Source organism: Haliotis rufescens, unplaced genomic scaffold, assembly GCF_023055435.1.
Source record: "Haliotis rufescens isolate VD_foot unplaced genomic scaffold, xgHalRufe1.0.p SCAF_41, whole genome shotgun sequence".
Taxonomy (NCBI): domain Eukaryota; kingdom Metazoa; phylum Mollusca; class Gastropoda; order Lepetellida; family Haliotidae; genus Haliotis; species Haliotis rufescens.
Window position 1 is genome coordinate 1,460,978 of NW_025964124.1, and position 72,089 is coordinate 1,533,066.

The following is a 72,089-nucleotide window of genomic DNA, read 5'->3' on the forward strand; positions in this document are numbered from 1 at the left end:
GAAATTACTTTGGTATCAATAATGAATAAAGGCGTTCATGGTTAATTATTCTCTGTACTGAGAAGTATATATTCAAATAGATAAGCAGCTGTAAGAGTATCCAACACTACTATTACTGATTATTTTGATAGTTTAATTTAGTGGAGTCAGACAAGGTTGTGTTATCAGACAACATTTTTTGCAATGTTTATTTCAGAATTTCAATCCATGATGGAAGATGCAGATGTAAGATGTATATTCACAGGTGTAGACTATTTGGAACTACTGTTATTATTGTATGCTGATGATTTATGTATTTTTTATGACAGTGTTATTGGTTTGCAAAGAAAGATTTATGTACATGTTGTACATCATGGGGCTTACAGATAAATATGGATAAGACAGAAATATTAGTTTTTCGAAATGGGGGCAATTTACTACATTATGAGAAGAGGTATTTTGATGGAGAGCTACTAAAGACATCAACTTATTATGATTTTTTTAGGTATTATGTTTTGCTACTAGGTTGTCATGGACAGTGTGTACAAATACTTTCGTTTCAAAAGCCAGTAAAGCTCTGTTTGATATAAAGCAATTACAGCATAAATACCCAAATAGTCCTGTCAATATGTTATCTAAGTTGTTTGATTGTAAAAAAAAACATTTGTTAATTTCACAAATTACTGCCTTATAATGATGATGGTTTGCACGGAGATACTGGAAGATCTGAATTCAGTAATGTTTGTTTTTTTAACATATTTTTTTATTTTTTCAATCATTTTACATTTTTTTGATAAAGTGTGACATTCCAGTACATAGTTGATTATTCATCTAAATAGATGATGGCACGTTGACCAAAATTTATAGAATAGGCTAATGTCACACTCAATATTCGCTGAACATTTAGTAAGGTTTTAGTAGTTTCTTTTTTCGTTCTGAAAGACTTGAAATGACGGAAGTCTCTTATTTAACTTACTTTTAAATATAAGATCTTTTGTTATTAAAAAGATGATATTTAGAGGGCCATTGCGCTTTTCTGGAAAACCAATCATCACATGTTTATTTGTAATTTCGATTTGGATGTTAGCCTTTTGAAGTAGCCAAACTTCAAGTTGACGCCAGATTTGATGAACCATATTACAGGACCAGAAAAGATGGATTGGGGTCTCGATATCAACTGAACAAAAACTGCAATTTCGACTTTCAACATTACCTAATTTACACAAGAGAACATTAGTTGGAAGTATATGATGAAGTATTTTGTATTGGAGCCATTGCAGTTCAGTGTCTCTCGAACATCGATAAGGCATTCTATTGTATTGGGACCAGTTATCAATTGAATCATCCTTTAGAATATTCTTTTCCCATTTCGTACAGTGTACATTTTTTGTAATGATATCTGGAATTAGTAAGTTGTAGAAGCATTTCGATCCATTTGCAAATTTAAGCACATTTTTGATACTTGGGGGTATAATTGGATTTTGCAACTTGTTCAATTCTTCTAGTTCAACATTACTTGCCTTGAAATAGTGTTTAATGGCCACGGTAAGGCCGTTATATAGTAAGAAGTTCGTTTTTATATCGAAAGATATTAAAAAGTTGTCAAACGACAGAAATTTTCCATCTTTGTCAAGGAGGTCATTTATGAAACATACCCCCTTTTGATTCCAGGTGCTATAAAAGACGGGCTTACGCCCAGTACATATATTACTGTTAAACCAAATATTATTGGCCAGTAAATGATTTGTGTCATGTTCCAGTTAAGCGTTTAAATCCCACCAGGCAGTCAAAATATCTTTGTAGTAATTGTCTGGGGTAAGTGGTAGTAGTTTATTTCTTAAATTGTTACTGTTTTTTTCTAATATAATGCCTGCACCTGCCGGTAACTTGGGAAGATTAAGATTAAAAAGATAACTCCACTTGGATTTCGAAGTAAGAAAGCGTCTTATCATTGATATTTTTTTAGCCTGGATTGTTGCTTTAATGTTAGGGACATTGAACCCTCCATCCTTTTTTTCACAAATGATTTGGTTTCTCTTAATTTTGCCAGGCTTATTCTTCCAGATAAACTTAAAACAATTTCTTCGAAACGCATGAACAACATCAGTGTTTGGATTTGGTAGTGAGCTGAATAAGTAATGTAGCCTAGGAATAATTAACAATTTTAAAATCGTGTTTCTGCCAAGGGGAGTAAGGTTGCGGGCTGACCAAGTATACATTAACCGTTCACATATTCTAATCTTTTCTTTATAATTTGTTACTGTCATATCATCAAGATCCTGGGTAAATGTAAGTCCTATAAGGTCAAAGTCACTTTGGTCCCAATTGAGATTAAGTTGGGGGCATAATTTCATTTTTGAGCGTTTTTTTTTATCCAATCCACATGAGACGCGTTTTTTCAATGTTAACTTTTAGACCTGAAAATCTCGCAAAGACATTTAATACATTAAACACAGCAAAGAGACATTGTTGGGAACCATCTAAAATACATGTTGTATCGTCTGCAAACTGATTGATTAGAAATTCTACAATGTCTATTGTTACCCATTTGATATATATATATAAATATATTTTTATCATTACGGCAAGAATCTCTGCACAGACAATAAATATGTATGGAGAGAGTGGATCACCCTGACGACATCCCCTTTGTATATCAAACATAGGCGAACCATAACCATTTACAAGTACACTGGGTTCTATCCCGTTTTATAATGTCATGAACCACGAACGTATTGATCGTCCAAAATTGAAAAAAGCTAGTGTCTTATCTATGAAGGACCAGTCAACGGTATCGAATGCCTTTTTAAAGTCGATAAGTAGAAGTAGTCCAAGGAATTTGGTGTGATTCTGTGTATTCCATAAGGTCATAAATAATCTCGTTATCTCGCCGATGTACCTACCAGACATAAAGTCTTTTTGGTTGTCGCTAATTAATATATGGAGCACAGATTTAATTCTTTTGGAGATAGCAAGGGAAGCTATTTTGTAAATTTGTAAAAAACTGATAAAGGTGAGACAGGTCTCCATTTTTTTAAAAACATTTTTGGTTTGTTACCTTTTGGAATGCTAGTAATAAGTCCCCTTTTTAGAGTTATGGACAATTCAACTTTATCATATGATTGATTTATAGATCGGATTAAAATTTTGTTGATATCTGACCAAAAGGATTTAAGAAATTCAGCAGTAAAGCCATCGGAACAGGGGCTATTATCATTTTTCAAACACTTCAGTGTTTCAAGTAGTTCTTCATAGTCAAGTTTGCCTTCTAGTGATGATGATAAGTTTTTATCCAGCTTAGGCACATTACAATTTTTCAATAAATTTTTCAAGATTAACATTACTAACATCATTTTTATTATGATAGAAGTTGGAACAGAATTTTCTAATTTCTTCTTGAATTTCCTGTTGATTTGTTAAAACACCTCCATACTCGTTTTGAAGACAAGAGAAAGATTTATTTAGGAAATTTCTAGACTCTAACGATAAGAAATATTTGGTTGCTTTTTCCCCCTTTTCGACTGTGTTTACTTTTGCCCTTATCATAAGCCCTTGCGTTTTGATCTTATAATTATATTTTAATTTTTCATTTATCGTATCAATTTCCTTTAGTGTCTTAGATTAGGCTTCAGTGTCGTTCGTTGCATCCATGTCCTCGGTTAACTGATTAATCTTAGATATGAGTTCAATTTCATCTCTTTCTCGTTTTTTTTTTTTTTGTAAGATGAATATTTAATAGTCTCGCCCCTTATCTGCAAGAAAATAATTTCGAAAAACATCTGGTCGTCTATGGTAAAGTCTCTGTCAGTAGAGTCATAGTTCTTGTATTGTTAATTTTTTTTCCGATATTGTTTTTTTGACAATAGCTACATAGTCTTTGTCCCTGAGAAGCGAGTTATAAAATTTCCAGAATCCTCTCGCTTTTGGATTATTTTTGTGTTTATAATTGAAGGTGTCAAAGTAATAATCTTGAACTACATTCCAATCTCCACAGATAATTATATGATCGCTATTTAGTGATTTTATCGCTGTTTCAAGATCGTTGTAAAAGGTAGGGTCGTCAACATTCGGACCATAAAGGTTGATAATAGCTAACTTATATTTATCGATTGTGATTTCGACGATTAAACTATTACCATCATTATCTTTTACAACATTATCAAGAGCAAAGTCTATATTTTTAGCAAATAGGATAGCAGCACCTGTTGAATTACTGCTATAGGAACTGTAGAAGCGGTGTTTACAGCCCCAGTCTTCCATTACTAACTTTTCCATATCTTCAGTAGAGTGAACATATTTTAAGCAGTATATAGATGAGCGCTTCTTTTTCAAGAATCTAAACATTTCCCTCCTTGTTTTCCTATTATTCAAACCTCTACAATTTAGAGATGTTATCTTTATCTTAGTCATGTTTTGAGATGATATGCTAGCAAGGTGCTCACAATGAATGAATGAGAATATCCCGTATAGGTACAGTATAGTTAGGGAACATGGATGGATATGAGCGAGAGCGGGAGTTGAGTGTAACATTGTCCAAAAGCATACATACAGCTATATCTATAGCACATGAAAAACTCAGTAAGTTTAACAAAGAGTTGATAAAGATGAAAAATGAATGGTAACTGAGCGTTTTGTATTCGTGAAGTAATGTTGGTTTGCACGAAGATACTGGAAGATCTGAATTCAGTAATGTTGGTTTGCATGGAGATACTGGAAGATCTGAATCCAGTCATGTCGGTTTGCACGAAGATACTGGAAGATCTGCATCCCATGAAGAAAGGTTTTCTATTTAATGTGAATCAAGGTGTAATGATCAGGATGAAATACATGTTTTATTTATCTGTAAGCTGTATGATAAGACATACGTGTATTCCCCCTTCTGTTCATATATCAGATACCAGCCACAACTTGATATATGTACTTGGTAGAAGAAACGAGACTTCTAAAACACATTTATACTACTTCTTAAGATGTGTAAACAAACTTAGGAAGTCTATCATTGTGTCACACAGAAATCATCTGCAGTTTGCTTTCCTTGATTTAGAGTGCATCTGAAACATTACTTGTGACGACGATGTATTCTGGGCCGGCCCTGTTCGACACATCAAGTATCTGCTGTCTCACTGCACGTGACCTTGTTATAGGGTTAACACGTCATACACGCTTCCGTGGTGGTATTGCTGTGTTGTGGTAATGTGGTAACATAGTATTGTGGTGTGTTGGAATGATAATAATGTTGTATTGTGGTTTGGTGGTGTTGTGGTGTGGTGGTATGACAATAATGTTGCTTTGTGATGTGTCGGTGTGTTGGTGTTGGTGTTGGTGTTGTTGAGTTGTGGTGTGTTGGAGACTGTGCCTCCAGACCTACTCCGGAATGGCCTTGACACCTCACCAGTGACGTCACAGATTGAGGAGGGCCGTCAGCTAATTGCTTGATCGAATATGGACAAGCTCCACCATGCTTATGTATTGTGGTGTGGTAGTAATGTTGTATTGTGGTGTGGTGTGGTGGTATTAGTATTCTGGTGTGGTGGTGTGGTGGTATGATCGAATAACGGACAACTTGCACCATCCTTATGCTTATGTTGGAATGATAATAATGTTATATTGCGGTGTGGTGGAATAAAAATGTTGTATTGTGGTGTGTTCGAATGATAATAATGTTGTATTGCGGTGTGGTTGAATGATAATAATGTTGTATTGTGGTGGGGTGGTATGATCGAATAACGGACAACCTGCACCATCCTTATGCTTATGTTGGAATGATAATAATGTTGTATGGCGGTGTGGTGGAATAATACTGTTGTATTGTGGTGTGTTGGAATGATAATAATGTTGTATTGTGGTGTGTTGGAATGATAATAATGTTGTATTGTGGTGTGGTTGAATGATAATAAGGTTGTATTGTGGTGTTGTGGTGTGGTGGTATGATCGAATAACGGACAACCTACGCCACCCTTATGCTTATGTTGGAATGATAATAATGTTGTATTGTGGTGTGGTGGTGTGGTGGTATGGTGGTGATAATAATCTTGTATTGTGGTGTGGTGGTGTGGTAGTAATGTTGTATTGTGTTGTGGTGGTGTGGTGGTATGATCGAATAACGGACAACCTACACCACCCTTATGCTTATGTAGGAATGATAATAATGTTGTATTGTGGTGTGGTGGAATAATAATGTTGTATTGTGGTTTGGTAGAATGATAATAATGTTGTATTGTGGTGTGGTGGAATAATAATGTGTATTGTGGTGTGGTGGAATGATAATAATGTTGTATTGTGGTGTGGTGGAATAATAATGTTGTATTGTGGTGTGGTGGAATGATAATAATATTGTATTGTGGTGTGGTGGAATAATAATGTTGTATTGTGGTGTGGTGGAATAATAATGTTGTATTGTGGTTTGGTAGAATGATAATAATGTTGTATTGTGGTGTGGTGGAATAATAATGTTGTATTGTGGTGTGGTGGAATGATAATAATGTTGTATTGTGGTGTGGTGGAATAATAATGTTGTATTGTGGTGTGTTTGAATGATAATAATGTTGTATTGTGGTGTGGTTGAATGATAATTATGTTGTATTGTGGTGTGGTTGAATGATAATAATGTTGTATTGTGGTGTGGTGGTGTGGTGGTGTGTTGGTATGATCGACTAACGGACATCCTACATCATCCGTATGCTTATGTTGGAATGATAATAATGTTGAATTGTGGTGTGGTGGTGTGGTGGTGTGGTGGTGTGGTGTCGTGGTGGTATGATGATAATGTTGTATTGTGGTGTGGTGGTGTGGTGGTATGGTGGTATGATAATAATGTTGTATCGTGGTGTGGTGGTGTGGTGGTATGATCAAATAACGGACAACCTACACCATCCTTATGCTTATGTTGGAAAGATAATAATGTTGTATTGTGGTGTGGTGGTGTGGTGGTATGGTGGTATGATAATAATGTTGTATCGTGGTGTGCTGGTGTGGTGGTATGATCGAAGAACGGACAACCTCCACCATGCTTATGCCAATGTTGGAATGATAATAATGTTGTATTGTGGTGTGGTGGTGTGGTGGTATGGTGGTATGATAATAATGTTGTATTGTGGTGTGGTGGTGTGATCGAATAACGGACAACCTACACCATCCTGGTGCTAATGCCATATTTTACTTCGAGTAGTTTCTTTTCCGCGAGAGTGTGCATCTCAGTCTTTTTGTAGTCCTTGCCGATACCGGTACTATATCAAAACCCATGCACATTAATATGCTTGTGTATACGTGCCTATTTGCTGCAAGTGAGATATGTTGAAACATAGATGTGATCCAGGAAGTGGGGCCCATTTATTGTTCTAAATTAGTTTCTAGTTTCAAGTTTATATGAGTTAAAACAGATTGAGGTAGCAAGGGGCAGTCGGGTAGCCCAGTGGTGGAAGCGTTCACTTGTCACTCGGGATTCGATTCCTCACATGGGTACAACGTGTGAAGCCCACTTCTGGTGTCCCCCGCCATGGTATTGCTGCATCATTACTAAAAGCGGCGTAAAACCTCACTCACTCACTCACTCACTCACTCACTCACTCACTCACTCACTCACTCACTCACCATTTGTCCATTCCGTTTATTTAACTTGTGAAACTGATACGGGAATGAAACTGTAGAAGCAATGACAGACAAGGGGAAATAACTCTATGGGACATACACAACAATGCACTGGTTGCCACTGTCATTTTATTTCGTTCAGTACGTGACACGTGCCGGTACAGTGCCGCCGCTAGCCATAGTTGCAGCGCTTGATGCTGACGTCAAACTTGAGTGACGGAGGACAGGACATCACCACCTCCGTACCGTGGTTGCAGAGGATGTACTTATTTGGGTCAGCGTGGGGGAGCAGTGCGCCGTTGTTGTTGCCGTTGCAGCCGGTGGAGACAGGGGTGACTTGGGAGATGGAGGGGGTGGAGGTTCCGAGGGCGGATGGTTTCACCCCAGATTGGCCAGTACACGATCTCCTGGCGTCATCCCACACTGTGCCACTGGGACAATCCCTCATCCACAGTTTCCCAAATGCATCACACCGGATGTACCTGGACGGGTTTGGCGGGTAGGGGAAGTCGAATCGATGCTTGGCAATATTTGCAGGAGTGCATGGATTGGTGACATTGCAGGAGATCCCTCCCTCGACTGGTTCCGACCCACAGCTGATTGTGTCAGGGTTGTAGTGGGCTTTGCCGGGACATTGGGTGACGTACATGTTGCCCTTGAGGTCGCACCGGATGAACTTGGTGGAGTCAGAGGTGTGGGCGTGGTCACAGGCGTTGCCAGGGGAACAAGGGTTGGTAACATTGTAGAATGTATCTGAAACACATAAACTCTTGTAAATATCCCTTCTACACAGACAAGAAGTACCATTAACGACGTCATGTGATGAACAAAGGTTGGTAACATTGTAGAATGTATCTGAAACACATAAACTCTTGTAAATATCCCTCCTACACAGACAAGAAGTATCATTAACGATGTCATCTCATTGAGTTACACACTGAGTTATATATTGAGTTATATATTGAGTTATATACTGAGTTATATACTGAGTTATATACTAAGTTATTTACTGAGTTATATACAGAGTTATATATTGAGTTATGTACTTGCGTTACGTACTGATATATATATACTGAGTTATATTTTGAGTTCAACACTGTGTTATATGTTGAGTTATATATTGAGTTATATGCTGAGTCATTTACTGAGTTATATACTGTGTTATATACTGAGCTAAATACTGAGTTATATACTGAGTTACATACTGAGTTATATACTAAGTTATATTCTGAGCTATATACTGAGTTATGTACTGAGTTATGTACTGAGTTATTTACTGAGTTATATACTGAGTTATATACTAAGTTATATTTTGAGCTATATACTGAGTTACATACTGAGTTACATACTGAGTTATATACTGAGTTATATACTGAGTTACATACTAAGTAATATACTGAGTTATATACTGAGATACATACTGAGTTTTATGCTGAGTTATATACTGAGTTTTATACTAAGTTACATACTGAGTTATATGCTAAGTTACATACTGAGTTACATACTGAGTTATATACTGAGTTATATACTGAGTTATATACTGAGTTACATACTGAGTTATATGCTAAGTTACATACTGAGTTGCATACTGAGTTATATACTGAGTTATTTACTGAGTTATGTACTGATATATATACTGATATATATATACTGAGTTATGTACTGAGTTAAATACTGAGTTACATACTGAGTTACATACCGAGTTATATACTGAGTTATATACTGAGTTATATTTTGAGCTATATACTGAGTTATGTACTGAGTTATGTTCTGAGTTATGTACTGAGTTATGTACTGAGTTATGTACTGAGTTACTGAGTTACATACTGAGTTACATACTGAGGTATATACTGAGTTATATACTGAGATATATCCTGAATTATATGCTAAGTTAAACGATGAGTTACATTTTGAGTTAGATACTGAGTTATATACTGAGTTACATACTGAGTTATATGCTAGTTACATACTGAGTTACATACTGAGTTATTTACTGAGTTACATATTGAGTTATATACTGAGTTATATACTGAGTTATATACTGAGTTATTTACTGAGTTACATATTGAGTTATATACTGAGTTATATACTGAGACATGTACTAATTTACATACTGAGTTACATACTGAGTTATATACTGAGTTACATACTGAGTTATATACTGAGTTATATACTGAGTTATATACTGAGACATGTACTAATTTACATACTGAGTTACATACTGAGTTATATACTAATTTACATACTGAGTTACATACTGAGTTATATACTGAGTTACATACTGAGTTATATACTGAGTTATATACTGAGTTATATATTGAGTTATGTACTGAGTTATGTATTTATTTTATACTGAGTTGTATACTGAGTTATATTTTAAGTTACATACTGAGTTATATACTAAGTTATGTGAAGATATATCACTCAAATGGGAGCTGAAACAAAGTCATAAGAATCAACATAATAATTATGAGTAAATGCGGCATGAGCTGATTGCTTTATCTATGAAGAGAAATATGAGTCATATGTACCACCTGCTAAACGTTAGATGATTTGTGTAAACATCCAAAATTTAATAAAAACGCACCATCACAGCTGTATCCGTTGTCCTCCATGTCCTTCTTGGAGCACGGCCTTTCCTTCCCGCCTTCCTTACAGATTATCTGGGCCTCTGTAGGGACAAAAAAATGTAGAGAAATATTGCTATAAAGGTAACTCTATATTTCAGGGCATTGTCATTTGCAGAAGACCATTAACTACCCGACGAAGTCTATAAAGACATTTAGACACTAATCCCTCTGGCAAACAATGCAGAATGCCTACAACGCAGGTAGAGGCGATTGTGTCTTTAAAAATATATCTTATTCCATGTGTCAAATCAGGTTACTTCCGCTACTCAGGAGCTGATAACGTTTGTAAAACCCAAATATCCCGTTGTTCATTTCGGACTGATGGTTTATGTAAAATATCTAGATTTTGGTGGAGAAGATCTTGTCCCTTTGGTCCCAGACTAACAGACTAGTGTCCTTGTCTAACCCTGAAGGTGACCCACTTGTTGGTTGCTGGGAAATCCGCACGCTGAAACTGGCGTTGACACAGGAAGCAAACTGGGCAACTGATACAGACAGCCGAGTTCCAATGACAGTAATGTACAGTTGTCTCCCCTTCATCGTCTTGTTAAAGAAGATGACGCCAGGTTTGTTATCACTTGCAGTCTCTTTGACGTCATAGAAGGCGGGGCCAGGACGAGGAATGTTGTAGGAAGCGTACATTTTGAGAGTGCCACACACCACCTCGCCCACCTGTGTAGTAACAATAAGGGCGAGTTACTAGGGGCATGTGAAAACATAGATTATGAAGTTGTCATTAAGCCAGGTGAACGAAACGGTACTGACAGTTTGCAGAATATGATGTGGGTGAACAAGACAGTTGCTGAAGAACAGAGCTATCAAACTTAACTATGAAATCATCGTCAACATTACATGTGTTTGTAGACAATAATTTCCATCACCCGTCAATACATTTGACCACTTTGGTGTAGTCCCTTAACCAACGACTCAAGCAATGAGGGGGCTTATCACCGCTGAGGTCATTGCTGCCACCACAGCCTTGGGTTTAGAGTCCCCTGATAAACGACCACATTTGATTATCTGTCTGAAAGTTTACACTCTCGGGAATTTCACAGCAGGGTAGTTTAGTATGATAAGATGTACGCACTGACGATGGCATCAGGTTAGGCTATGAAGAACCGACTTCCGGCTGACTTCTAATTGTCGAACTGTATGGGACGGTCCACAGTCGCTGCTACTTACCACTGCTTTTTCTTTGCCTGGGTCGGGAGTTGTAGTGTTATCGTCCGTAAATTCAAATGCGTCCTCCACAGTCTCGTTAACAGGTAGTTGTGTGTTGATGGTCTTGTTCTTCTTCACTGCAGTCAGGGCTGAGGAAACCAATATTACTATTAAACATTGAGTGGTTGCAATGTATTACGTCTGTCGTTTCAAAATATGAAAAAAGGGAATCATGCTGGCAGACACACTTTCCCCTCATACGTTTTGGAGTATTGATTTATTGCTGGCCTAGTTAAAGCTTTTGTTAGATTTTGTTAGTACACTGTTCCTAATTCTGTCATATTGTTTTTAAAGAACTACCTACCTCCACAGGAACTTTCCTTCAGTTGGTAGAGGAGACTGTCAATCTCCCTGAAGCTGTTGAGCATTATCACGTGGGTACAGTAAGGATCTGTGGCCACGCCCCTCAATTCAGCCACATCAGCGTTTCCTATACCGACAGATATCATGGTAATACCTGCACCTCTAGCCTTCTTAGCAGCGTTGATTGTATTTATTTTACTGTTTGACCTGCCGTCAGTCATAAGGATCGCTACACGCTTGGCATCTGGCCGCGCACCTGCTGCCGGTCTGAACAGGACGTTGACAGTGTGGAGGATGGCTGCAGCTGTGTTGGTGCCACCGCCACTCTTTCTGATTTTACCTATGGCAGACACCAAGCTGCTTTTGGATGCAAAGTCTTTGAATTGAATATCATCTCCCACTGAGGAAGCATATTCAACAGTAGACCCTTTTACTTCATCTTCCGATATGTTTAGTTTTTTCGTCACATTTTCCACAAACTTGATCATGTGATTAAAGTCACTTCTTGATACGCTCCCAGAACCGTCCAGGATGAATGCAAGGTCAAGCTGAGTCTTGCAATCTGGTGAAACACAAATGTATCAATGAAATGTTCTGCATGTTTAGTCTGTAAACATCTGGGGCCTGTTCCAAAAAGTAATCTTAGCTACGAATGTTGAAAGTCTATGTTAAAGTATGAGAGTTGTGATCACCTTAGTGCTACGGAAGCTTTGCAGAACGGAGTCCTTCATGTCGAATTTAATAAAACCATATAATAAGTTAACAGCATACCAATTCCTTTCATTGCTCTGGCTTTAGTAACGAATCCAGAATGGCTGCCACTCGGTCTCAGCTTTGAGGCCCAGAACGAGGCTTGACTGGTGACGTCACCGGGAGGGCTGCTGCTGTGATACTTCTTTATGTAAAGAGCTGCTGCCAGCCCGGAGTACAGAGGCTTCCTCAGGTCTGACCAGGATGTGGTGCGCCAGTCGATGTTGAAGGCTAATTTAGCTTTGTTACACTCAGCCACTATGGACGAGGGGCAGGTCTTCGTCTCCAGGAACTTGCTTTCATCAATCTGTATCACGGAAAGCATGTGTAATACATCTAGAACAGTAACAAAGTTACACTGTAAAATGATACATATATTAATAGTATTGGTTTAAACAAGATATTGTATCGATGACTTCTATATTCTAATATGATGCGATGATTCGGTACAGATCCTTATACGATTGTCAAGCATACCAAATCGTCACATCTTAAAAGAGCAAAGAACTTGTCATCCATAAAGTATGTTGATTTTGCTAACCAACTTCTAAAAATGCGAATTAAAAATTCAGGACATTTCAACCAAACTGGATCCCGGTGCAAACATAAACATCTTGAGTACAATGGCAAAGAGCTGCAGTATTCCGGCATCAAAGTGACATCTTACAGAAGCGAACAAGGTCCAGGAACAAGGCCATGCTGAAGTAGAACTAGGACCAGACATACTCCTCCACTTTCGTCATAACTGTGAAGAATAACAAGCAGTTTGTTGGTTACAAGACCTCGAGAGACTAGCTCTTGTCAAGAGGCAATATGAAGTGACGAGATTTTCGACCTACATTTGGAAGTGTTTTGTGGGCTGGGATGCCTCTACATCACACTGAAGGAAAGTGTTACGCCAGTTGTAGAACCATGAAGCAAATCCCCTACTCAGTAAGATATCCACTTGAGAAATAATTCAATCACATGAAGGCTTTGAAGTCAAAGATCTAACGAAGTCGGTCATGCCACTGGTGGTCGTTCACATGAGAGGGAAAAACCATTCACCTGGACCCCAAGAATCTAAATAAGACTATTCTCTTCAATCTACCAACAGGTGAAGAAACATCAACGTTTGCAAGAGCACAAGTCTGCAGTAAAGTGGATGATCCATCAAAGATATTGGCGGCTGAAGCTGGACCACCAACATCCTGAGTTAACCAAACTCTCAAACCCATTCGCTGTCACCCTTCAGCAGGCCCATCCTTCAGCATCGATCCAGAGGTTACCACAGGATATTTCATTAGATGAAACACAACTAGGCATGGATACAAGGATTAATGAGATGATAATCGTGGATAACCTGATCAATGTCCTTGAAAACTGTGGTGTTGTAGGACTCTAACTGAACAAATAAAACTGTGAAAATTTGTGGCAATAAAATCCCCAAAGAAGGTCGTCCACCAGATTGCGTAACAATCACGTTTAGATGGCATACAAATCCAAGCAGGAAAGATTTCAGAATGGTCATATGAATAGAGGGTGTCAAAAGCCCACAAGGACACATTATGAGAAATAGAGAATCTCACCCGGGTGTTGTTTTTTATATCCAATATTTCACCACGGGTTTCCCCTTTTATCAAGGGGTGTTGATATATTTGATATTAAAAGATACGGGGGTGAGATTTTACTTATCATCCAACATCATTCTTCAAACTTTTTCAACTTAGTAGCATTGAGAAACCCCTACCACCCCCCAGACGACACGCCCACAACTGATTGGCCTTGAGAATGTCCTAATTGAATAACGTCCCTAGCGGACATGCCCACAACTGAGTAGCCATGAAAAATCCACATTGTCCCTAGTGGACACGCCCATTACAGAGTAACCACGGAAAACCCCTACCGTCCCCTGTAGACACGCTCACAACTGAGCAGCCATGATAAACCCCAACCATCCATTGCGAACACACCGACCACTGAGTAGGCATGAAATGTAGAGTAGCTGAATGCCCACCACTGAGAAGCACAGGCTGGATTTCATACAGGTTCTGAATCAAGGATACAGTTTTAATCATTACTGTGAGAAACCCCTACCGTCCCTAGTAGACACACCCACCCGTGGGTAGACATGAGAAAATCCTATCGTCCATAGCGGACACACCCACCACTGAGCAGCCATGAGAAATCTCATACACCCCAGGTAAAACACCAACCACTGAGTGGCCATCAATAATCCCTAAAGTGCCTTGCGGAAAAGCCCGCCACTTATTACCCATTTGAAACCCTTGCGGAAAAGCCCGCCACTTATTAGCCATGAGAAACCCCTACATAGAGCGGACACGCCTACCACTGAGTAGCCATGACAAACCCTTACAGCCATAGCGGACACACGAAGACTGAGAAGCCATCGGAAACCCCAACCGTCCCCAGTGGACACGCCTACCACTGAGAAACCATCTGAAACCCCTACCACCCCTAGCGGACACGCCTACCACTTAGAAGGCATTGGAAACCCCTACCGTCCCTAGCGTTCACGCCCACTACTGAGTAGCCATGAGAAACCCTTACTGCCGCAGCGGAAACACGTACCACTGAGAAGCCATTGTAAACCCGAGAAGCCATCCGAAACACCTACCGTCCCTATCGGACACGCTTACAACTGAGGAGCCATCGGAAATACTGAAATGCCTACCAGTGAGAAGCCATCTGAAACCCCTACCGTCCCTAATGGACACGCCTACAACTGAGAAGCCATCGGAAACCTTTACCGTCCCCAGTGTACACGCCTACCACTTAGAAACCATCTGAAACCCCTACCGCCCCTAGCGGACACGCCTACCACTTAGAAGGCATCGGAAACCCTTACTGCCATAGCGGACACACCAAGACTGAGAAGCCATCGGTAACCCCTACAGTCCCTAGCGGACACGCCTACCACTGAGAAGCCATCGGAAACCCCTACTGTCCCTATCGGAGGTGCCTACCACGGAGAAGCCATCGGAAACCCTATTGTCCCTATCAGATGTGCCTACCACGAAGAAGCCATCGGGAACCCTCTACCTTACCTAGCGGATACGCACACAACTGAGGAGCCATGAGAAACCCTAACCGCCTTAGCGGACACACACTAACACTGAGAAGCCACCGGAAACCCTTACCGCCGTAACGGACACGCCTACCGCTGAGAAGACATCGGAAATCCTAACCGTCCCTAGTGGACATGCCTACAACTGAGAAGCCATCGGAAACCCCTACTGTCCCTATCGGAGGTGCCTACCACGGAGAAGCCATCGGAAACCCTATTGTCCCTATCAGATGTGCCTACCACGAAGAAGCCATCGGGAACCCTCTACCTTACCTAGCGGATACGCACACAACTGAGGAGCCATGAGAAACCCTAACCGCCTTAGCGGACACACACTAACACTGAGAAGCCACCGGAAACCCTTACCGCCGTAACGGACACGCCTACCGCTGAGAAGACATCGGAAATCCTAACCGTCCCTAGTGGACATGCCTACAACTGAGAAGCCATCGGAAACACCTACTGTCCCCAGTGGACACGCCTACCACTGAGAAGCCATGAGAAACCCATACCGTGCCTAGCGGACACGCTTACCACTTAGGAGCCATGACAAAGCCTTACAGCCATAGCGGACACACGAAGACTGAGAAGCCACCGGAAACCCCAACCGTCTCCAGTGGACACGCCTACCACTGAGAAACCATCTGAAACCCCTACCGCCCCTAGCGGACACGCCTACCACTTAGAAGGCATCGGAAACCCCTACCGTCCCTAGCGTTCACACACACTACTGAGTAGCCATGAGAAACCCTTACTGCCGTAGCGGAAACACGTACCACTGAGAAGCCATTGTAAACCCGTACCGTCCGAGGCGCATTCACCTTCCATTGAGACGCCATCCGAAACTCCTACCGTCCCTAGCGGACACGCCCACCACTAAGAACCCATGAGACACCCATACCGCTGAAGCAGAGAGGCCTACCACTGAGAAGCCATCGGAAACCCCTACCGTCCCTATCGGACACGCCTACAACTGAAGAGCCATCGGAAATCCTGAAATGCATACCAGTGACAAGCTATCGGAAACCCCTACCGTCCCTAATGGACACGCCTACCGCTGAGAAGCCATCGCAAACCCCTACCACCCCTAGCGGACACGCCTACAACTGAGAAGACATCGGAAACCCCTACTGTCCCAAGTGGGCACGCCTACCACTGATAAGCCATGAGAAACCCTTACCGTGCCTAGCGGACACGCTTACCACTTAGGTGCCATGACAAACCCTTACAGCCATAGCGGACACACGAAGACTGAGAAGCCATTGGAAACCCCAACCGTCCCCAGTGGACACGCCTACCCCTGAGAAACCATCTGAAACCCCTACCGCCCCTAGCGGACACGCCTACCACTAAGAAGGCATCCCATGAAGACTGATAAGCCATTGTAAACCCATACCGTCCGAGGCGCATTCGCCTTCCATTGAGACGCCATCTGAAACTCCTACCGTCCCTAGCGGACACGCCCACCACTAAGAACCCATGAGACACCCATACCGCTGAAGCAGAGAGGCCTACCACTGAGAAGCCATCGGAAACCCCTACCGTCCCTATCGGACACGCCTACAACTGAAGAGCCATCGGAAATCCTGAAATGCATACCAGTGACAAGCTATCGGAAACCCCTACCGTCGCTAATGGACATACCTACCACTGAGAAGCCATCGGAAACACAAACCGTCCCTAGCGTTCACGACCACTACTGAGTAGTCATGAGAAACCGTTACTGCCGTAGCGGAAAAACGTACCACTGGGGAGCCATGAGAAACCCCTACCGTCCCTAGCGGACACGCCCACCACTAAGTACCCATGAGGAACCCATACCGCCGTAGCGGACACACCTACCACTGAGAAGCCATCAGAAACCCCCACCGTCCCTAGCGGACACGCCCACCAATGAGAAGCCATCGGAAACCCCTTCCGTCCCTAGCGGACACGCCCACCACTGAGAAGCCATCTGAAACCCCCACCGCCATCGGAAACACCTACCATCCCAAGCAGACAAGCCTTCCACTGAGAAGCATTGGGAAACCCCTACCGTCTATATCAGACACGCCCACCACTGAGAAACCATCGGAAACCCCTATCGTCACTATCGGACACGCCTACAACTGACAAGCCATCGGAAATCCTGAAATGCATACCTCTGAAAAGCGTTCGGAAACCCCTACCGTCTATATCGGACACGCCCACCACTGAGAAACCATCGGAAACCTCTACCGTCCCTATCGGACACGCCTTCAACTGACAACCCATCGGAAATCCTGAAATGCATACCACTGAGAAGCCATCGGAAACCCCTACCGTCCCTTATGGACATGCCTACCACTGAGAAGCCATCGCAAACCCCTACCGCCCCTAGTGGACACGCCTACCACAGATAAGACATGAGAAACCCCTACCGCCATAGCAGACACATGTAGACTGAGAAGCCACCGGAAACATCTACCGTCCCTAGCGGACACGCCTACCACTGTGAAGCCATCGGAAACCCCTACCGTCCCTAGCGTTCACGCCAAATACTGGGAAGCCATGAGAAACCCTTACTGCCGTAGCGGACATGCTTACCACTGAGAAGCGATCGTAAACCCGTACCATCCATAGCGGATATGCCTACCATTGAGACGCCATTGGAAACCCCTACCCCCCTAGCGGACACGCCCACCACTAAGAACCCATGAGAAACCCATACCGCCGTAGCGGACACGCCTACCACTGAGAAGCCATCGGAAACCCCTACAGTCCCCAGCGGACACGCCTACCACTGAGTAGCCATGACAAACCCTTACCGCCGAAGCGGACACACACTACCACTGAGAAGCCATCGGAAACCCTTACCGCCGTAACGAACACGCCTACCGCTGAGAAGACATCGGAAATCCTAACCGCCCCTAGCGGACATGCCTACAACTGAGAAGCCAGCGGAAACCCCTACTGTCCCCAGTGGACACGCCTACCACTGAGAAGCCATGAGAAACCCTTACCGTGCCTAGCGGACACGCTTACCACTTAGGTGCCATGACAAACCCTTACAGCCATAGCGGACACACGAAGACTGAGAAGCCATCGGAAACCCCTACCGTCCCCAGTGGACACGCCTACCACTGAGAAACGATCTGAAACCCCTACCGCCCCTAGCGGACACGCCTACAACTTAGAAGGCATCGGAAACCCCAACCGTCCCTAGCGTTCACGCCCACTACAGAGTAGCCATGAGAAACCCATACCGCCGTAGCGGACACGCCTACCACTGAGAAGCTATCGGAAACCCCTACAGTCCCCAGCGGACACGCCTACCACTGAGTAGCCATGACAAACCCTTACCGCCGTAGCGGACATGCCTACTGCTGAGAAGCCATCGGAAACACCTTCCGTCCCTATCGGACACGCCTACAACTGAGGAGCCATCGGAAATACTGAAATGCATACCAGTGAGAAGCCATCTGAAACCCCTACCGTCGACACGCCTACAACTGAGAAGCCATCGGAAACCCTTACCGTCCCCAGTGTACACGCCTACCACTGAGGAACCATCTGAAACCCCTACCGCCCCTAGCTGACACGCCCACCACTTAGAAGGAATCGGAAACCCCTACCGTCCCTAGCTTTCACGCCCACTACTGAGTAGCCATGACAAACCCTTACTGCCATAGCAGACACACGAAGACTGAGAAGCCATCGGTAACCCCTACAGTCCGTAGCGGACACGCCTACCACTGAGAAGCCATCGGAAACCCCTACCGTCCCAACCGGAGGTGCCTACCACCGAGAAGCCATCGGAAACCCCTACCGTCCCTATCAGATGTGCCTACCACGGAGAAGCCATCGGGAACCCTCTACCTTACCTAGCATATACGCACACAACTGAGGAGCCATGAGAAACCCTAACCGCCGTAGCGGACACATCCTACCACTGAGAAGCCATCGGAAACACTTACCGCCGTAACGGACACGCCTACCGCTGAGAAGACATCGGAAATCCTAACCGCCCCTAGCGGACATGCCTACAACTGAGAAGACATCGGAAACCCCTACTGTCCCCAGTGGACACGCCTACCACTGAGAAGCCATGAGAAACCCTTAGCGTGCCTAGCGGACACGCTTACCACTTAGGTGCCATGACAAACCCTTACAGCCATAGCGGACACACGAAGACTGAGAAGCCATCGGAAACCCCTACCGTCCCCAGTGGACACGCCTACCACTGAGAAACGATCTGAAACCCCTACCGCCCCTAGCGGACACGCCTACCACTTAGAAGGCATCGGAAACGCCTTCCGTCCCTAGCGTTCACGCCCACTACAGAGTAGCCATGAGAAACCTTACTGCCGTAACGGACCCACACTACCACTGAGAAGCCACCGAAAACCCTTACCGCCGTAACGGACACGCCTACCGCTGAGAAGACATCGGAAATCCTAACCGCCCCTAGCGGACATGCCTACAACTGAAGAGCCATCGGAAATCCTGAAATGCATACCAGTGACAAGCTATCGGAAACCCCTACCGTCGCTAATGGACATACCTACCACTGAGAAGCCATCGGAAACACAAACCGTCCCTAGCGTTCACGACCACTACTGAGTAGCCATGAGAAACCGTTACTGCCGTAGCGGAAAAACGTACCACTGGGGAGCCATCGGAAACCCCTACCGTCCCTAGCGGACACGCCCACCACTAAGTACCCAAGAGGAACCCATACCGCCGTAGCGTACACACCTACCACTGAGAAGCCATCAGAAACCCCCACCGTCCCTAGCGGACACGCCCATCATTGAGAAGCCATCGGAAACCCGTACCCCTTCCGTCCCTATCGGACACGTCTACAACTGAGGAGCCATAGGAAATACTGAAATGCATACCAGTGAGAAGCCATCTGAAACCCCTACCGTTGACACGCCTACAACTGAGAAGCCATCGGAAACCCTTACCGTCCCCAGTATACACGCCTACCACTGAGAAAAACCATCTGAAACCCCTACCGCCCCTACCGGACATGCCTACCACTTAGAAGGCATCGGAAACCCCTACCGTCCCTAGCGTTCAAGCCCACTACTGAGTAGCCATGACAAACCCTTACTGCCATAGCGGACACACGAAGACTGAGAAGCTATCGGTAACCCCTACAGTCCCTAGCGGACACGCCTACCACTGAGAAGCCATCGGAAACCCCTACCGTCCCTATCGGAGGTGCCTACCACCGAGAAGCCATCGGAAACCCCTACCGTCCCTATCAGATGTGCCTACCACGAAGAAGCCATCGGGAACCCTCTACCTTACCTAGCGGATACGCACACAGCTGAGGAGCCATCAGAAACCCTAACCGCCGTAGCGGACACACACTACCACTGAGAAGCCATCGGAAACCCTTACCGCCGTAACGGACACGCCTACCGCTGAGAAGACATCGGAAATCCTAACCGCCCCTAGCGGACATGCCTACAACTGAAGAGCCATCGGAAATCCTGAAATGCATACCAGTGACAAGCTATCGGAAACCCCTACCGTCCCTAATGGAAATACCTACCACTGAGAAGCCATCGGAAACACAAACCGTCCCTAGCGTTCACGACCACTACTGAGAAGCTATGAGAAACCGTTACTGCCGTAGCTGAAAAAAGTACCACTGGGGAGCCATCGGAAACCCCTACCGTCCCTAGCGGACACGCCCACCACTAAGTAGCCATGAGGAACACATACCGCCGTAGCAGACACACCTACCACTGAGAAGCCATCAGAAACCCCCACCGTCCCTAGCGGACATGCCCACCACTGAGAAGCCATCGAAACCCGTACCGTCCCTAGCGGACACGCCCACCACTAAGCACCCATGAGGAACCCATACCACCGTAGCGGACACGCCTATCACTGAGAAGCCATCGGAAACCTGTACCGTCCCTAGCGGACACGCCCACGACTAAGCACCCATGAGGAACCCATACCGCAGAAGCGGACACACCTACCACTGAGAAGCCATCGGATACCCCCACCGTCCCTAGCGGACACGCCTACCACTGAGAAGCCATCGGAAACCCCTTCCGTCCCTAGCGGACATGCCCACCACTGAGAAGCCATCTGAAACCCCCACCGCCATCAGAAACACCTACCATCCCAAGCAGACAAGCCTTCCACTGAGAAGCATTTGGAAACCCCTACCGTCTATATCGGACACGCCCACCACTGAGAAACCATCGGAAACCCCTACCGTCCCTATCGGACACGCCTACAGCTGACAAGCCATCGGAAATCCTGAAATGCATACCTCTGAGAAGCCATCGGAAACCCCTACCGTCCCTAATGGACATGCCTGCCACTGAGAAGTCATCGCAAACCCCTACCGCCCCTAGTGGACACGCCTACCACTGATAAGACATGAGAAACCCCTACCGCCATAGCTGACACATGTAGACTGAGAAGCCACCGGAAAGATCTACCGTCCCTAGCGGACACGCCTACCACTGTGAAGCCAACGGAAACCCCTACCGTCCCTAGCGTTCATGCCCACTACTGAGAAGCCATGAGAAACCCTTACTGCCGTAGCGGAAACACGTACCACTGAGAAGCGATCGTAAACCCGTACCGTCCATAGTGGATACGCCTACCATTGAGATGCCATCGGAAACCCCTACCCCCCTTGCGGACACGTCCACCACTAAGAACCCATGAGAAACCCATACAATCGTAGCGGACACGCCTACCACTGAGAAGCCATCGGAAACCCGTACCGTCCCTAGCGGACACGCCCACCACTAAGCACCCATGAGGAACCCATACCGCCGTAGTGGACACACCTACCACTGAGAAGCCATCGCAAACCCCCACCGTCCCTAGCGGACACGCCTACCACTGAGAAGCCATCGGAAACCCCTTCCGTCCCTAGCGGACATGCCTACCACTGAGAAGCCATCTGAAACCCCCACCGCCATCGGAAACACCTACCATCCCAAGCAGACAAGCCTTCCACTGAGAAGCATTGGGAAACCCCTACCGTCTATGTCAGACACGCCCACCACTGAGAAACCATCGGAAACCCCTATCGTCACTATCGGACACGCCTACAACTGACAAGCCATCGGAAATCCTGAAATGCATACCTCTGAAAAGCCATCGGAAACCCCTACCGTCCCTAATGGACATGCCTACCACTGAGAAGCCATCGCAAACCCCTACCGCCCCTAGTGCACACGCCTACCACTGATAAGACATGAGAAACCCCTACCGCCATAGCAGACACATGTAGACTGAGAAGCCACCGGAAACATCTACCGTCCCTAGCGGACACGCCTACCACTGTGAAGCCATCGGAAACCCCTACCGTCCCTAGCGTTCACGCCAAATACTGAGACGCCATGAGAAACCCTTACTGCCGTAGCGAAAACACGTACCACTGAGAAGCGATCGTAAACTCGTACCGTCCGTAGCGGATACGCCTACCATTGAGACGCCATCGGAAACCCCTACCCCCCTAGCGGACACGTCCACCACTAAGAACCCATGAGAAACCCATACCGCCGTAGCGGACACGCCTACCACTGAGAAGCCATCGGAAACCCGTACCGTCCCTAGCGGACACGCCCACCACTAAGCACCCATGAGGAACCCATACCGCCGTAGCGGACACACCTACCACTGAGAAGCCATCGGAAACCCCCACCGTCCCTAGCGGACACGCCCTCCACTGAAAAGCCATCGGAAACCCCTTCCGTCCCTAGTTGACACGCCTACCACTGAGAAGCCATCTGAAACCCCCACCGCCATCGGAAACACCTACCATCCCAAGCAGACAAGCCTTCCACTGAGAAGCATTTGGAAACCCCTACCGTCTATATCGGACACGCCCACCACTGAAAAACCATCGGAAACCCCTTCCGTCCCTATCGGACATGCCTACAACTGACAAGCCATCGGAAATCCTGAAATGCATACCACTGAGAAGCCATCGGAAACCCCTACCGTCCCTAATGGACACGCCTACCACTGATAAGACATGAGAAACCCTAACCGCCATAGAAGACACATGTAGACTGAGAAGCCACCGAAACATCTACCGTCCCTAGCGAACACGCCTACCACTGTGAAGCCATCGGAAACCCCTACCGTCCCTAGCGTTCACGCCAAATACTGAGAAGCCATGGGAAACCCCTACCCCCCTAGCGGACACGCCCACCACTAAGAACCCATGAGAAACCCATACCGCCGTAGCGGACACGCCTACCACTGAGAAGCCATCAGAAACCCCAACCATCCCTAGCGGACATGCCTACCACTAAGTAGCCATCGGAAACCCCTAGCGTCCCTACCGGACACGCCCACCAAGGAGAAGCCATCGGAAACCCTTTACCGTCCCTAGCGGGCACGCCCACCACTGAGTAGCCATGAGAAACTCTTACCGTACCTAGCAGACACGCCTACCACTGAGTACCCGTCGGAAACCCCTAGCGTCACTAGCGTTCACGCCAAATACTGAGAAGCCATGAGAAACCCTTACTGCCGTAGCGGAAACACGTACCACTGAGAAGCGATCGTAAACTCGTACCGTCCATAGCGCATACGCCTACCATTGAGACGTCATCGGAAACCCCTACCCCCCTAGCGGACACGCCCACCACTAAGAACCCATGAGAAACCCATACCGCCGTAGCGGACACGCCTACCACAGAGAAGCCATCGGAAACCCCTACCGTCCCCAGCGGACACGCCTTCCACTGAGTAGCCATGACAAACCCTTACCGCCGTAGCGGACATGCCTAATGCTGAGAAGCCATCGGAAACACCTACCGTCCCTATCGGACACGCCTACAACTGAGGAGCCATCGGAAATACTGAAATGCATACTAGTGAGAAGCCATCTGAAACCCCTACCGTCCCTAATGGACATGCCTACAACTGAGAAGCCATCGAAAACCCTTACCGTCCCCAGTGTACACGCCTACCACTGAGAAACCATCTGAAACCCCCTACCGCCCCTAGCGGACACGCCTACCACTTAGAAGGCATCGGAAACCCCTACCGTCCCTAGCGGATACGCACACAACTGAGGAGCCATGAGAAACCCTAACCGCCGTAGCGGACACACACTACCACTCAGAAGCCACCGGAAACCCTTACCGCCGTAACGGACACGCCTACCGCTGAGAAGACATCGGAAATCCTAACCGCCCCTAGCGGACATGCCTACAACTGAGAAACCATCGGAAACCCCTACTGTCCCTATCGGACACGCCCACCACTCAGCACCCATGAGGAACCCATACCGCCGTAGCGGACACACCTACCACTGAGAAGCCATCGGAAACCCCCACCGTCCCTAGCGGACACGCCCTCCACTGAAAAGCCATCGGAAACCCCTTCCGTCCCTAGTTGACACGCCTACCACTGAGAAGCCATCTGAAACCCCCACCGCCATCGGAAACACCTACCATCCCAAGCAGACAAGCCTTCCACTGAGAAGCATTGGGAAACCCCTACCGTCTATATCGGACACGCCCACCACTGAGAAACCATCGGAAACCCCTTCCGTCCCTATCGGACATGCCTACAACTGACAAGCCATCGGAAATCCTAAAATGCATACCACTGAGAAGCCATCGGAAACCCCTACCGTCCCTAATGGACACGCCAAATACTGAGAAGCCATGGGAAACCCCTACCCCCCTAGCGGACACGCCCACCACTAAGAACCCATGAGAAACCCATACCGCCGTAGCGGACACGCCTACCACTGAGAAGCCATCAGAAACCCCAACCATCCCTAGCGGACATGCCTACCACTAAGTAGCCATCGGAAACCCCTAGCGTCCCTACCGGACACGCCCACCAAGGAGAAGCCATCGGAAACCCTTTACCGTCCCTAGCAGGCACGCCCACCACTGAGTAGCCATGAGAAACCCTTACCGCAGTAGCAGACACATCCTACAACTGAGAAGCCATTGGAAACCCTTACCGCCGTAATGGACACGACTACCTCTGAGAAGACATCGGGAAACCCCTGTACCGTCCTTAGAAGCCATCGGAAATACTTTCCCTCCCAAGCGAACACGCCTACCACTGAGAAGCCGTCGGAAACCTCTACCGTCCCTAGCGGACACGCCCACCACCAAGAAACCATGAAAAACCCTTCCGTCCCGAGCGGACACGACTACCAATGAGTAGCCATGAGAAAAACTACCGTCCCTAGCGGACACGCCCACCACTGAGTAGCCATGAGAAACTCTTACCGTACCTAGCAGACACGCCTACCACTGAGTACCCGTCGGAAACCCCTACCGTCACTAGCGTTCACGCCAAATACTGAGAAGCCATGAGAAACCCTTACTGCCGTTGCGGAAACACGTACCACTGAGAAGCGATCGTAAACTCGTACCGTCCATAGCGCATACGCCTACCATTGAGACGTCATCGGAAACCCCTACCCCCCTAGCGGACACGCCCACCACTAAGAACCCATGAGAAACCCATACCGCCGTAGCGGACACGCCTACCACAGAGAAGCCATCGGAAACCCCTACCGTCCCCAGCGGACACGCCTTCCACTGAGTAGCCATGACAAACCCTTACCGCCGTAGCGGACATGCCTAATGCTGAGAAGCCATCGGAAACACCTACCGTCCCTATCGGACACGCCTACAACTGAGGAGCCATCGGAAATACTGAAATGCATACTAGTGAGAAGCCATCTGAAACCCCTACCGTCCCTAATGGACATGCCTACAACTGAGAAGCCATCGAAAACCCTTACCGTCCCCAGTGTACACGCCTACCACTGAGAAACCATCTGAAACCCCCTACCGCCCCTAGCGGACACGCCTACCACTTAGAAGGCATCTGAAACCCCTACCGTCCCTAGCGGATACGCACACAACTGAGGAGCCATGAGAAACCCTAACCGCCGTAGCGGACACACACTACCACTCAGAAGCCACCGGAAACCCTTACCGCCGTAACGGACACGCCTACCGCTGAGAAGACATCGGAAATCCTAACCGCCCCTAGCGGACATGCCTACAACTGAGAAACCATCGGAAACCCCTACTGTCCCTATCGGACACGCCTACCACTAACTAGCCATCGGAAACCCCTAGCCTCCCTACCGGACGGTAACCCTTACCGCCGTAACGGACACGCCTACCTCTGAGAAGACATTTCACGCCAACCACTGAGAAGCCATCGGAAACCCCTACCGTCCCTAGCGGACACGCCCACCACTGAGAAGCCATCGGATACCCCTACCGTCCCTAGTGGACACGCCTACTACTGAGAAGCCATGAGAAACCCTTACTGCCGTAGCGGACATGCCTACTACGGAGAAGCCATCGGAAACCTTCTACCGTCCCTAGCGGACACGCCCACCACTGAGAAGCCATGAGAAACTCTTACCGTATCTAGCAGACACGCCTACCAATGTGTACCCATGGGAACCCCCTACCGTCCCTAGCGGACACGCCTACCACTGAGAAGCCATCGGAAGCCCCTACCGTCCCTTGCGGACACGCCTACCACTGAGAAGCCATCGGATACCCCTACCGTCCCTAGCGGACACGCCCACCACCGAGAAACCATGAAAAACCCTTCCGTCCTTAGCGGACACGACTACCAATGAGTAGCCATGAGAAAAAACTACCGTCCCTGGCGGACACGCCTACCACTGAGAAGCCATCAGAAACCCCAACCATCCCTAGCGGACATGCCTACCACTAAGTAGCCATCGGAAACCCCTAGCGTCCCTACCGGACACGCCCACCACTGAGAAGCCATTGGAAACCCCTACCGTCCCTAGCGGACACCCCCATCACTGAGTAGCCATGAGAAACCCTTACCGCAGTAGCAGACACATCCTACAACTGAGAAGCCATTGGAAACCCTTACCGCCGTAATGGACACGACTACCTCTGAGAAGACATCGGGAAACCCCTGTACCGTCCTTAGAAGCCATCGGAAATACTTTCCCTCCCAAGCGAACACGCCTACCACTGAGAAGCCGTCGGAAACCTCTACCGTCCCTAGCGGACACGCCCACCACCAAGAAACCATGAAAAACCCTTCCGTCCCGAGCGGACACGACTACCAATGAGTAGCCATGAGAAAAACTACCGTCCCTAGCGGACACGCCTACCACTGAGAAGCCATCAGAAACCCCAACCATCCCTAGCGGACATGCCTACCACGGAGAAGCCATCGGAAACCCTCTACCGTCCCTAGCGGGCACGCCGACCACTGAGTAACCATGAGAAACTCTTACCGTACCTAGCAGACACGCCTACCACTGAGTACCCATCGGAAACCCCTACCGTCCCTAGCGGACACGCCTACCACTGAGAAGCCATCGGAAGCCCCTACCGTCCCTATCGGACACGCCTTCAACTGAGAAGCCATTGGAAACCCTTACCGTCCCTAGCGGACACGCCCACCACCCTGAAACCATGAAAAACCCTTCTGTCCCTAGCGGACACGACTACCACTGAGTAGCCATGAGAAAAACTACCGTCCCTAGCAGACACGCCTACCACTGAGAAGCCATCAGAAACCCCAACCATCCCTAGCGGACATGCCTACCACGGAGAAGCCATCGGAAACCCTCTACCGTCCCTAACGGACACGCCTACCACTGAGTACCCATGGGAAACCCCTACCGTCCCTAGCGGACACGCCTACCACTGAGACGCCATCGGAAGCCCCTACCGTCCCTATCGAATACGCCTACCACTAAGTAGCAGTCGGAAACTCCTAGCGTCCCTACCGGACACGCCCACCATTGAGAAGCCATTGGAAACCCCTACCGTCCCTAGCGGACACGCCCATCACTGAGTAACCATAAGAAACCCTAACCGCCGTAGCGGACACATCCTACCACTGAGAAGCCATCGGAAACTCCTCCCGCGTAGCGGACACATCCTACCACTGAGAAGCCATGAGAAACCCTTACCGCCCTAGCAGACACGCCTACCACCCTGAAACCATGAAAAACCCTTCCGTCCCTAGCAGACACGACTACCAATGAGTAGCCATGAGAAAAACTACCGTCCCTAGCGGACACGCCTACCAATGAGAAGCCATCAGAAACCCAAACCATCCCTAGCGGACATGCCTACCACGGAGAAGCCATCGGAAACCCTCTTCCGTCCTTAGCGGACACGCCTACCACTGAGTACCCATGGGAAACCCATACCGTCCCTAGCGGAGTATCCATGAGAAACCCTTACCGCCGTAGCGGACACATCCTACCACTGAGAAGCCATCGGAAACTCCTACCGTCCCTTGCGGACAAGCCTACCACTGAGAAGCCATCGGAAGCCCATACCGTCCCTATCGGACACGCCTACCACTAAGTAGCCATCGGACATGCAGGTATTGTCAAGCGGTCATTTCAAGAGTGTTAATTCATTTATGTACTGTCATTCGAGAAACTTAATACAAAGGCATAATGTGGCTGAATATGAACAATTACGACAGTGGAAATCATGGAAATATACATCAATATACAGGACGGTATACAAACATCGTTGATTTTTTCAACCTTACTCTTACTAGAATCAAGCCTTGTCGATGATCCTACCTGCCAGATGCCCCCGTTATACCCAGATCTGTATGTCTTGGTATCTGTTCCGTCTTTTGTCTCCACGTAGGCCAGACGTCGCAGGAACAGACGGTCGTCCCCGAGGATGCAGTTGGACCTGATCCTGTCAACGACAGCCTTGACGACAGCGGTGCCGGAAGCTCCTGAGGACATGGTCAAGTCCACGCCCCCTCCAGTCCCCAGAGCGCAAGGCAGGAACAGCGCCCAAAGTAGATACATCAGCATTCTTCTTCACTGTTGGTTCACTAGACCGCTTCTGCAGGTGGAATATATACATACTGTACCTGGGTGTTGAGGAACTATTGCGGTATTAGGTTTAGAGGTAAATTAAATCACATGAGATTCTACAGAGTATAGATCAATGCGGTCGCCTGGCAGATAGCTACAGACAGGTACGAGAGATGACTACGCCCACTAACTAGCCTTAAGGGGCTCGTAGACTTGGGCAGATACCTACATAAGATAAAACAATGACCCCCTGTGCGCTTAAAACCCCGTTACCTAGCATTTGGCCTCCGGACCCTACAATATGCGACGAGAATGGCTCATCAATTGTACTTGCTGGGGATGCAAAATCAACCATTTTGGGCGCGTATGGTGGCCGAGAGGAGACATCGCTTTCTCGCTTTGTCGCTCTATCTCTTTCTCGCGGTCTGATGTGGGGTTTTAATCATTAAAGTGAGCTGAAATCTTTCCAATCGCATTTCAAATTATACATATGGCTGGAATGTTTGGGCGCGTTTGTTGTTTTATGCTGCATTCGGCAATAGTGCAGCTGTATGACGTCGGTCTGTACATAATCGAGTCTGTGGTTGATATTGTGAACATGGTTACGATGACACGATTTGTCGGCAAGTTCGGGACGGCATCCAGTAACATCCACAGATAGTAGAACTGGCAACTGGCATATCAAAGCACATCACATTCACACAGACTTTAAGTCGACTTCATATCAATACCACTTGTGGGCATTAAGGCACATCCTTGATTACAGGCGCATTGTCATAACATATACGATCTACACACATAAGACAACAACGCGATTAATCCAAAAGAACAATGAGGAACGAAGTGTGTGTTTTTTTCACGTTAAAACATTGTTCTATCATTATGTTATTTCTGGAAATTCGAACATGCACTGGCAATATGCTGACGTTGTACATTGAACGACATCCATTTTGAGAGGGACGTGTCTAGTGAGTTGTTACCCTTGGATGTAGCTGGGCAACGCAAATAAACGCAGAAGAGATGTGTATTGAGATTAAAAGTAGAGATAATCTACGTGAGGATTGTGAGGGTATGCAGGAATTATCCACATGCGCATACAATGAACTTGTCCAATATTTCCGAGGTCGGAGTCATCATTATGAAAATACGGGTAAATATTTTTATCATCAGAGACTGTAAATAATGTTGATATATCATCTAAGGAATGAACGACTCCTGGTCGTCGTTTATCTTACGATAAAAAACTTCAGGGAGAATATACCACATGCTCCCCTCGTGGTTTATTCTGCTTGATAACACACTGCAGGGAGAATAAACCACATGCTCCCCTCGTGGTTTATTCTGCTTGATAACACACTGCAGGGAGAATAAACCACATGCTTCCCTCGTGGTTTATTCTGCTTGCAGTGTTTTATTAAACGATAAACAACCTTCACCCGTTGTTTTGTTCTTAAATACACCAGGGGACAATGAGATATACGCCCCGCGGGAGGTGAGGTGAAATTCGGTATAATATTGCGTCAAAGATTATTGCACTTATATAGCGACGTGCATGCACATGTGTGTGTGTGGCTGCTTGTATTAGTCCGGACTAATGCCGATTTATTGTGCTAGCCCACTGAGATACCATGCCGCAGTTTAACATGAATACCCCACTCAGACACAGTATTCTGACTCCGAGCCGACCAGTCCTTGTCTTCCGCTGTTTATAGCCGAGCGCCAGACAGGGTAACAACAAGTACCATCTTTTAACGTCTTTTGGTATGACGAGGCCGGGAATCGTACCTCAGCATGTTTGCGACAAGGACACTGGTGGAACTTACCTTGCGTGACGTGTTCCTGATGCCAGATGAACTGTGGGACAAAAGACATGGATATTTTATAGTCTGATGGTGTGCCATCAATTTAGAAGTGTGACAAGGATGTAGGCTATCGATTACGTGTATTCACACTGTGATGTAACACTTGTTCTGTATAGAGATACACATGGATAGTTATGTTCACAGTTTAATGAGTGTCACACAGTAATATGAGACAACACATCCGAGTGCACATCACAGCAACAGGTGCACCTATGGACTGACACCTCTCCTAACACTTTTCAGGTACTTGGGAAATACAACAGGATGCATGTATTTCATCAGCTATGCGATTGTTAAACAAGCAATACAGTTTAGGATGCTCATTCTGTCCAGAGTAGAAACGAAAACAACCAGAAAGGAAACAAGTCATATGTAATATTGCAGATTGGTCAACACGATATCCACACGCAGTAACTGAAAAAAAATCTGAAAGAACCCAAATTCGAATTTGTTTTCCGTTTGTGTGTGGAATTAAAGTTGCCTTCCTAAAGCACCAAACAAAAGGGCATGAACGGTGTCATGTTGTACATGATAGAAACGGCGGATGTATAGAGGTGTGTACAGTCCATCTTGCATCCACTCTCAACTTCTGACTGTATAACCTGAAATCCCCCTAATCTATAATTTCAGCACTGTACACCTCGTGCTATGGCAATAGATAGGGGAGGAAGTAAGATATTATGCAAGTTCACAGTACATCAATGAGGACGTACGTGTATAGTAAGGAGGTTATAGTTCAGTAAGTGATTAAGGGATACAGCAATGAGGCTATAGATCTGTGAGGAAGTAAGTGTTACGGCAATGAGGCTATAGATCAGTGAGGAAGTAAGTGTTACGGCAATGAGGCTATAGATCAGTGAGGAAGTAAGGGATACAGCAATGAGGCTATAGATCAGTGAGGAAGTAAGTGTTACGGCAATGAGGCTATAGATCAGGGAGGAAGTAAGTGTTACGGCAATGAGGCTATAGATCAGTGAGGAAGTAAGGGATACAGCAATGAGGCTATAGATCAGTGAGGAAGTAAGTGTTACGGCAATGAGGCTATAGATCAGGGAGGAAGTAAGGGGTACAGCAATGAGGCTATAGATTAGCGAGGAGGAAAGGGATACAGCAATGAGGCTATAGATCAGTGATGAAGTAAGTGTTACGGCAATGAGGCTATAGATCAGGGAGGAAGTAAGGGGTACAGCAATGAGGCTATAGATTAGCGAGGAGGAAAGGGATACAGCAATGAGGCTATAGATCAGTGATGAAGTAAGTGGTACAGCAATGAGGCTATAGATCAGGGAGGAAGTAAGGGGTACAGCAATGAGGCTATAGATCAGTGATGAAGTAAGGGGTACAGCAATGAGGCTATGGATCAGTGATGAAGTAAGTGTTACGGCAATGAGGCTATAGATCAGGGAGGAAGTAAGTGGTACAGCAATGAGGCTATAGATCAGGGAGGAAGTAAGTGGTACAGCAATGAGGCTATAGATCAGGGAGGAAGTAAGTGGTACGGCAATGAGGCTATAGATCAGGGAGGAAGTAAGTGGTACAGCAATGAGGCTGTAGATCAGGGAGGAAGTAAAGGGAACAGCAATGAGGCTATAGATCAGGGAGGAAGTAAGGGATACAGCAATGAGGCTATAGATCAGTGAGGAAGTAAGTGGTATAGCAATAATGCTATAGATCAGTGAGGAAGTAAGGGGTACAGCAATGAGGCTATAGATCAGCGAGGAATAAGGGATACAGCAATGAGGCTATAGATCAGTGATGAAGTAAGGGGTACAGCAATGAGGCTATAGATCAGTAAGGAAGTAAGTGGTACAGCAATGAGGCTGTAGATAAGGGAGGAAGTAAGGGTTACAGCAATGAGGCTATAGATCAGCGAGGAAGTAAGGGATACAGCAAAGAGGCTATAGATCAGCGAGGAAGTAAGTGGTACAGCAAAGAGGCTATAGATCAGTGAGGAAGTAAGGGGTACAGCAATGAGGCTATAGATCAGTGAGGAAGTAAGTGGTACAGCAATGAGGCTATAGATCAGTGAGGAAGTAAGGGATACAGCAATGAGGCTATAGATCAGCGAGGAAGTAAGGGGTACAGCAATGAGGCTATAGATCAGTGATGAAGTAAGTGGTACAGCAATGAGGCTATAGATCAGGGAGGAAGTAAGGGGTACAGCAATGAGCCTATAGATCAGTGAGGAAGTAAGGGATACAGCAATGAGGCTATAGATCAGTGAGGAAGTAAGGGATACAGCAATGAGGCTATAGATCATGGAGGAAGTAAGGGGTACAGCAATGAGGCTATAGATCACACGACAAGGCACGCTCAGGTGTCTGAAACGCTTAAGTGCATAGCTTCTGTTGAGAAAAAAAGTACGTGTATCACTTGCAGGCAACCGTATCAGCTGACACAGCGTCCCGGCCGTATCTGTACATCAGTAGCGACACCTCCACCTCGTGGAGGAACAGGTGCACATCGATAATCAACCCCCCACGTACTGTAGAGCAGTAACGTCGCGTCCAACATTATTGAACTTATGTAGCGACGTGCATGCACGAGTGTGTGTGTGTGTGTGTGTGTGGCTGTTTGTACTAGTCCGGACTAATGCCGATTTTATAGTGCTAGTCTACTGAGATACCATGCCTCAGTTAAAACATTAATACCCTACTTCAATTCAATTCAATTCGGTTTATTTTCGTAAGTGTAGGCCATCGGCCCATAGTTACATTTGTATTACAATGGACGTGATGTACACAGCTGTTATTGTTGTCACAATAATGTACTACGAAGTGACATCGCTTGATAGATATAGATAGCTAGACGTTCAATTAATTTACAATCAGTTGTAGACATAATGATATTAAATTTTTGTATGGTCGGATATTCATAAAATGTCTGTGGTAAGTGATCCATGCGTATCTTGTTATAACCGGAGCAAACTAACAAAAAATGAAACTCGTCCTCCACATACCCAGCATTACAAACACAACATAGTCTTCTGTTACGTGGGGTATCAGCATATCTCCCAGTTTCAACACACAGCTGATGCGAAAAACATCTAAACCGAGCTAGCGCCACTCTCAATTTACTGACGGTCATACAGCTAAGATACAACTCTGTACCAAACGATACCTTGAATAGAGAATACGAGAAAGATTTACTACCCTTTACCAGAAGACTATGCCAATCCTGTTCATAACTACATTTCAGACGCGACATAAATTCTGTCAAAAACGAATGAGGATGACTTATACACTGGTTTTCCCATACAGAGCCAAAACCCAAACGGAACAATACAAATTTACATTTTGATACCCAATTAATTTTACCATTACTTTCTGCCTGAAGCATCATATAATAACATTTCTTTGGAAAGCGACAATCGGACATACTCAATAACCTTATCCAATAGCCAATAACTCTTTTGTATGCATAAATATATAATGGATAGCGCCCACATTCACCTCGAACCATGTTGTTGGGTGTTGACGATTTGACACCTAGAAAGCGCTTGCATGCCAATGTATGTATAGTTTCCATTTCATCATTCTGGTGTAGACCCCAGACTTCGGAACCATAGAGCAAAATTGGGACTATTTTCATATCAAATATTTTAAAATATAAGTCATATCGAAGAGGATGTTTTTTTATCAATGACTTTAAAATTCCAAACATTGCTTTTTTTACTTAGAAACAGTATAATGACTCCGATCTGACCAGCCCGTTAATTTCGAGCGTCAGGCAGGATAACAACAAGTACCAGCTTTTAACGTCTTTTTGGACGCGGGCGGATGTCGAACCCCTGACCCTTCGCTGTCCAGGCGGACGCTCTACCACTAGACCACGGAGGCGGCCCCTACAGTAGAACACATGACACGCAGTACGTCACACAGCTATACAGTTTTTTTGCACTGATCACAGTATCTTTGGTCTTGTAGAGATAGGGAACAACTGCACCAAGGCAAGCATTCAGACCATGTTCCCCGAGTACAGTGTCTACACAACTATAGAGAGTATAACTACCGAGGGGGCGTGTCTGTGTGTGTTCACACTTCACTGTTACATGGTCTGCGCCGTGTTATCACTGACTACACAGACATGCTATTTCTGTTATTTGATAAGAGCATATTTAGTCTCATACGTAATTTACTTATTGGTTTTGTATATATCCATCCTGTAAATACTTCAGTAATGACAGACAATAGAATCCATAAGGGTATAGAGTACTGAGATAAATGCTGTGCTATATGAACATCCAGAGTGCGAAATTATTCCTCCTGGCGACTATAATGCACGGTGTGGTAATTTGAAAGATTTTATTATCGACGACAACAACAGATTTATTACATGTTTAGACGACATGGAGTATGTATCGGACGTATTTGACGTGCCCCGCAGTAGGCGAGATGATGTGTGAAATGAATAAGGGAGGGATCTGCAGACTTTTGTTGTACGTTTTCTGTCCATATTATTTATAAATTCACAATTTGCTGGGGGTAAGGAAGGATCATTTACTTGTTTTAAGGAGAGTGACGCTAGTTTGGTGGATTATGCACTTTGGTCAACTAGCTTTTTTGACAACATTCCTACTTTAGCAAACATACTCGCTTTGAATCAGATCACTTTCCTATCATACTTACCCTCCATGGATGTGATAGACAGGTCGATAATGTTAATGAAATGCATGTTAATAATATTCCTAGATATACATGGAGAAATGAAATATGTGATGCCTTTAAACATAGTGTTTCTGAGTCATTGTCTGCACTTGACATGGATGGGTTTATGCATTTATTGTCTTTGAATGGTGATTTAGTTGTTGAAGCTTTGACTAATGCTGCACCTAATGGTTCTATTTCATGCGGATTACTTTCTAGAGATAGAAAATCAAAACGTACATCTGGAGAAAAATGGTGCGATAGAGGCGGTGAGGATATGAAGACTAAAAAGTTTAATGTATCAGACAAGTTTAGAGTCACTGGTGGTAAGGGGATTCTTTCTTAATAGTCTACATTAAGGAATAGTTACAGGTATTTATGCAGGAAGAAGAGATGAGAATACGAAGAGACTTGTGTTCGTGAACTTGTAGACAGTAGTGGAGATAGTAAAACATTCTGGATAAAGACATGTGCATTGACAAACAAGGCAAGTTGTAATCCTGTTTCCAATAAGATTTGCAAAGAAGAATGGTTTGATTATTTTAAGAATAGTTTAAACCACACTAATATACTTGTGGAATCGGATATCATTGAGCAGGTAGATTATGTTATTAATAACCACAATTAACAATTGTGTGATTATCTGTACTGATGATGATGTAAATGATATTCTAAAAGGAGATATTACACTGGCAGAGATCGAATCATCCATAAGAGATCTGAAGCAGGGTAAAGCTGCAGGACCAGATGGTATAAAAGCTGAGGTGTTAGTGATGTATACTATTTTGTCAACGGGAAACTTTCCTTCCGAATGGGCTGAGAGTGTTATTGTACTACTCCATAAAAAGGAAGCTTTGACTGAGTTGATAATTATAGAGCCAAATCTTTGATGGATATTTTTGGGAAGTTATTCTCCTCTATTCTAAATGCGCGTCTTAAACGGTTTTCTGATCACTTTAACATTATACCTGAGACGCAGGCAGGTTTTAGGAAAGGTTATTGCACAACAGATAATATTTTCACTTTGCAATGTCTTGTACAAAAGTATTCATCTAATAGTGGCGGACGTTTTTTATTTATGAAGACTTCAAGAAAACTTTTGATTCTGTTAATCGGAAATTACTTTGGTATTCAATAATGAATAAAGGCGTTCATGGTAAATTATTCTCTGTACTGAGAAATATATATTCAAATAGATAAGCAGCTGTAAGAGTATCCAACACTACTATTACTGATTATTTTGATAGTTTAATTTAGTGGAGTCAGACAAGGTTGTATTATCAGCCCACTTTTATTTGCAATGTTTATTTCAGAATTTCAATCCATGATGGAAGATGCAGATGTAACAGGTATATTCACAGGTGTAGACTATTTGGAACTAGTGTTATTATTGTATGGTGATGATTTATGTAATTTTCATGACAGTGTTATTGGTTTGTAAAAAAGGATTTATGTAAATGTTGTAAATCATGGGGCTTACAGATAAATAGGGATAAGACAGAGGTCTTAGTGTCCTATTAGTTTTTCGAAATGGTGGTTATTTATGACATAATAAGAAGTGGTATTTTGATGGAGAGCTACTAAAGACATCAACTTGTCATAATTATTTAGGGATTATGTTTTCTACTAGGTTGTCATGGACAGTGTGTACAAATACTCTCGTTTCAAAAGCCAGTAAAGCCCTGTTTGTTAGTAAGCAATTACAGCATAAATACCAAAATATTCCTGTCAATATGTTATCTAAGTTGTTTGATTGTAAAATAAAACTTATTTTAGTTTTGGGGGGCGGAGGTGTGGGGCTTCCAACAAAGAGCTGTTATTGAAAGATTTCATAATATTATTTTGTAAATATGTATTGTGTGTTGGTACACATGTACCGAGTAGTGCAGCTTTAGCCCACTGCGGTAGACATGTACTTTATATAGATGACTACCAAACATGTGTAAAGTACTGGTGTAAATTGTTAGGAACGTCAGATGATCGTTATCCAAGATAATGTTACCTACTTATTAAGAAGTGAGATTCAACAGGAAGGCAGGCATGAACATCTTGTGTAAGATTGTTGTTCTACACGTATGGTGTCGGATATGCACGGGCTAGTCAAGATATTGGTGATATTTCATATTTTCTGTCGATGTTCAGACAGAGATTAGAAGATTGTGAAAAACGAAATATTTTTAGTATTATCAATGATTCAAACGACTTGTACATTATAAGAATATTAAGTCATTGTCGACTGTTGAATATTATGTTACAAACATCAATGTCAGGGAATTAAGAAGATGTATATGTTTGTTGAGATTGCATGAACTGCTCTTGCGTTGTAATATCAGATGTAAAGAAGCTATAACTGTTAACCGAACTTGTAGGATGTGTAATACTAATAACATTGAAGATGAACTCCATTTCATATTTGACTGAGAGGCATATGTATTGTTGAGAAATAAGTTCATATTGCATATGACATACGGCATCAAACGTTTGTAAATTTCACAAATTACTTACTTATAATGATGTGTCAGTCCTTAACAAATTAAATGTGCTACGTTTGTTAAAGAAGCTCTGAAATGTAAATATGAACTCTGTAGGAAGCATATTGTGTCATCTACCGCCTAATTGCCATATATATATATATATATATGATATTGTTGTATCAACTGTGCACATGGGTCTACAACCTTATGATGGTCTACTGGACTAGTCTAGGTTGTGATGGTCCACTAGACTAGTCTAGGTTGTGATGGTCTACTGGACTAGTATAGGTTGTGATGGTCTACGGGGCTAGTATAGGTTGTGATGGTCTACTGAACTAGTCTAGGTTGTGATGGTCTACAGGACTAGTCTAGGTTGTGATGGTCTACTGGACTAGTATAGGTTGTGATGGTCTACTGGACTAGTCTAGGTTGTGAAGGTCTACTGGACTAGTCTAGATTGTGATGGTCTACTGGACTAGTCTAGGTTGTGATGGTCTACTGGACTAGTCTAGGTTGTGATGGTCTACTGGACTAGTCTAGGTTGTGATGGCCTACTGGACTAGTCTAGGTTGTGATGATCTACTGGACTAGTCTAGGTTGTGATGGTCTACTGGACTAGTATAGGTTGTGATGGTCTACGGGGCTAGTATAGGTTGTGATGGTCTACTGAACTAGTCTAGGTTGTGATGGTCTACAGGACTAGTCTAGGTTGTGATGGTCTACTGGACTAGTCTAGGTTGTGATGGTCTACTGGACTAGTCTAGGTTGTGAAGGTCTACTGGACTAGTCTAGGTTGTGATGGTCTACTGGACTAGTCTAGGTTGTGATGGTCTACTGGACTAGTCTAGGTTGTGATGGTCTACTGGACTAGTCTAGGTTGTGATGGCCTACTGGACTAGTCTAGGTTGTGATGATCTACTGGACTAGTCTAGGTTGTGATGGTCTACTGGACTAGTCTAGGTTGTGATGGTCTACTGGACTAGTCTAGGTTGTGATGGTCTAATGGACTAGTCTAGGTTGTGATGGTCTACTGGACTAGTCTAGGTTGTGATGGTCTACTGGACTAGTCTAGGTTGTGATGGTCTACTGGACTAGTCTAGGTTGTGATGGTCTACTGGACTAGTCTAGGTTGTGATGGTCTACTGGACTAGTCTAGGTTGTGATGGTCCACTAGACTAGTCTAGGTTGTGATGGTCTACTGGACTAGTATAGGTTGTGATGGTCTACTGGACTAGTCTAGGTTGTGATGGTCTACTGGACTAGTCTAGGTTGTGATGGTCTACTGGACTAGTCTAGGTTGTGATGGTCTACAGGACTAGTCTAGGTTGTGATGGTCTACTGGACTAGTCTAGGTTGTGATGGTCTACTGGACTAGTATAGGTTGTGATGGTCCACTAGACTAGTCTAGGTTGTGATGGTCTACTGGACTAGTATAGGTTGTGATGGTCTACTGGACTAGTCTAGGTTGTGATGGTCTACTGGACTAGTCTAGGTTGTGATGGTCTACTGGACTAGTCTAGGTTGTGATGGTCTAATGGACTAGTCTAGGGTGTGCTGGTCCACTGGACTAGTATAGGTTGTGTTGTCTACTGGACTAGTCTAGGTTATTTCAACGGTGAGGAAACAAATATAAGCACTTCTTTTAGCCGTAGTGTGACAATGGACATTCTGCCATGATACTTTAGAACATTACGCCCTTATTTTGTTTAAATATTTATTTAGTTAATTTCTACCAGGAAATAACTTGAAATTCAGCACAGTGACTTCAAACACCTCAAATGAAAACAATGCAAACTGAAAACTGATTTATTTCAAACATATATTTTTTCAAAACTACATTCAATAAACATGATCTCGTATTGTGAGTACTACCTCAAAACAATACCACCCATGTTACTTAAACACATGAAGGTACAGGTCAACCTACTCAGGAAGACGGTCAACTGTGTTTCAGTAAGCACACAAACATAGTCAAACACAAGACAAACTGCTGTCATGGTCTAACTGTCTTTATCATGGAGTCGTGTTTCATAAGCAAGGTAAATCAAGTATATATTTTTTTTTTGACAGACATAATGTGAAGTTGGTTTTAATTGGACTTAAACTTGACACCAAATGTTTAGATTTTCATAAACTCCAACAAATTTCAATGGTGCCTTGGAGTCATTACGTCCAATCCCCATTAAGGGTGTACTGGTTTTGGAGAGGGACAGCGGGAGTCCAGGGGTTAAAGTTTTCGCTCGTCACTCCGAATGCCTGGGTTCGATTCCCTACATGAGAACAATGCGTGAAGCGCATTTCCGGTGTCCCCCGCCGTGATTTTGCTGAAGTAAATTTCAAACGGCGTAAAACACTACTCACTTAGAGGGAAAGTACGTTCGAGGTGTGACTTGTTCCTTCAATCAATCCAGCGTGGTCCAGATAAGCAGTGTCTTGACGCGTTTGTTGGGAGCAACTATTGTCTACAGCGATATAGTCCTTAAAATGAAGCGGGTCGGTTTTCAGGATAACAAGGAGGTATTTAACCAAAAGATAATATTTGTGTATGTATAGTTGATCTGATTAACATAATGCGTACAGAGCCATGTATCACATATAAAATAAAACATATTGGTGAAAAATAAATGATATATACTTGGTGCCTGGTTACCGACCCTGGGGCCAGTCGCACGCCTTAATCTGGTCGTTAAACACCAGACCCGCCGGGCAAGACATCACAACACCGTTACCATGGGCACACGAGATGAACTTGCTAGCCTCACTATGTGGGAAGCGTTGTCCGTTGTTGGTGGAGTTGCAAGGGTCGGAGGTTGACGTAGCGGCGGAGGCGTGGGAGCAAGTGGAGTGATGGTCGTTCCAGGTGAGGCCGTCAGGACAGGGCTTGACCCACGCTCGGCCCCACACGTCGCACTGGACATACTTTGACTGGTCGCTTTGATAGGGGAAGTAGAACTGCCCTCGCGCCAGGTTCGCGGCTGTGCACACGTCTTGAACGTTGCTAGGGAGACGAGACGAGTTGCCTCCCCCTAGGGCCTCGTGACCGCAACTCTCGGTGTTCTCGTTGTAGGTCTCGTTGCTCGGGCATTGGGTGATGTACATTTTGCCTGTGACATCACAGCGGATGAACTTTGTCAGGTCCGATGGATGGGGATGCGTGGACACAACACCGGTCCGGCAGGGATTAGTCACGTGATTCCAGGTGTCTGGATGGGAGATAAGAGGGAGACGGTAAGGGAGTGTTACGTCAATGTTATACAATATGAAGGGATAACTCACGTGTTTCCAGATGTCTGCATGGGAGATAGAGGGATGCTGTATTTGTTTGTTTGTTTGTTTGTTTGTTTTGTTTCACGCCGCACTCAGCAATATTCCAGCTATATGACGGCGGTCTGTATGTAAGCGAGTCTGGACCAGACAATCCAGTGATAAACATCATGAGCATCGATCCACGCAATCGGGATACGATGACATGCACCAACCAAGTCAGCGAGCCTAACCACCCGATCCCGTTAGTCGCCTCTTACATCAGGCATATGTAGAGCAGCAGCCCAGAGCACTTTGGTCAAACGAACAAGGTACCAATATCCGAACACAGGAACATTTACTGTGTAACCCAACATATTCATATATGGATGTCTGCCGGGGACCCCTGCTGCGTGTGGCCCTGGCCCCCCAAAATAAGGGGCCATTCAAGGGCTGGATCAAACATTGGAGGTACCACATGAAAGTAAGTGTAAATGAACTGGTTCATCTCACAGAGTACAGAATGGGCCACACCAGACAAATCTTCCTCTGCATAAGGCTTAAACATGGGAGGTATCACATGGAACCAACATAAAATGAACTATTACACTCTACTTATTACAAAATACCCATTGCCAGACAAATCATTTTCTGCATAAGGCCCGCCAGACACACCCTCACCCCACCCCACACAGTTGACCCTCTGTAATCCCAGTGTGTATAATGAAACATAGGAGGCAGAAGAGCATTGGACATCAGCTCTGAGAGTCAACAGATGGTCAAATTTATGTTTTGTTCTTAAAGATGGAAGGATTTTATTGAGATTAAAATCACGTATTTATAAAATTAGGTCTCTGAATACTAGTATTGATATCATAGGTTAGGCCTATCGTTGAAATGTAATGATAACGGCATGAATCTGATTCTTGTGAATATATATCTCATGAGCTATGAAGTCCTCAAAGCTTGCTATAGCCTGATAGCTTGGCTATGGATTTCTGCAAACCCAAACAAGCTTAGGTAGTCCTCAAAGCCTGCTATAAGAATGGTTAATGATAGTCCCTAATACCATTTGGAAATCTCTTGGTGATAATTGTGTTAAAAAACCTATGATCTCCGTTTATTTAGCAAGTTTTATCATCAAAAAAGCTGAATTCCGGCCTGATCTGGGCTGCCGGTCTAATGGTCGCCTTTTACAGCAAGCATATAGTCGCCTTTTACAGCAAGCATATAGTCGCCTTTTACAGCAAGCATATAGTCGCCTTTTACAGCAAGCATATGGTCGCCTTTTACATCTGGCATATAGTCGCTTTTTACAGCAAGCACATAGTCGCCTTTTACATCTGGCATATAGTCGCCTTTTACAGCAAGCATATAGTCGCCTTTTACAGCAAGCATACAGTCGCCTTTTACAGCAAGCATATAGTCGCCTTTTACAGCAAGCATATAGCGCATGGAAGACCGACCTAGCTACAGCAGTGCATGGAAGTCTGACCTAGTTACAGCAGTGCAGGGAAGACTGACCTAGTAACAGCAGTGCATGGAAGACTGACCTAGTTACAGCAGTGCATGGAAGACTGACCTAGTTACAGCAGTGCATGGAAAACTGACCTAGTTACAGCAGTGCATGGAAAACTGACCTAGCTACAGCAGCGCATGGAAGACTGACCTAGTTACAGCAGTGCAGGGAAGACTGACCTAATTACAGCAGTGCATGGAAGACTGACCTAGTTACAGCAGTGCATGGAAGACTGACCTAGTTACAGCAGTGCATGGAAGACTGACCTAGTTACAGCAGTGCATGGAAGACTGACCTAGTTACAGCAGTGCATGGAAGACTGACCTAGGTACAGCAGTGCATGGAAGACTGACCTAGTTACAGCAGTGCATGGAAGACTGACCTAGTAACAGCAGTGCATGGAAGACTGACCTAGTAACAGCAGTGCATGGAAGACTGACCTAGTTACAGCAGTGCATGGAAAACTGACCTAGCTACAGCAGCGCATGGGAGACTGACCTAGTAACAGCAGCGCATGGAAGACTGACCTAGTAACAGCAGTGCATGGAAAACTGACCTAGTAACAGCAGTGCATGGAAGACTGACCTAGTAACAGCAGTGCATGGAAGACTGACCTCGTAACAGCAGTGCATGGAAGACTGACCTAGTTACAGCAGTGCATGGAAGACTGACCTAGTTACAGCAGTGCATGGAAGGCTGACCTAGTTACAGCAGTGCATGGAAGACTGACCTAGTTACAGCAGTGCATGGAAGACTGACCTAGTTACAGCAATGCATGGAAGACTGACCTAGTTACAGCAGTGCATGGAAGACTTGACCTAGTTACAGCAGTGCATGGAAGACTGACCTAGTTACAGCAATGCATGGAAGACTGACCTTGACACAGGAGGTTGTTGTAGCGGCTCTCTCTGAGATCCCCCTCCGTACACGTCCGCTCTGTCTGCCCCACCCGACACACCACCTCGACTCCTGAAACATGACTTCAAGTTATACTGTGTTGTACACTGTACCATCAAGTCTATATGTGTTGTACACTGTACCATCAAGTCTATATGTGTTGTACACTGTACCATCAAGTCTATATGTGTTGTACACTGTACCATCAAGTCTATATGTGTTGTACACTGTACCATCAAGTCTATATGTGTTGTACACTGTACCAACAAGTCTATATGTGTTGTACATTGTACCATCAAGTCTATATGTGTTGTACACTGTACCATCAAGTCTATATGTGTTGTACACTGTACCATCAAGTCTATATGTGTTGTACACTGTACCATCAAGTCTATATGTGTTGTACACTGTACCATCAAGTCTATATGTGTTGTACACTGTACCATCAAGTCTATATGTGTTGTACACTGTACCAACAAGTCTATATGAGTTGTACACTGTACCATCAAGTCCTTATGTGTTGTACACTGTATCATCAAGTATATATGTGTTGTACACTGTACCATCAAGTCTATGTTTACTGTACACTGTACCATCAAGTCTATATGTGTTGTACACTGTACCATCAAGTCTATATGTGTTGTACACTGTACCATCAAGTCTATATGTGTTGTACACTGTACCATCAGTCTGTATGTGTTGTACGCTGTACCATCAAGTCTATATGTGTTGTACACTGTACCATCAAGTCTATATGTGTTGTACACTGTACCATCAAGTCTATATGTGTTGTACATTGTGCCATCAAGTATATATGTGTTGTACACTGTACCATCAAGTCTATATGTGTTGTACACTGTACCATCAAGTCTATATGTGTTGTACACTGTACCATCAAGTCTATATGTGTTGTACACTGTACCATCAAGTATATATGTGTTGTACACTGTGCCATCAAGTCTATGTTTACTGTACACTGTACCATCAAGTCTATATGTGTTGTACACTGTACCATCAAGTCTATATGTGTTGTACACTGTACCATCAAGTCTATATGTGTTGTACACTGTACCATCAAGTATATATGTGTTGTACACTGTACCATCAAGTCTATGTTTACTGTACACTGTACCATCAAGTTTATATGTGTTGTACACTGTACCATCAAGTCTATATGTGTTGTACACTGTAGCATCAAGTATATATGTGTTGTACACTGTACCATCAAGTCTATATATGTTGTAAACTGTACCATCAAGACTATATGTGTTGTACACTGTGCCATCAAGTCTATATGTGTTGTACGCTGTACCATCACGTCTATGTTTACTGTACACTGTACCATCAAGTCTACATGCAGGAACACTGTACCTACAAGTCTATATGTGTTGTACACTGTACCGACATGTCTATATGTGTTGTACACTGTACCATCAAGTCTATATGTGTTGTACACTGGGCCATCACAACTATGGTCGTATATTCACAGGCAAAAGACATAACCATCGGCGCATATCCACGTGTTATTTCCAGCTTACTTGTTGGTGCTGTGGTGATAGACACGTTGTAGGAAGCATGCGCACAGCGTGTGACGTCAGCAGCAGACACGGGGACACGTGATCCGATGACTGTAACGTAGAGTGGTCTCCCTTGACGTGTAGTGTTGAGGTAGATGACGGATGGCCTCCCCTCCCTTGCGTTGTCCCGCATGTCGAAGAAGGCGGGGCCGGGGCGGGGCGTGTTGTAGGAGGCGTAGATCTCCAGGCTGCCACAGTGAACCTCGGACCTCTATGACAACAAACAAAGTCTCGATAGACTGTTGTCACGTGCTTATCGGTCGCGTCTCTAAAACCACGGAGGATTCATGTGTGAAAGTCTTACACTTAGGATTCATCAACAAAAACACATGATAATGATATAAGCGAAATCTTACAATCGACTCACATACCCATCCACGAAACCAACCTCCCAAATCCACTCACTAAATCAACAACTCACTCACCAACTCAACCACTCACTCACTAATTCAACCACTCACTCACCAAATCAGCCACTCACTCACCAACTCAACCACTCAACCACTCACCAACTCAACCACTCACCCACTCACCAACTCAACCACTCACTCACTCACAACTCACCCACTCATCAACTCAACCACCCACTCACTCAACCACTCAACTACACACTCACTCACTAACTCAGCCACTCACACACTCACCAACTTAATCACTCACTCACTCACCAACTCAAACACTCACTCACTCACCAAGTCAACCACTCAGTCACCAACTCAACAACTAAACCACTCACCAACTCACTAAATCAAGCACTCACTCGCAAACTCGACCACTTACTCACATACTCAACCAATCACTCATTAACTCAACCACTTACTCACTAACTCAAACACTCACTCACTTACCCAACCACTCACTCACTCACTAACCCAACAAGTCACCCATTCAGCAACTCAACCACTCACTCGCTCACTCACTCACTCAATCACTCAATCACTCACTCACTCACTCACTCACTCACCAACTCAACCACTCACTCATTAACTCACTCACTCACTCACTAACTCATCCATTCACTCACTCACTAACTCGACCACTCACTCAAAAACTCAAAACTCACTCACTCAATAACCCAACCACTCACTCGCTCACCAACTCAACCACACACTCACTCACCAACTCAACCAATTCACTCACTCACCAACTCAACCACTCACTCACTCACCAACTCAACCACTCACTCACTCACCAACTCAAACACTCACTCACTCACAACCCTTACCACTCACTCACTCACCAACTCAAACACTCACTCACTCATCAACTCAACCACTCATTCACTCAATAACTCAACTACTCATTCACTCACAACTCAACCACTCACTCACTCACCAACTCAACCACTCAACCACTCACCATCTCAACCACTCACTCACTCACCAACTCAAATACTCACTCATTCACCAACTCAACCACTCACTCATTCACCAAATCAACCACTCACTCACTCACTCAACCACTCAGCCACTCACCAACTCAACCACTCACTCACTCACCAACTCAACCACTCACTCACTCACTCAATCACGCACTCAGCCACTCACTCAATCACTCACTCACCCACTCACTCACTCACTCACTCACTCACTCACTCACTCACTCACTCACTCACTCACTCACCCACTCACTCACTCACTCACGTACCCACTCACTCACTCATCTATGGACGTCAACCACCACGTACAAGCACTGTAACCTGGTTCTGATCCCCGTCAGATGTAGTCGTCGTGCTCCCGTTGGAGCCGCTGCTGCCGGTGGGGACTTGTGCCACGTAGATGTCGGTCACTGTCTGGTTCTCAGGGAGGACTTTCACCACTGAGATGTCGGTATCAGAGATAATCTTTGGAGCTGAAAGGGAACATCAAGGTCATTGCCCACCACGGAACGTCAACCCCTGTCCCCCTCATGATACAATACATTCACCAACACGTCCCCTGTCCCCCTCATGATACAATACATTCACCAACACGTCCCCTATCCCCCTCATGATACAATACATTCACCAACACGTCCCCTATCCCCCTCATGATACAATACATTCACCAACATGTCCCCTGTCCCCCTCATGATACAATACATTCACCAACATGTCCCCTGTCCCCCTCATGATACAATACATTCACCAACACATCCCCTGTCCCCCTCATGATACAATACATTCACCAACACGTCCCCTGTCCCCCTCATGATACAATACATTCACCAACACGTCCCCTGTCCCCCTCATGATACAATACATTCACCAACATGTCCCCTGTCCCCCTCATGATACAATACATTCACCAACATGTCCCCTGTCCCCCTCATGATACAATACATTCACCAACACATCCCCTGTCCCCCTCATGATACAATACATTCACCAACACGTCCCCTGTCCCCCTCATGATACAATACATTCACCAACACGTCCCCTGTCCCCCTCATGATACAATACATTCACCAACACGTCCCCTGTCCCCCTCATGATACAATACATTCACCAACACGTCCCCTGTCCCCCTCATGATACAATACATTCACCAACACGTCCCCTGTCCCCCTCATGACACAATACATTCACCAACACGTCAAGTTCCTTTTCATAGAGATGTCACAGACGTTCACTTAAATCACATAGATGACGTATTGGGAAACCATGGAAATACCAGCTCCAGTGCTTGTGGAATACCCTCAATGAAATGCTGACAAGCACGTTAAGGCTGCATCCCTGCTGGTCGAGTGACGTTCCACATCGTGTCTACATCCTCCTAGTCTAGGGGTGGTTAGGTAGCCTTTTAGTAAACGCGATCGCTCGTCCCGCAGAGGGCCTTTGTTCGATTCCCCACATCGTACAATGCCCATTTCTGGTGTAATCCGCCCTGAAATTGCTGGAATGGTGCAAAAAGCGACTTCAACCATACTCACTCACTCACTCACCACCCACTCAGCCACTCACTCAGCCACTCACTCACTCACTCACTCACTCACCTGAGCAGGAGCTGTCTTTCAGCTGATATAACAGAGAGTCGATCTCTAGGAAGTTGTTGAGGATAAACACATGAGTACAGTTAGGGCTGCTGGCGATGTTGGCCAGCTCGACGTCATTGACGTTGCCCACGCCAACAGAGAAGAAGGTGATGCCCTGGTCTCTCGCTGTCTGGGCAGCAGCAACTGTCAGCTGGCGTGCACTGGACGCGCCGTCGGTCAGCAGGATGGCCACTCTCTTCGCGTGTGGCCGAGCACCTGTTGTTGTGTTGAACAGGGTGGCGCCTGCTTCCTGGATGGCGCGGTCAGTCCTCGTGCCACTGCTACCTTTCCTGATTCTCGAGATGGACGATGTGAGAGCTGCTTTGGTGGTGAAGCTGTCGAACGTGATTATATCTCCAACAACAGTGGAGAACTCCAGAGCAGCGACGTGGATCTCGTCGTCATCTATGTTCAGGTCATCTATGACGTCATTGATGAAGGCCAACATCCGCCGGAAGTTTGTGGAAGAGACACTCCCAGACCCGTCAATGATGAATGCCAGATCCAGCTCAGTCTTACAGTCTGTAATAAAACACAACAATATGACATTGTGGATTCAGGGTTATGTGAGTGAGTGAGTGAGTGAGTGAGTGAGTGAGTGAGTGAGTGAGTGAGTGAGTGAGTGAGTGAGTGAGTGAGTGAGTGAGTGAGTGAGTGAGTGAGTGAGTGAGTGAGTGAGTGAGTGAGTGAGTGAGTGAGTGAGTGAGTGAGTGAGTGAGTGAGTGAGTGAGTGAGTGAGTGAGTGAGTGAGTGAGTGAGTGAGTGAGTGAGTGAGTGAGTGAGTGAGTGAGTGAGTGAGTGAGTGAGTGAGTGAGTGAGTGAGTGAGTGAGTGAGTGAGTGAGTGAGTGAGTGAGTGAGTGAGTGAGTGAGTGAGTGAGTGAGTGAGTGAGTGAGTGAGTGAGTGAGTGAGTGAGTGAGTGAGTGAGTGAGTGAGTGAGTGAGTGAGTGAGTGAGTGAGTGAGTGAGTGAGTGAGTGAGTGAGTGAGTGAGTGAGTGAGTGAGTGAGTGAGTGAGTGAGTGAGTGAGTGAGTGAGTGAGTGAGTGAGTGAGTGAGTGAGTGAGTGAGTGAGTGAGTGAGTGAGTGAGTGAGTGAGTGAGTGAGTGAGTGAGTGAGTGAGTGAGTGAGTGAGTGAGTGAGTGAGTGAGTGAGTGAGTGGTTTAACGCCTTTAACATTATTCCAGTTATATCACGGCGTGTCAGCTTAGAGTGGGAGGAAAGCCCGAAGTGATGCAGGTCTCAGACGTTTACCACTTCGGTGAAACCCACGCGTACGGGCATGGTGCTGACAAACATAGAAACATAATCGGGGCGAACCGGGATTCGAACCCACAGTCCCAAGGGACACAACTCTGCACTGGGCCACCCGTGACCCCGGGTTGTTACAGAGTAAACTAAAGTACAAACAATACACCGGATATTTGGGGATTATTGAAATAATGTGCATGAAAGAATTTTGGGAATATATGTAATGTGTATATGCTATTGAGAAATCAAAACTGTTTTTGTCAAAAGTGACGTTGATATCGTCAGATCATAGGTTTTCGGAAGGCCATGGTTCGGAAGGCCGTCATTAGTGAATGAGATGTTTTACAGTTGTTTATGTGATTAAAGAGAAAACTACGAATGTCACTTAAGCCTCCGAACACCCATACGCGGGGATACAAACATTTGTGTTTGAGAAGTAAAGTCAACACAAATATATGTCATATCTCATTGTAGTAGTACTTGATAAACGCAATACAAATCCAGCAGATACAAATTTCCTTACCCATCCCTGGTAAATTCCTGGCCTTTGTAACGAATGCCGCACGGTTGCCTCCAGTGCGCATGTACCGTGTCCAGAACGAGGCTTGAGAGGTTATGTCGGCTGGTGTGTCACGAGACCCGGATCGATATTTAATATACAGCGACGCAGCCAGGCCGGAATACAGGGGCTTCCTCAGGTCTTCCCATGTTGCATTGCGCCAGTCAATGTTAAACTCGGATTCGATGACGTCACATTCATCCCTTATGTAGTTGGAACACGTTCGTGTCAGATTGAACTTGTCTTCGTCGATCTGAAACAGTGGTAGGTGAGTGAGTGAGTGGGTTGGTGAGTGAGTGAGTGAGTGGGTTGGCGAGTGAGTTGGTTGGTGAGTGAGTGAGTGAGTGAGTGAGTGAGTGAGTGAGTGAGTGAGTGAGTACCATCTGTTGATGGAATGACGCGCTGTGGATCGAACCACAAACTTTCACTGACTTAGACGGACGCTCTATCCACTAGATCACTGAGTCAAATATATTCAACAACAAAAGTTTCTGTGACACCAATATTTTAGTAACAAGTAAAGTTTGGTTTTCAATATTGTAGTACATGTATGGAATCAAGTCAAAAAACGCAACTGCTACAGAAAAACATGCATTCCATGCAAAAGTTGACTTTAATGCAAGCCCCATGCATTTCATTACCCAAGAATGGATAAAAAAAACCATGTGCGTTAACGGGATACCATATGCATTGTTTAGCATCGTGCTGACAACAACCACTCAGAAAAACAACAAAATTACGCAATTATTTAACATTACGAAATGCCATGCCTGTCCGAAAGGGTGTTGTGTTGTGTTAAAAACAGTACCGGTGTTTGAGCAACCATATCGCAAATAAAATTTAATTCTGGCTCAAATTTGTTTCGTCTTGTTTGTTCCCAGATGATTGCTCTTCACAAACATAATGCTTTCTCCAACTAAACTGATTCTTATTTACTATACAGAAAATTTCTGGTGGGTGCTTAACTTTTTTTAGGTGTATATACTAAACCACAAACAGAGGTTGTACAGGAAATGCGGATAACGTTAAGATGATAAAAGATATGTGGATAATACCAAGAAATGATAACAGAGAAAACACTTGATAACAAGTGTGCATCGATTGTTTGATGACAACAATCCGTGTTTTTTTTAAAAACATCGAAAACAGGGTAGCCTCAAACCGAAAAAAAATACAAGTGTCAATAGCTTGTTGGGGCTCCATTAGCTTCCATATAGGCCGCAGATCGCAGTCTCATAGAGTCTACAAGTCTTTGGAAGAAGGCTTGGGGAATCCCGTTCCATTCCCGCACCAAAAAGACTTCCAGTTCCTGAAATGTATGTGGTTGCCTTGCTGCCTGATGACTCCCAATTGAAGTCTTCCGATCTCGTCCGGGACATGCTCATTTGGCGCCTTTGTCCGGTGCCAAAGATGGCCGGGGCATCACAGGAATGTTATTCACTTTGGGGAAGTCCTCAGAGACCCGTGCTGTATGGGGACGAGCGTTTTCTTGATGAAAGAGCTTGAGTTGAGTTTGACCCAGAAAGAGAGGTCTGAGGTGATTCCGAAGAACATCATCCCTGTACACGACAGCAGCCACATGGAGCACGTGTAGGGGGGTCCTGTGATGATAACTGAAGCCTCCCCACTCCATGATGTTTCCTCCTCCCCCCGGTCGGCCTGTAAGACACAGCAGTTAGCGTAACGCTCACGTCGCCTCCATATCATGATGCTTCCTCCTCCCCACCGGTCGGCCTGTAAGACACAGCAGTTAGCGTAACGCTCACGTCGCCTCCATATCATGATGCTTCCTCCTCCCCACCGGTCGGCCTGTAAGACACAGCAGTTAGCGTAACGCTCACGTCGCCTCCATATCATGATGCTTCCTCCTCCCACCGGTCGGCCTGTAAGACACAGCAGTTAGCGTAACGCTCACATCGCCTCCATATCATGATGCTTCCTCCTCCCCCGGTCGGCCTGTAAGACACAGCAGTTAGCGTAACGCTCACGTCGCCTCCATATCATGATGCTTCCTCCTCCCCACCGGTCGGCCTGTAAGACACAGCAGTTAGCGTAACGCTCACGTCGCCTCCATATCATGATGCTTCCTCCTCCCCACCGGTCGGCCTGTAAGACACAGCAGTTAGCGTAACGCTCACGTCGCCTCCATATCATGATGCTTCCTCCTCCCCCCGGCCGGCCTGTAAGAAACAGCAGTTAGCGTAACGCTCACGTCGCCTCCATATCATGATGCTTCCTCCTCCCCCCGGCCGGCCTGTAAGACACAGCAGTTAGCGTAACGCTCACGTCGCCTCCATATCATGATGCTTCCTCCTCCCCACCGGTCGGCCTGTAAGACACAGCAGTTAGCGTAACGCTCACGTCGCCTCCATATCATGATGCTTCCTCCTCCCCACCGGTCGGCCTGTAAGACACAGCAGTTAGCGTAACGCTCACGTCGCCTCCATATCATGATGCTTCCTCCTCCCCACCGGTCGGCCTGTAAGACACAGCAGTTAGCGTAACGCTCACGTCGCCTCCATATCATGATGCTTCCTCCTCCCCACCGGTCGGCCTGTAAGACACAGCAGTTAGCGTAACGCTCACGTCGCCTCCATATCATGATGCTTCCTCCTCCCCACCGGTCGGCCTGTAAGACACAGTAGTTAGCGTAACGCTCACGTCGCCTCCATATCATGATGTTTCCTCCTCCCCCGGTCGGCCTGTAAGACACAATAGTTAGCGTAACGCTCACGTCGCCTCCATATCATGATGCTTCCTCCTCCCCACCGGTCGGCCTGTAAGACACAGCAGTTAGCGTAACGCTCACGTCGCCTCCATATCATGATGCTTCCTCCTCCCCACCGGTCGGCATGTAAGACACAGCAGTTAGCGTAACGCTCACGTCGCCTCCATATCATGATGCTTCCTCCTCCCCACCGGTCGGCCTGTAAGACACAGCAGTTAGCGTAACGCTCACGTCGCCTCCATATCATGATGCTTCCTCCTCCCCACCGGTCGGCCTGTAAGACACAGCAGTTAGCGTAACGCTCACGTCGCCTCCATATCATGATGCTTCCTCCTCCCCCCGGCCGGCCTGTAAGACACAGCAGTTAGCGTAACGCTCACGTCGCCTCCATATCATGATGCTTCCTCCTCCCCACCGGTCGGCCTGTAAGACACAGCAGTTAGCGTAACGCTCACGTCGCCTCCATATCATGATGCTTCCTCCTCCCCCCCGGTCGGCCTGTAAGACACAGCAGTTAGCGTAACGCTCACGTCGCCTCCATATCATGATGCTTCCTCCTCCCCACCGGTCGGCCTGTAAGACACAGCAGTTAGCGTAACGCTCACGTCGCCTCCATATCATGATGCTTCCTCCTCCCCACCGGTCGGCCTGTAAGACACAGCAGTTAGCGTAACGCTCACGTCGCCTCCATATCATGATGCTTCCTCCTCCCCCGGTCGGCCTGTAAGACACAGCAGTTAGCGTAACGCTCACGTCGCCTCCATATCATGATGCTTCCTCCTCCCCACCGGTCGGCCTGTAAGACACAGCAGTTAGCGTAACGCTCACGTCGCCTCCATATCATGATGCTTCCTCCTCCCCCGGTCGGCCTGTAAGACACAGCAGTTAGCGTAACGCTCACGTCGCCTCCATATCATGATGCTTCCTCCTCCCCCGGTCGGCCTGTAAGACACAGCAGTTAGCGTAACGCTCACGTCGCCTCCATATCATGATGCTTCCTCCTCCCCCGGTCGGCCTGTAAGACACAGCAGTTAGCGTAACGCTCACGTCGCCTCCATATCATGATGCTTCCTCCTCCCCACCGGTCGGCCTGTAAGACACAGCAGTTAGCGTAACGCTCACGTCGCCTCCATATCATGATGCTTCCTCCGCCCCCGGTCGGCCTGTAAGACACAGTAGTTAGCGTAACGCTCACGTCGCCTCCATATCATGATGCTTCCTCCTCCCCCGGTCGGCCTGTAAGACACAGCAGTTAGCGTAACGCTCACGTCGCCTCCATATCATGATGCTTCCTCCTCCCCCGGTCGGCCTGTAAGACACAGCAGTTAGCGTAACGCTCACGTCGCCTCCATATCATGATGCTTCCTCCTTCCCCGGTCGGCCTGTAAGACACAGCAGTTAGCGTAACGCTCACGTCGCCTCCATATCATGATGCTTCCTCCTCCCCCGGTCGGCCTGTAAGACACAGCAGTTAGCGTAACGCTCACGTCGCCTCCATATCATGATGCTTCCTCCTCCCCACCGGTCGGCCTGTAAGACACAGCAGTTAGCGTAACGCTCACGTCGCCTCCATATCATGATGCTTCCTCCTCCCCCGGTCGGCATGTAAGACACAGCAGTTAGCGTAACGCTCACGTCGCCTCCATATCATGATGCTTCCTCCTCCCCACCGGTCGGCCTGTAAGACACAGAAGTTAGCGTAACGCTCACGTCGCCTCCATATCATGATGCTTTCTCCTTCCCCGGTCGGCCTGTAAGACACAGCAGTTAGCGTAACGCTCACGTCGCCTCCATATCATGATGCTTTCTCCTTCCCCGGTCGGCCTGTAAGACACAGCAGTTAGCGTAACGCTCACGTCGCCTCCATATCATGATGCTTCCTCCTCCCCACCGGTCAGCCTGTATGGGCTGTTGGGCCCACTGCAGACGTTGTTGGCGGTGACGTTAAGTGAGTATCGGCCCGACTTAAGGACGACATCTGATTCTCGCAGCTCTTAGGTGACAACGAATGACGTAGACGTTGAATGGTTGCAACTGTCTGTGTTGCTCGTCGCCGTCGGTCACGCAGATGTGTCACCCGGATGTTACGGTCCTGCCCGGGAGTCTTGACGAGGACGGTCTTGGACATTGCCTGTCTGTTGAGGCCTTGTGACCAATCTGGTGATGGTAGACACATGACATCCAAAGTGCCTCGCCTGTCAGTTGACGTTGATACCGATGGCAACACCTTTCTGGAGTTCAATTAATCGAACCATTTTTCCTGTCCTTTTTCAAAGTCGTGTGTGAAATGCTTGGTGTGTTTATATGGTGGCTTACAAAGGATGGACAAGGGGGAAATTACACGCATTTCTGCAGTGAGTGAGTGAGTGAGTGCCATCTGTTGATGGAATGACGCGGCTGTGGATCGAACCACAAACTTTCACTGACTTAGACGGACGTTCTATCCACTAGATCACTGAGTCAAATATATTCAACAACAAAAGTTCCTGTGACACCAATATTTTAGTGTATTTTTCAAACAAGTAAAGTTTGGTTTTCAATATTGTAGTACATGTATGGAATCAAGTCAAAAAACGCAACTGCTACAGAAAAACATGCATTCCATGCAAAAGTTGACTTTAATGCAAGCCCCATGCATTTCATTACCCAAGAATGGATAAAAAAAACCATGTGCGTTAATGGGATACCATATGCATTGTTTAGCATCGTGCTGACAACAACCGCTCAGAAAAACAACAAAATTACGCAATTATTTAACATTACGAAATGCCATGCCTGTCCGAAAGGGTGTTGTGTTGTGTTAAAAACAGTACCGGTGTTTGAGCAACCATATCGCAAATAAAATTTAATTCTGGCTCAAATTTGTTTCGTTTTGTTTGTTCCCAGATGATTGCTCTTCACAAACATAATGCTTTCTCCAACTAAACTGATTCTTATTTACTATACAGAAAATTTCTGGTGGGTGCTTAACTTTTTTTAGGTGTATATACTAAACCACAAACAGAGGTTGTACAGGAAATGCGGATAACGTTAAGATGATAAAAGATATGTGGATAATACCAAGAAATGATAACAGAGAAAACACTTGATAACAAGTGTGCATCGATTGATTGATGACAACAATCCGTGGTTTTTTTTAAAACATCGAAAACAGGGTAGCCTCAAACCCCCCAAAAAATACAAGTGGCAATAGCTTGTTGGGGCTCCATTAGCTTCCATATAGGCCGCAGATCGCAGTCTCATAGAGTCTACAAGTCTTTGGAAGAAGGCTTGGGGAATCCCGTTCCATTCCCGCACCAAAAAGACTTCCAGTTCCTGAAGTGTATGTGGTTGCCTTGCTGCCTGATGACTCCCAATTGAAGTCTTCCGATCTCGTCCGGGACATGCTCATTTGGCGCCTTTGTCCGGTGCCAAAGATGGCCGGGGCATCACAGGAATGTTATTCACTTTGGGGAAGTCCTCAGAGACCCGTGCTGTATGGGGACGAGCGTTTTCTTGATGAAAGAGCTTGAGTTGAGTTTGACCCAGGAAGAGAGGTCTGAGGTGAATCCGAAGAACATCATCCCTGTACACGACAGCAGCCACATGGAGCACGTGTAGGGGGGTCCTGTGATGATAACTGAAGCCTCCCCACTCCATGATGTTTCCTCCTCCCCCCGGTCGGCCTGTAAGACACAGCAGTTAGCGTAACGCTCACGTCGCCTCCATATCATGATGCTTCCTCCTCCCCCGGTCGGCCTGTAAGACACAGCAGTTAGCGTAACGCTCACGTCGCCTCCATATCATGATGTTTCCTCCTCCCCCGGTCGGCCTGTAAGACACAGCAGTTAGCGTAACGCTCACGTCGCCTCCATATCATGATGTTTCCTCCTCCCCCGGTCGGCCTGTAAGACACAGCAGTTAGCGTAACGCTCACGTCGCCTCCATATCATGATGCTTCCTCCTCCCCCGGTCGGCCTGTAAGACACAGCAGTTAGCGTAACGCTCACGTCGCCTCCATATCATGATGTTTCCTCCTCCCCCGGTCGGCCTGTAAGACACAGCAGTTAGCGTAACGCTCACGTCGCCTCCATATCATGATGCTTCCTCCCCCCCGGTCGGCCTGTAAGACACAGCAGTTAGCGTAACGCTCACGTCGCCTCCATATCATGATGTTTCCTCCTCCCCACCGGTCGGCCTGTTAGGGCTGTTGGGCCCACTGCAGACGTTGTTGGCGGTGACGTTAAGTGAGTATCGGCCCGACTTAAGGACGACATCTGATTCTCGCAGCTCTTAGGTGACAACGAATGACGTAGACGTTGAATGGTTGCAACTGTCTGTGTTGCTCGTCGCCGTCGGTCACGCAGATGTGTCACCCGGATGTTACGGTCCTGCCCGGGAGTCTTGACGGGGACGGTCTTGGACATTGCCTGTCTGTTGAGGCCTTGTGACCAATCTGGTGATGGTAGACACATGACATCCAAAGTGCCTCGCCTGTCAGTTGACGTTGATACCGATGGCAACACCTTTCTGGAGTTCAATTAATCGAACCATTTTTCCTGTCCTTTTTCAAAGTCGTGTGTGAAATGCTTGGTGTGTTTATATGGTGGCTTACAAAGGATGGACAAGGGGGAAATTACACGCATTTCTGCACATAATTTGTCCTGCAAAAAACGCCAAACGAGACGACACAACTGCGTTCCTGCGAGGTGCTCAGACTAAATGATGTAAATAGTGAACAGTGTTTCTTCAAGGTGTCTTTGTATGTTGTATACCTTTCTTCTCACAAATTCCTATTCTGTGCATTTCACAAACAGAAAGCTTGACTTGTGGTTCTTTTGCGGTTGAGTACATGAACTAAAACGGGTTTTTTATTGACTTTAGTGGTTTGCAAGAATAGGTAAAAAAACATGAAGAAGTCCAGTGTCTGTCCTTCAGGATATAACGAGTTGCTACAGATAACCCTAATGAGATATACGCACGGCGGCGTTGAAATCAATAGACGTAATTTCTTGTAAATGCCAGCTTTAACACCCAACTCACCTGCCATACACCCCCGTGGTAGCCCCCACGGTACGTTATGGAATCTTCGCCATCGGATGTCTCCACGTAGGCAAGACGTCGCAGGAACAGACGGTCGTCCCCGAAGATGCATTTAGATCTGATCCTGTCTATAACGGCGTCGACGACGACCTTCCCATCAGCCCCGGGAGACATCGTCAGGTCCACCGCGAGGGCGACACCCATGACGGCAGCTGTCAGCATCAACCATGTCGTGGCACCCGTCATTGTGAAGTCTTGTAGTGGTGAGTCCTACCCGCCTTCTACCCCGGAGTGCTTGGTGCTGGGTTATATAACGGTAACCCGGATGTTCCGCGCGTGCCGCGTTCTCCTTAACAGGTATAAGTGTTGATTGCGAAATTGACTATTCTTAGAAGACATGTACTTTGAGATTGCATTACCTCCTGAAACACCTGTTTACGCAGAAAGTGTGGTCTGATCAGACTACGGGGACTTTACCCCAATGCATGTGTTGTACAAGGAAGAGATGACTCTCCTCAGGAAAGCATATTATTTACTATGTCAATATCATCGGATATGTTTGGACAGGTCCTTTGTGAATAACGCCGTTTCGACACCCCATGTCCCCACCCAATCGAGGACAACACTACACCATAACAATTCTTTATTGGTAGCATTCTCGGTACATGATGATTTCGTGGAAATAGAAGCGGCAAAAAACCTTATGTATTCATACGAAGTCAGTGATAAAACAGATGTAAAAAACAAGTCCGGTATGAATGCATCAATTTTAATTGGTTTCCCAGGTTGATTTCATCGTACATGATATATACAATGCAGGTAACTTCCGCACAGCCATCTTCTTGATGAAACTTTTCACTACGTTTTGTATTCTTTAAATGAGGCGTGACAAACACTCAAAATGGGTGAACATCAGTTGGTATACGTGGCCTTGTATGGCGCCCATGTGGTGTGTGTGTGAGCTAGAGACAGCTCTCCAAAGTCTCCACCTGTACAGATGGCTTGCGTAGGCAATCAGTCAAAGAGTTTGTTTAACGCGTTAGGGCAGCACGAGGTGTGGGAGAAGGTCCGCAGTGATGCAGGTTTGAGACAGAAGCCGACCAATATGGGGATTGGGTGGTCATTGTGACGTAGTGGGTGTGAGAAGTATGTTTGCAGTGACGCAGGTTGGAGACAGGAGCCGACCAATATGGGGATCGGGTGGTCATTGTGACGTAGTGTGAGAGGAAAGTCTGCAGTGACGCAGGTTGGAGACAGGAGCCGACCAATATGGGGATCGGGTGGTCATTGTGACGTAGAGTGTGTGAGAGGGAAGTCTGCAGTGATGCAGGTTGGAGAGAGGAGCCCACCAATATGTGGATCGGGTGGTCATTGTGACGTAGTGATGAGGAAGTCTGCAGTGATGCAGGTTGGAGACAGGAGCCCACCAATATGGGGATCGGGTGGTCATTGTGACGTAGTGTTGAGGAAGCCTGCAGTGATGCAGGTTGGAGACAGGAGCCCACCAATATGGGGATCGGGTGGTCATTGTGACGTACTGTGAGAGGGAAGTCTGCAGTGATGCAGGTTGGAGACAGGAATCGACCAATATGTTGATCGGGTGGTCATTGTGACGTAGTGGGTGTGAGAAGTATGTTTGCAGTGACGCAGGTTGGAGACAGGAGCCGACCAATATGGGGATCGGGTGGTCATTGTGACGTAGTGTGAGAGGAAAGTCTGCAGTGACGCAGGTTGGAGACAGGAGCCGACCAATATGGGGATCGGGTGGTCATTGTGACGTAGTGTGAGAGGAAAGTCTGCAGTGATGCAGGTTGGAGACAGGAGCCGACCAATCTGTGGATCGGGTGGTCATTGTGACGTAGTGTGAGAGGGAAGTCTACAGTGATGCAGGTTGGAGACAGGAGCCGACCAATATGGGGATTGGGTGGTCATTGTCACGTAGTGTGAGAGGGAAGTCTGCAGTGATGCAGGTTGGAGACAGGAGTCGACCAATATGGGGATCGGGTGGTCATTGTGACGTAGTGATGAGGAAGTCTGCAGTGATGCAGGTTGGAGACAGGAGCCCACCAATATGGGGATCGGGTGGTCATTGTGACGTAGTGTTGGGGAAGCCTGCAGTGATGCAGGTTGGAGACAGGAGCCCACCAATATGGGGATCGGGTGGTCATTGTGACGTACTGTGAGAGGGAAGTCTGCAGTGATGCAGGTTGGAGACAGGAGCCGACCAATATGGGGATCGGGTAGTCATTGTGACGTAGAGTGTGTGAGAGGGAAGTCTGCAGTGATGCAGGTTGGAGACAGGAGCCGACCAATATGGGGATCGGGTGGTCATTGTGACGTAGAGTGTGTGAGAGGGAAGTCTGCAGTGATGCAGGTTGGAGACAGGAGCCGACCAATATGGGGATCGGGTGGTCATTGTGACGTAGAGTGTGTGAGAGGGAAGTCTGCAGTGATGCAGGTTGGAGACAGGAGCCGACCAATATGGGGATCGGGTGGTCATTGTGACGTAGTGTGAGAGGGAAGTCTGCAGTGATGCAGGTTGGAGAAAGGAGTCGACCAATATGGGGATCGGGTGGTCATTGTGACGTACTGTGAGAGGGAAGTCTGCAGTGATGCAGGTTGGAGACAGGAGCCGACCAATATGGGGATCGGGTAGTCATTGTGACGTAGAGTGTGTGAGAGGGAAGTCTGCAGTGATGCAGGTTGGAGACAGGAGCCGACCAATATGGGGATCGGGTGGTCATTGTGACGTAGAGTGTGTGAGAGGGAAGTCTGCAGTGATGCAGGTTGGAGACAGGAGCCGACCAATATGGGGATCGGGTGGTCATTGTGACGTAGAGTGTGTGAGAGGGAAGTCTGCAGTGATGCAGGTTGGAGACAGGAGCCGACCAATATGGGGATCGGGTGGTCAATGTGACGTAGTGTGAGAAGTTAGTCTGCAGTGAGGCAGGTTAGAGACAGGAACCCATCAATATGGGGATCGGGTGGTCATTGTGACGTAGTGTGAGAGGGAAGTCTGCAGTGAGGCAGGTTAGAGACAGGAACCCATCAATATGGGGATCGGGTGGTCATTGTGACGTAGTGTGAGAGGGAAGTCTGCAGTGATGCAGGTTGGAGACAGGAGCCGACCAATATGGGGATCGGGTGGTCATTGTGACGTAGAGTGTGTGAGAGGGAAGTCTGCAGTGATGCAGGTTGGAGACAGGAGCCGACCAATATGGGGATCGGGTGGTCATTGTGACGTAGAGTGTGTGAGAGGGAAGTCTGCAGTGATGCAGGTTGGAGACAGGAGCCGACCAATATGGGGATCGGGTGGTCATTGTGACGTAGTGTGAGAGGGAAGTCTGCAGTGATGCAGGTTGGAGACAGGAGCCCACCAATATGGGGATCGGGTGGTCAATGTGACGTAGTGTTGGGGAAGTCTGCAGTGATGCAGGTTGGAGACAGGAGCCGACCAATATGGGGATCGGGTGGTCATTGTGACGTAGAGTGTGTGAGAGGGAAGTCTGCAGTGTTGCAGGTTGGAGACAGGAGCCCACCAATATGTGGATCGGGTGGTCATTGTGACGTAGTGATGAGGAAGTCTGCAGTGATGCAGGTTGGAGACAGGAGCCGACCAATATGGGGATCGGGTGGTCATTGTGACGTAGAGTGTGTGAGAGGGAAGTCTGCAGTGATGCAGGTTGGAGACAGGAGCCGACCAATATGGGGATCGGGTGGTCAATGTGACGTAGTGTGAGAAGTTAGTCTGCAGTGAGGCAGGTTGGAGACAGGAACCCATCAATATGGGGATCGGGTGGTCATTGTGACGTAGTGTGAGAGGGAAGTCTCCAGTGATGCAGGTTGGAGACAGGAGTCGACCAATATGGGGATCGGGTGGTCATTGTGACGTAGAGTGTGTGAGAGGGAAGTCTGCAGTGATGCAGGTTGGAGACAGGAGCCGACCAATATGGGGATCGGGTGGTCATTGTGACGTAGAGTGTGTGAGAGGGAAGTCTGCAGTGATGTAGGTTGGAGACAGGAGCCCACCAATATGGGGATCGGGTGGTCAATGTGACGTAGTGTTGGGGAAGTCTGCAGTGTTGCAGGTTGGAGACAGGAGCCGACCAATATGTTGATCGGGTGGTCATTGTGACGTAGAGTGTGTGAGAGGGAAGTCTGCAGTGATACAGGTTGGAGATTGGAGCCCACAAATATGGGTATCGGGTGGTCATTGTGACGTAGTGTGAGAGGGAAATCTGCAGTGATGCAGGCTGGAGACAGGAGCGGACCAATATGGGGATCGGTTGGTCATTGTGACGTAGAGTGTTTGAGAGTGAAGTCTGCAGTGATGCAGGTTGGAGACAGGAGCCGACCAATATGGGGATTGGGTGGTCATTGTGACGTAGAGTGTGTGAGAAGTATGTTTGCAGTGACGCAGGTTGGAGACAGGAGCCGACCAATATGGGGATCGGGTGGTCATTGTGACGTAGTGTGTGTGAGAAGTATGTTTGCAGTGATGCAGGTTGGAGACAGGAGCCGACCAATATGGGGATCGGGTGGTCATTGTGACGTAGTTTTGGGGAAGTCTGCAGTGATGCAGGTTGGAGACAGGAGCCGACCAATATGGGGATCGGGTGGTCATTGTGACGTAGTGTGACAGGGAAGTCTGCAGTGACGCAGATTGGAGACAGGAGCCGACCAATATGGGGATCGGGTGGTCATTGTGACGTAGTGTGAGAGGGAAGTATGTTTGCAGTGATGCAGGTTGGAGACAGGAGCCCACCAATATGGGGATCGGGTGGTCATTGTCACGTAGTGTGAGAGTGAAGTCTGCAGTGATGCAGGTTGGAGACAGGAGCCGACCATTATGGGGATCGGGTGGTCATTGTGACATAGTTTTGGGAAAGTCTGCAGTGATGCAGGTTGGAGACAGGAGCCCACCAATATGGGGATTGGGTGGTCATTGTGACGTAGAGTGTGTGAGAAGTATGTTTGCAGTGATGCAGGTTGGAGACAGAAGCCGACCAATATAGGGATTGGGTGGTCATTGTGACGTAGTGTGTGTGAGAAGTATGTTTGCAGTGATGCAGGTTGGAGACAGGAGCCGAATAATATGGGGATCGGGTGGTCAATGTGACGTAGTGTGAGAGGGAAGCCTGCAGTGATGCAGGTTGGAGACGGGAGCCCACCAATATGGGGATCGGGTGGTCATTGTGACGTAGAGTGTGTGAGAATTATGTTTGCAGTGATGCAGGTTGGAGACAGAAGCCGACCAATATGGGGATCGGGTGGTCATTGTGACGTAGTGTGAGAGGGAAGTCTGCAGTGATGCAGGTTGGAGACAGGAGCCGACCAATATGGGGATCGGGTGGTCATTGTGACGTAGTGTTGGGGAAGTCTGCAGTGATGCAGGTTGGAGACAGGAATCGACCAATATGTGGATCGGGTGGTCATTGTGACGTAGTTTTGGGGAAGTCTGCAGTGATGCAGGTTGGAGACAGGAGCCGAATAATATTGGGATCGGGTGGTCAATGTGACGTAGTGTGAGAGGGAAGCCTGCAGTGATGCAGGTTGGAGACAGGAGCCCACCAATATGGGGATCGGGTGGTCATTGTGACGTAGAGTGTGTGAGAATTATGTTTGCAGTGATGCAGGTTGGAGACAGAAGCCGACCAATATGGGGATGGGGTGGTCATTGTGACGTAGTGTTGGGGAAGTCTGCAGTGATGCAGGTTGGAGACAGGAGCCGACCAATATGGGGATCGGGTGGTCATTGTGACGTAGTGTTGGGGAAGTCTGCAGTGATGCAGGTTGGAGACAGGAATCGACCAATATGTGGATCGGGTGGTCATTGTGACGTAGTTTTGGGGAAGTCTGCAGTGATGCAGGTTGGAGACAGGAGCCGAATAATATTGGGATCGGGTGGTCATTGTGACGTAGTTTTGGGGAAGTCTGCAGTGATGCAGGTTGGAGACAGGAGCCGAATAATATTGGGATCGGGTGGTCATTGTGACGTAGTGTGACAGGGAAGTCTGCAGTGACGCAGGTTGGAGACAGGAGCCCACCAATATGGGGATCGGGTGGTCATTGTGACGTAGTGTGTGTGAGAAGTATGTTTGCAGTGGTGCTGGTTGGAGTCAGAAGCCGACCAATATGGGGATTGGGTGGTCATTGTGACGTAGTGTGTGTGAGAAGTATGTTTGCAGTGATGCAGGTTGGAGACAGGAGCCCACCAATATGGGGATTGGGTGGTCATTGTGACGTAGTGTGTTTTAGAAGTATGTTTGCAGTGATGCAGGTTGGAGAGAGAAGCCGACCAATATGGGGATCGGGTGGTCATTGTGACGTAATGTGAGGGGGAATTCTGCAGTGAGGCAGGTTGGAGACAGGAACCCATCAATATGGGGATCGGGTGGTCATTGTGACGTAGTGTGAGAAGTAAGTCTGCAGTGAGGCAGGTTGGAGACAGGAACCCATCAATATGGGGATCGGGTGGTCATTGTGACGTAGTGTGAGAAGTAAGTCTGCAGTGAGGCAGGTTTGAGACAGGAACCCACCAATATGGGGATCGGGTGGTCATTGTGACGTAGTGTGAGAGGGAAGTCTGCAGTGATGCTGGTTGGAGACAGGAGCCGACCAATATGGGGATCGGGTGGTCATTGTGACGTAGTGTTTGGGAAGCCTGCAGTGATGCAGGTTGGAGACAGGAGCTGACCAATATGGGGATCGGGTGGTCATTGTGACGAAGTGTGAGAGGAAAGTCTTTAGTGATGCAGGTTGGAGACAGGAGCCGAATAATATGGGGATCGGGTGGTCATTGTGACGTAGTGTGAGAGGGAAGTCTGCAGTGATGCAGGTTGGAGACAGGAGCCGAATAATATGGGGATCGGGTGGTCATTGTGACGTAGTGTTCGGTAAGTCTAAAGTGATGCAGGTTGGAGACAGGAGCGGACCAATATGGGGATCGGGTGGTCATTGTCACGTAGTGTGTGAGGTGAGTCTGCAGTGATGCAGGTTGGAGACAGGAGCCCACCAATATGGGGATCGGGTGGTCATTGTCACGTAGTGTTGGGGAAGTCTGCAGTGTTGCAGGTTGGAGACAGGAGCCGACCAATATGGGGATCGGGTGGTCATTGTGACGTCGTGTGAGAGGGAAGTCTGCAGTGTTGCAGGTTGGAGACAGGAGCCCACCAATATGGGGATCGGGTGGTCATTGTCACGTAGTGTTGGGGAAGTCTGCAGTGTTGCAGGTTGGAGACAGGAGCCGACCAATATGGGGATCGGGTGGTCATTGTGACGTCGTGTGAGAGGGAAGTCTGCAGTGATGCAGGTTGGAGACAGGAGCCCACCAATATGTGGATCGGGTGGTCATTGTGACATAAGTCGTCATCGTAGCTCGTTTGCATATTCAAAGTGTCTTGCTGACAGCAACCTCCTCTCCTGACCCACGCTAAATATTGGTGGACGTGTCACTGACTTAATGCCCCCGGCACCCTAACTTCACAAACATAGCGTGCCAGATATGCACCCTGTCTCTAGTGATTCTCCTACTTTGTCAACTCGTCTTTCTTATGGTTTATATGATCACGTTGTGTGTGCATAATTATGTTGGTGAAGCCTATGAGCAGGGACATTCGATCACGTGATGAGCGGAACCTGGGTGACACTGGAGCGCCTTAATGTGTTGTTGACCACCGAGCAGCCCCAGTGATATACTACCCTCGGATCGAATCCTGACATTATTGCATCTCTGATGTGTCGTTATTATGGCTGTAATGTTTCTAAATGCGTTGTGAAACCTTACTCGCCCACTTCTATGAAACGGAGAGAAGGGCACACACATGACGCTAAGAGATTAGCGAGTGTTATATGAAAACCGGGATGTCCGGTGTCCAACAGATTTGTCCTCACCTAAAACGAGGGATGAGGGAGAGAAGGGTGTGATATCAGATTACATCACCTGCTGTGTGAACATGTGTCACTGTTCAAGTGTTACCGTCTTTGTGGATTGTACAGTGAGAGACTATACTAATTATAAATATTCCTAAATCATGGAAAAAAATAATAAATGGCGGCTACTTAATACATAAATAACATTTTGAGAGACTTGTTGATCAGAACAAAGGGCTCCAGACTATGTTATGATAAACTCATAGCTACATCAAACTTTCCTCTGATGTGTGATAAATGGGAAATAAACTTATGGAATAAAGTTTTTACTAACTGTAAAATGTGTACCAATGATGTTTCTCTAATAGATTTCCAGTACAGATTCATAAATAGAGCTCTGTATACCAAAAAAGGAATTATCAAAAATGAAGTTAATTGATGATGATATTTGCTCTTTTGGTATCACTGAATCCGAAAACTTATACCATGTGTATGTAGAATGCGTTTTTGTAAAGGAGTTTTGGTTAGAATCTGAAGTGTACCTAAACTCGAAACTTGCACATGATATTCATATTACCATTCTTGATAAATTATTTTGCTACAACAAAAGGAACTCTTTTCAACCATATAATTATTCTTGCAAAAAGATAATTCACCAGTCAAGCATTAAGAAAATTATACTTTCATTTTTTTCATAAAAAAAATCAAGGCTATTTCATCCCATCCACTTGCAACGAACTCATCAAGCAATAATCACTTATCCTGTTTAATTGGTTTCATGTCCTATTGGCTTCCACCTATGTGTTCTCTGTCCATCGTGTTGTCACAGTATAATCACTTATCCTGTTTAATTGGTTTCATGTCCTATTGGCTTCCACCTTTGTGTTCTCTGTCCATCGTGTTGTCACAGTATAATCACTTATCCTGTTTAATTGGCTTCATGTCCTATTGGCTTCCACCTATGTGTTCTCTGTCCATCGTGTTGTCACAGTATAATCACTTATCCTGTTTAATTGGCTTCATGTCCTATTGGCTTCCACCTTTGTGTTCTCTGTCCATCGTGTTGTCACAGTATAATCACTTATCCTGTTTAATTGGCTTCATGTCCTATTGGCTTCCACCTATGTGTTCTCTGTCCATCATGTTGTGACAGTATTATCCTTCTGTTGTCAACACTGACTCATGATATCCCACTCATGTATGCAATTGTTGTTACTGTTAATCATCTATTGTAAATCCTCCGCCTACTATATATATTCTGTCCCTGATTCAGTCCTGCTTAAACAAGTTACGGGAACATAATAAGTAATAAGTAATTGCATCAAACATAATTTTTGTCACTGATGCCTCACATTTGGAAATGCAGTCCGGGTTTCAAAATGTGTTGAAAGCCTTAAAATGTCTTAAATGTTGCAAATCTGATCAACCAACTTTGAGCTAGAATCAAATATTTAAGGAAAATTCAGGATAATTACGTTCTGTATCACTTCGAGTTTGCCTTCCACATTAAGGTGAGGTGAAATGGGGTTTAACGTCGCGTCCACGATTATTGCACTTATATAACGACGTGCATGCACGTGTGTGTTTGTGTGGCTACTTGTACTAGTAGTAGTAGTGTTATAGATTTTACGACCGCTTCAGCCGATGGCTATTTCGCAGTCGGGGCCAGACGGGTTTAGCAATAATAAATAATAGTGGGTAATACATAAGTAATCGGCTGGCCCAAAAAAATGTAAATTTAGGGGGGTTAAAGAAGAAAGAAGTATAGTAAAGGGGTGTGAAGGGAAAAGAAGTTTAGCAGTAGTAATGTTGAGCTGAGAGAAACCTAATCTAAGGGAAGTAACTAGTGCAGAGACTTGATATAATATAAAATCAGTTAAGCTGATATGCTAGGTAATAATATGTATTATAAATGAAAAATAACAGTGGGGAAGGGGAAAAACCTATCATAAAAAGTGTGGGCTTACTGGCTGGGGTAGGGAGTCAGGAGAGGGGGGGTGGGTATAGGCCGTGCGCGTGGGAGCTGAGCTTGGGTTGGTGGCTGGTTGAACGGTAATAGTTGTTAGAGTATGGATATGGGCGAATTTGTCGCGCGGACGTCGGAGAAGTCGGTCCGCGCTGAGAATTTGGATCCCGATCCTAAATTGTAAATGTGTGGGTTTTAGGCATAGCGTTTATGCTGTACTTTGTTGGGATTTTCCTAAAGTTTGCTTATTAGATTTGTAGTTTTAAGGAATGTAGCTATATGGGTAAATTTAGTGGTATGGTTAAAGGGATCTAGAAGGAGTTGGATGTTGTTTTTGAGCTGTGGGGGGAGAGAGTTGTAAAGTTGTGTTTGTTGTTGTTTATATTGTGAACAGTGGTTGAATATATGGTCTAGTGTTTCAGGTGTATTGCAGTGAAAGCAGTTTGGATGTGGGTGTCTTTTTTGTTTGTAGAGTGTCTCGTTTAGATTAGTTTGGCCGCTTAACATTCTATTAATGACTTTATCTGCTAAAATGGACTTTGTGAAGTTTCGACACTTAGTGACTGGTTTATTAAAGAGGGATTTTGTCAGGATTGACTTACAATTTTGAATATTAATTTTGAAATTTTGAGATAATGTGTTTCTTTTGATTAATGATTTTATCTCGGCTTTACTGGTGGTGAATTCAATACTTGGTGATGGTTGGGTGGTGGCTAATTTTGCTGCTGTGTCTGCTAATTGGTTGCCTGTTATGCCAGTGTGTGCAGGTGCCCATAAGAGAGATATTGTTTTGTTTGATTGTATGAGTTTTGTGTGAATGTCTATGATATTGTTGATAATGTCTTGCCTTGATTTCGATTGTTTGTTATGAATTTGGGTTAGTGCACCTAGTGAGTCAGAAATTATAAGGAAGTTAGTGTCATTGGATATTTTTATATAGTGATATGCACATTGTATAGCAAGTAATTCTGCTGTAGTGGTATGTGTGTAGTTGGTATAGTGGAAGTTTGTGGTGATTGGTGTAGGTTGTGTGATCTGTAGGCCTAGTCCTGTTATGTCATTGTTAGTCTGTGATGCATCGGTATAGATATGGGTGTGGTTGGGCCAGTTTTGATGTATGTAGTTATTAGATATTTCCTTTTTATCAAGATTTTTAGGGTCAGGATGTGAGATGAATGTTTTGTGGAGTGAGAGGTCTGTTTCAGGGGGGGGTTTGTCATTTATGTATATATTTTGGGGGCTTATGTGTTTGATGTTTTCTAACTGATGTATTCTTAGGAGTTTGTAGAGATGTGTAAGATAGGGGGCTAGGGTATGATTGTTTTTGAATTTCTTTAAAGTTGCAGGTCTAAGGTTGTTGTATTTGGTGATAATTTGTTTAAGGATGGGGTTTTGTTGGGCCCCAGCCCAGTAATTGAGAATGGTTTGGTTGCGGCGGAGTTGAATGGAGGTGGTTCCTGATAGAAGCTGAAGGGTATTTAGGGCTGTACCGGTTCTCGTACCCAGGGCTATCTTTAAAGCTTTATATTGAATAGAGTTTAGTTTGTTACTAGTTCGGACTGATGCCGATTTATAGTGCTAGCTCTCTAAGATACCATGCCGCAGTTGAGTAACCCACGTGACGACAAGCATAGTCGCCTATAACGCTGAAGACGTATTCTAACCCTGATCTTCAAAGGTCAAGTGGGATTCAACGGATATATTAAGAAATATGGGACGGGAAAGCTGCTGGGGAAGAAGAAGAAGAAGAAGAATTGTACAGCATAAAAATGGCTACGTAGTTCGGGTAGATATGTAGAAGAATGTCCGGCCAGTATGACCTTTGAGACACCACATTTTCAGTCATTAAAATGCGTAAAACATTTCTTGAGTAAAAGAAAACACTATAAGTGAGTGAAACAAAAGACATCAGTACAGGAACACCCAGTCCCACAACCCAAAGTCTGCATGTATCAATACTCATACCTGCCACATCCCTTAACCACTTAACTTACTTACACAATCATCTCACTGAATGTTCGCCAACCCTCGTATCACAACGCACGCACGCGCACACACATCGCATTCATCTTTCCCCTATTTCCCTACAACCATCTCATTATGTCTACGTCAGCCATCATGGATACATGCGCATGCTTACATACATAATCCACCCTCCCACCATTCCCCAACATCCATCAAACTATAACTATATCCGCCTTCATGTATCGGTATTCGTGCTTACATACATACACCCTCCTACCATTCCCCTACATCCATCGCACTATAACTATATCCGCCTTCATGTATCGGTATTCGTGCTTATATACATACACCCTCCTACCATTCCCCAACATCCATCGAACTATAACTATATCCGCCTTCATGTATCGGTATTCGTGCTTACATACATACACCCTCCTACCATTCCCCAACATCCATCGAACTATAACTATATCCGCCTTCATGTATCGGTATTCGTGCTTACATACATACACCCTCCTACCATTCCCCTACATCCATCGCACTATAACTATAACTAAATCCGCCTTCATGCATCCGAACTCTTGTTCACATTGCATTGCATGCATCGAATTACACGTTTAAAATATCGTAAATATTTTATAATATGTACATATTAAATATCAGCAAACAGAGAGTATTATAACGCAATAGATTTCATTCGTAAAAACATCACAGAGAGAAGGGCAGCCTGGTATTTTACAATGGCATCAGAATGCACTAAGACGTTCAGCTGGTCAGGAGGTGAGGGTTGTCGAACACTGCATAAACTTCAGTTAGATCTCCATTACGAATATCTAAATTGTGAATAAAGATCACAGCTTGCTATAAAGTGTACTTCATCCCTGCAGATTTAGCAATTTCCCTAGCTATAAAATTTATGTCTAAATGCTCATGTAGACAAAGACCCAAATATCTCCACATTTAAAAGTAAAGCTAGATTGAGGCTTTGAAGGCATTAAGAAGTAATACACATCAGAAAGAAAATGTATGGATGTCAATGCCTTTATTATGAGGAACACAACGTTTCGGAGTAAAAAATTACTCCTTCATCAGGTGAATAAATGCTATGAGGCAGAGAACATATATATGTACCTGTAAGAACAACAAAAGTAAAAATATAACAAAGGAGGAAACGCAACAATGGAAGAGAACAGGTAATTGGCGCTAATTACCCCGGCCTCCCGTTTGCCCATTGTCCATTGGCCATTACCAATAATTCATGAGATAAGTTTTGGCTTTAATTTTTCCATTGATAATCAACCATCAACGTCTATTATCTCAACACTAATAAGTACGAGAATATGTACTTTACTGAGAAAGTGTTATCCAAATATGACATTTGTTACATTAGAAAATGACCCCATTACGGACAGACAAAGGAAGAACAATAGATACATGAGAGCAACAATAACCGAGAACAATGTCAATCCTTAAAAAACGTGACTATAAAGAATAGATCTCAATCCTCAATTCTCAGGTGGCACGGGTGGCCCAGTCGTCTAAGGCGCCGCGATTCGCTGTGCAGAGTTGCGTCCCTTGGGCATGCCAGAAACCTATGATTGTGGGTTCGAATCCCGGTTCGCCCCGATTGTGTTTCTAGGTTTGTCAGCACCATACCCGTGCTCGTGGGTTTCACCGAAGTGGTAAACGTCTGAGACCTGCATCACGTCGGGCTTTCCACATTAAGCTGACACGCCGCGATATAACTGGAATACTGTTAAAAGCAGCGTTAAACCCAACTCACTCATTCACTCACTCAATTCTCATCATAATCCTCAAACCTTACTATGAAGAATAGATTTTAATCCTCACTCCTAATCGTGCTCTTCGTTCTGTTGGTCTCTATTGTCTGTCTATTGTCCATGAACAATGATGTCTATTGTCTATGAACAATGCTGTCTATTGTCTATGCTTTGAAATCTATGTGTTACTGACAAAGGAATTAGACAATGGGTTATTATTCACATAACTATCCAGCCATCGAGCCATTCATAAATAATAATACACTTTATTGACTTAGCGATAGATGATATGAGCAGTTATAATAATTCATCAGTCACATAATATTAGTTAAAAGCGCTACCTTATTGTGTAAACATGTTCGTCTCTCTCTCCCGACGCAACCT

The 72,089-nt window shown here is 45.9% G+C and overlaps 2 protein-coding genes across 2 annotated transcripts; both read right to left on the reverse strand.

The window, feature by feature from the left end:
- Positions 1-7,678: 7,678 nt before the first annotated feature.
- Positions 7,679-31,237, reverse strand: LOC124119915. Its single transcript, XM_046482584.2, has 8 exons — positions 31,159-31,237; positions 29,087-29,363; positions 12,492-12,777; positions 11,722-12,282; positions 11,379-11,506; positions 10,619-10,868; positions 10,154-10,237; positions 7,679-8,319 (listed from the first exon to the last, which is right to left on the reverse strand). Exons 2-8 carry the CDS (start codon positions 29,330-29,332, stop codon positions 7,739-7,741), a joined length of 2,136 nt encoding a protein of 711 aa, XP_046338540.2. The 5' UTR covers positions 29,333-29,363; positions 31,159-31,237; the 3' UTR covers positions 7,679-7,738.
- Positions 31,238-40,109: 8,872 nt separating this feature from the next.
- On the reverse strand, positions 40,110-58,602 carry LOC124119903. Its single transcript, XM_046482573.2, has 7 exons — positions 58,122-58,602; positions 50,336-50,624; positions 48,527-49,087; positions 47,241-47,404; positions 45,515-45,764; positions 43,956-44,048; positions 40,110-41,520 (listed from the first exon to the last, which is right to left on the reverse strand). The coding sequence occupies exons 1-7, from the start codon at positions 58,365-58,367 to the stop codon at positions 40,964-40,966; spliced, it is 2,160 nt and encodes a 719-aa protein (XP_046338529.2). The 5' UTR covers positions 58,368-58,602; the 3' UTR covers positions 40,110-40,963.
- Between the last annotated feature and the right edge of the window lie 13,487 nt (positions 58,603-72,089).

What these genes read in the sequence shown, in the direction of transcription:
- LOC124119915 (XM_046482584.2), bottom strand. Translation starts at nt 29,332, where the DNA reads ATGCTGATGTATCTACTTTGGGCGCTGTTCCTGCCTTGCGCTCTGGGG. An exon ending in CAGAGCAATGAAAGGAATTG is followed by an intron (nt 12,283 to 12,491) that starts GTATGCTGTTAA and finishes GTGTTTCACCAG; the next exon opens with ATTGCAAGACTCAGCTTGAC. An exon ending in CAACGGATACAGCTGTGATG is followed by an intron (nt 8,320 to 10,153) that starts GTGCGTTTTTAT and finishes TATGTGTTTCAG; the next exon opens with ATACATTCTACAATGTTACC.
- LOC124119903 (XM_046482573.2), bottom strand. Translation starts at nt 58,367, where the DNA reads ATGACGGGTGCCACGACATGGTTGATGCTGACAGCTGCCGTCATGGGT. An exon ending in ACCACGGGGGTGTATGGCAG is followed by an intron (nt 50,625 to 58,121) that starts GTGAGTTGGGTG and finishes CCACTGTTTCAG; the next exon opens with ATCGACGAAGACAAGTTCAA. An exon ending in CAACAACCTCCTGTGTCAAG is followed by an intron (nt 41,521 to 43,955) that starts GTCAGTCTTCCA and finishes TCTCCCATCCAG; the next exon opens with ACACCTGGAATCACGTGACT.